Below are 72,089 nucleotides of genomic sequence, written 5' to 3' on the forward strand. Positions count from 1 at the left end.
CATGATAAATACAGTTTTCCCCCTTTTTTAAGTGATCACATTCCCTCTGTTCTCAGCTGCATAAAGGAGCTCGGGGGGGAGCAGGAAGGGGTGGGGGGTAAGCTCAAGTCTGATCATTAGAGGAGAGCAGGCTGAGTTCCCAGCACAGCCAGATAACGGACCCTGTTGTGCTCTCATGCCTAGTGTGGTCCATTTAATAGAAAAGCAGAAAAACTGTCAGGAACACCAGGGATTTCACAAAAAGGAAGCAATACAAAGAGAACAGGATACGTTTTTCATACAAGTACATGGTACAGCAGGCACAGATCAGGAATATGAATTGTTTGGGCAACATATTCTTTAAATGAATTTTGCAGCCAAAGCTCATTTTTATTATTTTATTTTTTTAATGGGCTATTCATTTTTTTCTTCTTTTTTTTTTTTTGCTGATGATTAAAGCAAATTTTTATTTTGCTTGTACACACCTGCAGTGTTATCAGCACTGCCTGGCCTCTGTGAACTACAGAACACCCCCAACTATGTTATAGAACTACAGAACACCCCCAATTATGTTATAGAGATAACGAGATGGGGGGGTGATCTGTAGTCAAAATGCAGTGTCTGTTCTAGTGCGACGTGAAAATAAATGGGGGGGGGGGGGAACTATTACAGTCATCACAACTTAAGGCTGCAATATTTTACATTTTTTGTTCTTGGTGTTAGGTACACTTATGCCCCGTACACACGGTCGGACTTTCCGATGGAAAATGTGCGATCAGATCTTGTTGTCGGAAAATCCGATAGTGTGTGGGCTCCATCGGACTTTTTCCATCAGAATTTCCAACACACAAAGTTTGAGAGCAGGATCTAAAATTTTCAGACAACAAAATCCTATCATGTGTAGACAATTCTGACGCACAAAGTGCCACGCATGCTCAGAATAAATTAGGAGACGAAAGCTATTGGCTACTGGCCTCTTTATAGTCCTGTCGTACGTGTTCTACGTCACCTCGTTCTGAACTATCGGATTTTCCGACAACTTTGTGCGACCGTGTCTATGCAAGACAAGTTTGGGCCAAAATCTGACGGATTTTGTTGTCGGAATGTCCGACCGTGTGTAGAGGGCATTACACTTACTCTAATGACTACTGTGAACACCGACTCTACTGTAGCTACCAGTAATGCAAAGTACTGCCCAGAGCAGCTCACAGCAAAATCAAAAGATAAACTTTGCATACAATAAATATTTTTTTTTCATATGTACAGTATTTTAAATTCCATCCTGCTTGAAACATTTTGATACACATTTACATTTCATTGTAATTAGATGAGTTTGACGGGGAAAAAAAATAAATAGTATTTTAATGCCATCTAGTGTTCATTTACATTAGCACTGTTATTTTTAATACTTCTTTTACAGTTTATTTTGCTGGCTACTTCTGACTGTTTTGAACTTGTTTAGATGGTCTGTCGCCTGCCACAAATGAGGCTTTCAGCCAGAATTGGTGGGTGACATTGTAGACAAAGCACACATGATCAAATATGGCTTCATACATTCACATACAGAATAACAAACTACACATTTTGTTTTTTTAAGGGAGCTACAGTATTTGTAGCTGCTGACTTTTAAAGTGTTTGCTAACTCAAATATTATATTCACTGCCAGCCCCTCTATTAGAGGGTGGCATACCACACTATGCAAGTCCTTTGTAAAAAACAAGCGTTCTAAATACCTTCATAGAGCTTTCTTTTAGGCCAGTCACATGACTTGTGGCCGTTTTACAGCTCCGAGACATTTCTTCTGTGGGAGGGGACATGATCTGCCTCTGACCTCAGCTGGGGAGCTCACGTGACCTCCCGCAGAAGTCCTGTCTCGTAGCTGTAAAGCAGCCGCAAGTCATGTGACCGGCCTGAAGACAGCTCTAAAGAGGTCTTTAGAACGCTTGTTTTTGCGAAGGACTAGTGTGGTATGCCAGTCTCTAATAAAGGGGCTGGCAGTGACCAATGTAGTGTTTTTATGTTTAATAATAGTAGCGGCGAGGTGGCAGGGTGGAGACAGACACACAACTGACAGGCAGGAAGGAGGGGGTAAGGGGGAGAGAGGAGATCAGAGCAGGGCAGCGTATAAGGGAGCAATGCACTTTGATCACAGTGGTCAGGGCTGAGCAGCCCTGGTTATCATGGTCAGTATAGAGAGGGCATAGAGGAAGTGGCACCATTATTATGCCATTAAAGAAGAAGAAAATGTGCGTTGTATTTTCAAAATTCCATAATTTGTCACGTCACAAATGTTAATTCTCCATTACAAACGCTAGTTTACAAGGCTGACGGCTTCTGGCTCGTCCTTGCTTCCGGAAAATCCGACAACATACATTTGTCCGCAGAAAATCCGACAACAATTATCCGATGGAGCATGCATATGGTCAGATTTACCGCCAACAGCCTGACATCAAACATTTACCATCGTAAACTCCAATCATGTGTACGTGGCTTTAGACTGGGATGCCATTAAAGATCATGTGCGTGTAAAGGCAGGTGTCTCAATACCTTTGGTGATATAGTGTATATTTATATCATCTACAGTCTACTGATATATCCATCAAACAGAGATCCTCCATTTAATAGATTGAGAGCTTTTTATCAAAATTTTACTCCATTAGCTACATCAATCACCAGATTTTTTGTAATTCCCTTCTGATTACTTGAGAAAAAATATCTGTGTGTGTGCCAGGATACTGTTCATAATAAAGAACAATTGAAGAATAGTTTTTAATTGTAATGTTTTTGACTGAGCAATCAAAAATTTTGTCAATAGCAAAGCATGACACAATGCCGCACGTGTTACATCACTCTATTTTAATTGATTAAGCAATTGTTTTTGCGATTTACACCTACTATACTGTATATGGATAACAAATGTCTACGTGTATGGCCACCACTGTGTCCTCTGCCCTTCTCAGGTACCTGATTATTTGCTGTGACAGCATGCTGGCTCCTTTCTGGGGTCTCATGCCGCGTACACACGATTGGAATTTCAGCCAGCAAAAGACCGATGAGAACTTTTCATCGGAAAATGCGACCGTGTGTATGCTCCATCAGAATTTAGCTGGCCGAATTACAGCCAGCAAAAATTTGAACGCATGTTCTCAATTTTTCCGACGGAAAAACCTTCTATCGGAAATTCTGATTGTGTGTATGCAATTCCGACGCACAAAAACTTGCGCATGCTCAGATTCAACTTACGAGATGGAAACTATATGCTACTGGCTATTGAACTTCCGTTTTCTAGTCCCGTCATGTTGTACATCACCACATTCTTGACGGTCAGAATTTGGTGTGACCGTGTGCATGCAAGACAGCTTGAGCGAAATCCCGTCGGAATTCCATCAGGAAAACCATCAGAGCTTTTACCTACTAAAATTCAGATTGTGTGTACGCGGCATCAGTTCTCAGCCGCCATGTAACAAGTGGTCAATAGACGGTTGCAAAGCTCATTGGGAGTCGTAGTCTCGTAAGATTCATTACCGACTATCTGGCGTACATAACGCAGCACTTCTTCATCAAATTATTTGGTAATATCTTCCTTACTTTCACTAATAACATTGTATTTTATTATTTAAAGGATTTTATAGGTGCACTTACTTCCTATATCCACAGTTGTAATAAATAGCCCTATTTAAAAAAAAAAAAAAAACGCAAAAAGCGTATATTGATTGGTTTGTGCAAAGGTTATAGCGTCTACAAAATAGGGGATAGATTTATGGTATTTTTATTATCATTTTTTTTTTTTTTACTAGTAATGGCAGCAATCTGAGGTTTTTATTGAGACTGTGACATTATGGCGGACACATCGGACACTTTTTAATACATTTTTGGGTCAATTGACAATTATACAGAGATCAGTGCTATAAAAATGCTCTCATTACTGTATAATGCCCCATACACACGGTCGGACATTCCGACCACAAAATCCGTTGGATTTTTTCCAACGGATTTTGGCCGAAACTAGTCTTGCACACACACGATTGCACGAGGTGACATTCGTAACGTACAACGGGACTACGTAGAGGCCAGTAGCCAATAGCTTTCATCTCCAATTTTTTTCTGAGCATGTGTGGCACTTTGTTGCTTCGGAATTCTCTATACACCATCAAAAAAAGTCAGATTGGATTTTGTTGTCGGGAAATTTTTAATCCAGCTCTCAAACTTTTTCCGTCGGAAATTCCGACAGAAAAAGTCCGACAGAGCCCACAAACGATCGGATTTTCCGACAACATAATCCGATCTGACTTTTTCTGTTGGAATTTCCGACCATGTGTATGGGGCATAAATGTCACTGGCAGGGAATGGGTTTAACACTAGGGGGTGATCGAGGGGTTAACTGTTTTCCCTAGGAGTGTGTTTTAACTGTGGGGGAGGGGACTGACTATAGGAGATGAGAGATCGTGGTTCCCAGCACGTAGGATCTCACAATCTCTCTCTCCTCTCCTCACAGGACTGGGATGTGTGTGTTTACACACACACACGTCCCTGTTCTGCCTCTCGTGCCCGAGATCGCTCGTGGCCGGCGGTCATCACGACCACCGGTCATGAGCATCGGCACTCACCGCTGTGCAGCGGGCGTGCACGTGCGCGCCTGCTATCCCGCTTAAAGGGACTGATGTAAAGCTACGACGATTCGTGGGATCGTGCCGACCAGCCGCAGTATAATGACAGCGGCTGGTCAGCAAGTGGTTAAAAGGACCATCACCGGCATCTGTGAAAATGAAGGATAAGCCAATATGAAGTCTGATCCTCCACTTTGGCTGTGATGAAGATGTGCGATCAAGGAAAAATAGAGAGAAGATTTCTATACTGGGGCCCATTCTCAGTGGATCGGCTGAAGGAATGCAGTTTTCTCTAATGCACAATAAATCAATAAATCAATTTATTAATAATAATTGGCAAATATATCAATAGAAACCCTTTCCTAAGGCTGGATTCACACCTAGGCATTTTTAGCGCTTTTTGCATTTTGCAGATTTGCACTACAGTCCATTTACCATGGTTTCCTATGGAACACGTTCTGTAGTGCAAATCTGCAAAATGCAAAAAGCACTAAAAATGCCTAGGTGTGAATCAGGCCTAAAACCACACTAAACCCAAATGTACCCAAGATAACCACAGCAGTCCGTTCTCAGTAAAGTTTGAAAAATACTAAAAAAATACTAAAAATAAGAATCTGCCTGGCTGCCACCGACTAATGTACCCCTTCCTCCAGCATATGTTCCCCCATGCAAGCCCAATGTCTGATGTCCTCATTCTTCTTCCTTGTCTTCTGTTATTCATTCATTAATTTTACTGTAAATCACTAAAAGCTTATATGGTTCCCTCAGCAAGGTTTGCATTGTCTAGTTTGCTGCAACAAGGAAAATTCTGAGTACAACCAAAGACAAGCACATCCTAATGGATTCACTCCCAGGGCCAGATCACATGCAAGCCTGCCTTCTACATAGTAATCTACACATTCTACAATATCCCTGTACTGAGTTGTGACATTATACAAGAATAAATCATTTCTACAGATTGTTAAACAGGATAAGAAGAGAATGGACTACTTAAAGTGGTTCTAAAGGCAAGTTTCCTACCTTAATGCATTTTTTGCATTAAAAGCAAAAAATCATTCACTGTTAGTGCCTTACCACCCCCTTAAACACTTACCTGATTAAAACTCTCAATCCAGTGCTATCCGCCGCAGCAGCCCCAATCTGCTCTCTCTTCCTGCATCCATGGGCTTGGCTGAGAGTAGTGGGAGCCATTGGCTCCAGCTGCTGAGAGTCAAATGTAATGAGGAGGGAGTGGGGTGGCGGAACCGAGCCGTTCTGTGTATGTCAATTGAAACACGCAGCCCGGCTAGGGATCGGGCCCACACAAGAGGCCCCATAGCAAACGGCTTGCTATGGGGGAAGAAGAGGAGCCTAGAGTGCCGACAGGAGAACCCCCCTCAGTCCATCATGAATGCTGCCGCCAGACTTATCCACCTTGCAAACTGTACAGTGTCTGCTACCCCTCTCTGCCAATCCCTCCATTGGCTGCCACTCGCCCAACGAATTAAATTCAAAATACTAACAATAAAAGTTTCACGGACAGTACTCAATTTTCTCTATCACAATTGCACTAATACGGCTACAATCACATTAAGTAACAATAAGTTACAAAGCCATCCACAACTCTGCCCCCAGCTACATTACTAGCCTAGTCTCAAAATACCAACCAAATCGCCCACTTGGTTCCTCCCAAGACCTCTCTAGCTCCCTCATCACCTCCTCCAAATCCGCCTCCAGGACTTCTCCCGAGCCTCGCCCATCCTCTGAAATCCTTTGTAATTCTAGTTTAAAATCCATTAAAATCCATGGCTAGATCCGTGATTTAAACAATAAAAAATGGCATTAGAAATTACTGGGAAATATAGATAGGCAATCACGTATGTATTATACCCCCCTAAAAAAACACCACTTATATTATACTATAGGGCGCATCTGGCACGTGTTGCCACTCTCACACATGCTATGTCGCATTCCTATAAACATTTTTTTAAAACCTTATCACCCCTTCCTCATCCCATTCATTTCATCTCACATTATCAATTAATCCCATTTATTTAATTTAATTTAATTCTATTTCATCTTATTTCACTACATCACATCCCACCCTTTCCCAGTCTCTGCTATATGTACAAATGTAATCAGTCATCATTTGTACCGCCTTCAGTACAGATAAACTCCACAAAAAGATGCGTTCCAGGTGCTTTTCTGCATGCACATTTTTGATGCGTTCCAGTGCATTTTTTGTGCGCTTTTGATGCAGTCTAGTGCTCCCCCCCTCTTTTTTCTTAGGGCCAGTTAACACCCCATGCAGTCCAGTGCGTTTTTTTTTCTGCATCAAAAACTGTGTTTCTATGGTGTGAACTGGCCCTAAAACCTTGTCCAAAATCTATACCCCGATGCACCTATTTCCTTGTGTTTTCTCAGTATAGTTGGAACATGGTTTCTGTTCCCCCTTGATAGCAGGCCTGAGAGTGGAATACCTCCCGTCTTCACCATTACCCTATATGGTCTGTGGACTCTTTCACTATTAACAAGACTAGGGACTTTTTGGGATATAATCCCTACTATGCATATATCATTTATGCCTATACAGCACTTTAAACACATGCTTCTAGTTCTCTGCGCCTGTTACTTGTATATACAGTAATCAGTGGCTATTTTAAATTTTTAGTGTCCGATCTGTCCGCCGCAATGTCGCAGTCCTGCAAAAAATCACAGATCACCACCATTACTAGTAAAAAAAAAAATAATAATAAAAATGCCATGAATACAGTATATCCCCTATTTTGTAGATGCTATAACTTTTGCACAAACAAATCAATATACACTTATAGTGTTTATTTTTACCAAAAATATGTAGAAGAATACATATTGGCCTAAACTGATGAAGATGTTTATTATAGCAAAAAATATTGTGTGTTTTTCAAAATTGTCAGTCTTTTTTGTTTATAGCACAAAAAAGTGATCAAATACCACCAAAAGAAAGCTCTATTTGTGGGGAAAAAAACGTCAATTTTGTTTGGGTGCAACGTCACACGACCGATTTTGTTAAACCTCAATTGTTAAAGCGGCGCAGTGCCGTATCGCACAAAATGGCCTGGTCTTTAAGGGGGCCAATCTTCCAGTTGAAGTGTCTCCTATGGAGAATTTTAAGCACTGTAGCTTGACGCAGTTCCACAAGCAGATGCAATTTTAAAGCGTGACATGTTGGGTATCTATTTACTTGGCGTAAAACATCATCTTTTTTCACATTATACAAAAAAATTGGGCTAACATTAGTGTTTTTTTTTATTTATAAAAGTGTTTTGTTTTGTTTTTTTCAAAACAATTGCATTTGAAACTGCTGCACAAATACAATGTGACATAAAACATTGCAACACCCACCATTCTATTCTCTAGGGTCTCTGCTATAGATCTCTCTCTCTCTCTCTCTCTCTCTCTCTCTCTCTCTATAGATATAGATATATATATAATATGTTTGGGGGTTCTGAGTAATTATACAGCAAAAAAAAAAGATGTTTTTTACATGTAGGAGAGAAATGCCGGTGTCCTGTCAGCAAGCCGTGGAACGAATCCACGGAAGTGAATCTTGGTACACCCGCACTCATCTACAGTAAGCCTACAGTCAGAAGGCGGCAAGCGGACATCTTTTTACACCCACTGAAGTCTAGCATTTACCACTAAACTGAGCTTATATAGTCAAATACAGTATTTGGAAGTCCGTAACACTTTTTGATGTTGAATTTTAACCCCTTGCTGACCAGCCGCTGGATTTTGCACTGCAGCAGAATGGCTCGGCTGGGCAAAATGACGTTATGTAATATCGCTTCCCCCTGTGACCACTAGGGGCGCGTGTGCGCCCCCCATGCCGATGCGAGTGCCCAGCTGCCACGATCACCGCCGGGCACCCACTATCACTGCTGACACACAGAGAACCGGGATCTGTGTGTGTAAATACACAGATCACGGTTCTCTGAGGGGAGAACAGACAAATCGTCTGTTCATACAGAGCATGGACAGCGATCTGTCATCTCCCCTACACAGTCCCCTAACCCCTGCAGTTAGAACACACACTAGGGAACACATTAAACCCTTGATCGCCCCCTAGTGTTAACCCCTTTACTGCCAATGACATTTTTACAATAATCAATGCATTTTTATAGCACTGATCGCTGTATTAATGCCAGTGGTCCCAAAAATGGGTCAAAATTGTCTGATGTGTCCTCCATAGTGTCGCAGTCCCGATAAAAAATGACTAGGAAAAAAAATAATAATAATAAAAATGCCATAAAATTATTCCCTATTTTGTAGATGCTATAACTTTTGCGTAAACCAATCAATATACGCTTATTGCGATTTTTTTTTCTTACCAAAAATACATAGAAGTATACATATCGGCCTAAACTGAGGGAAAAAAAATGTTTTATATATTTTATGGGGCTATTTATTATAGCAAAAAGTAAAAAATAATGTTTTTTTTTCAAAATTGACGCTCTTTTTTTTGTCTATAGTGTAAAAAATAAAAAATCACAGAGGCGATAAAATACCACCAAAAGAAAGCTCTATTTGTGGGAAAAAAAAGGACGTCAATTTTGTTTGGGTGCAACGTCGCACGACCGCGCAAGTGTCAGTTAAAGCGACGCAGTGCCGTATCGCAAAAAGTGCTCTGGTCAGGAAGGGGGTAAAATCTTCCTGGACTGGAGCGGTTAAAAGCATCGGCAAGCCTGCTGATCTCACAGGTTTGCTAATTTGACAGAACACCGCTGCTTTTATGATTCAACCTCAAGCCAGTTTGACGGATTTCTAAATACTGTATTTCACTATATAAGGTCAGTTTACTGGTAACAATAAGTGCAAGACTTCAGACTGTAGGTTTACTGCGGACGAGTGTGGGGTGTACCAAGATGGCCGCAACGCAACATCACTAAGGTTGCATTTTCTGATGGGTAGTGGTGTCATGTCACATCCAGCTACCCATCACATTTGGCTACCCGCTGGACTGCACAAGTACGACGCCCCCATATGCGTTCCAACACTGTGGCGATCTGCATTTTGTGGCCACACCGAGTCCAGGTTCAAGCCCCACATAGAGTTAGATTATAATCACGCTGAGTGAGGCGAGCCTGCGAGGGCGCCTGTGGCAAAGTCGTATTACAACAGTGCTGGAAAGCATATGGCAGCATCGCGCATGCGAACTCCAGGGGGCAGCAAAATGTGATAGGTAGCCGAACGTGACGCGACAGCGGCTTTCTGACAGAACACCGGAATTCGCATTGTTTTGGAAGCGGTTAAAAACATGGAGCCCCCATCCCACTTTATATTACCCATTAAATAAAACCCGCTCTACAGCTAACTCCCCACCTCTTCTTTCCCTTACAAACAACCATTAACAATGTGAAAATGAAACTGTATTTGCTCCTGCCAATAAAGCTTATTTGAATTGATGTGACTGGCAGTGTGACATTGATTGGTTCAGGATGTGATGTCAGCGCTCCTCCCTTCTCAGAGATCCACCCAAGTTATCAAGACACGGCTGCTATGACAACACTGTAGCAGGGACCTCCCGCCTCCATCTTCCTGACCAATCAGCGAGTTCACACTCCAGCAGCCATCGGCGCTGAGCACGGCTGTCACATCGCCCGATAACAGCGTCCGGTCAGCGCGTTCGCCCTCCTCTATTGGCTCACGGGTCTTGTCCGTCAACCCCATCCGGCCAATCGCACCCTGCGCCGCTGAAACTTCCGCATTGCCGGCCAATCAGCGGAGTAATGGTATGAGGGAGAAGGCGGGGCGGTGTCTGGCCAATGGCAGGAGGCCATTGCGGTAGGCGGCGCCGGGCACGGAAGAGGACGGTAGTGTTTGGGGTCCGGAGAGAGGCGGGAGGAGAGGTATGTGTGTATCTATAGATGGGGGGGGGGGTGGTGTTACTCCGTTGTCTGTTATTAGGTGCACGTGGGCTGTGCGGGCCTGGGGAAGGTCACACCCGGGGACCCCACATGTGGACTGTCCCTTTAAGAAGGGAAATGTTTTCATAGCTCTCCATTCACCTGCTGGGCACTACAAGCTGGTCTAGGAGTAGAGCCTGTAATGACGAGGTCACTTGTACTGAGAACGACATAAATATGAACTCGGGATGATAGAAATGGTCCCCTTCCCCCAGCACTGAAAGGGTTAATGCTCATTCGGTCTCAGTGTAGGGGGATTAGGAGTAATACTCGCCCTATTCCGAGCCCCGCCTCTATAAACGACCCTCCACGATTAAAAACTGCATTTGCATGCATATGATTGGATGATGAAAGTCTCATTCACTAAGCTCTGGGGATAATTCCCTTGCAAAGTGAACAGTCTGTTTGCCTTTAGTAAATCAATTCCTCTGTCTCTTCATCTCCCCTGTAGACTTACTCAACTCCACTTTTGTTGGGGGGGGGGGTCGCAAATAAAGGAAAAATAATATAGTGTATACTAGGGCTGAAACAACTAATCGATTACTAATTTCATAATCGATTAATCGGCCAGTAACATAATGGGGTTTAAAAAAAAAAATAATTGAGCCCTTTATAGTACAAAAAGAGCAAATCGCTACTGTAAATATTACTTTCAATGTTCTACAGTAAAAAATGAACCCCTTACAATAGTGATTATCTGCTTTTTTCTACTATAAAGGGCTAATTTTAGATTTTTTTTTTTTTTTTTTTTTTTAACCCCATTATGTTACTAAAGGTCTTAGGCTGGATTCACACCTATACAGTTTTAGTGCTTTTTGCATTTTGCAGATTTGCACTACAGTCCATTTACCATGGTTTCCTATGGAACACATTCTGTAGTGCAAATCTGCAAAATGCAAAAAGCACTAAAAATGCATCGGTGTGAATCCAGCCTTAGACCTGGTTCACATCTATGTGTTTGTTGGTGCTTTTTGCAGAAACGCACTACAGTTCATTTACATGGTTTCCTATGGGACACGTTCACATCTGAAAGGGTCAGGGACTTTTAACGCAAAATGGTTCTTTATTGGTTCAATATACTTCAATGGAGAAGCTGCAGAAAAGCATGTAATGCGTTTTTGCAGCAATTTGTGTTTTTTAATCTGCCCAAAAAAAATGCAAATTGCAGTAAAATCACGTGCGCAAAAATTAAAAAACACAGCAAAAAGCACGGCAGAAACAGATCAAAAGCAAACTGCATAGGTGTGTACCGAGCCTTATGCCGGCCACACAGATCCGTTTTCAGATGAGAATATTCAGACGAAAAATCTTTGTATATTCGCTGAATGAAAGAATTTTGTTTGAAATTTTCACTTGTTTGTTACATTCTGTTTTTTAAATAGAATGTAATTTCTGAATGAAAGCCACATACACTGTCTGAACATTCCTTTGACTAAGAAGTTTTCTATCATTTCCAAATTTTCCCGTCATTGTGGTTGAAAATGAACGTCAATTTGACCTACTTTTTTTTTTTTTTTTTTAAGGTTATTAACTGATTAATCAAAACAATAATCGGCCAACTTATCGATTATGAAAATAATCGTTAGTTGCAGCCCTAGTGTATACAATTGTTACCCAAGTTATATTGTAAATGAATGTTTAATACAAATGCCCTTTCCTTTTCAATCGGCAGCCGCTGTAATTAAAAAAAAAATGCAATGTGGCAACCTGGAGGTGTTCTGTACACAGAGCCCCCCTCCCCCCAGAAACATCATTTCCTGCCTGTGTGATTGGCTCACTGATTTTCCCAGAATTCTACACTAGGATACAAGTCAGATATCAGCAATTCCCTGCAACAAAAATGCAATTTTTGGTGAGCTGCTCTCAATAGGAAATCACGTCTAAAGGGATGCAGGCCCAGCAGGTTTCCTCATTAGAGCCCTGCAGGTGCAGCAGCTGATTGATAATTATGAAATCACTCCCATTGGACTCACTATGCACATGGACACTGAGAAACACAGGGATTTCTACAGAATAACAAAAGTTAGGAATCTGCAACAAAGTTTGTTGTTAGAAGTAAAATCTGATATATATATATATATATATATATATATATATATATATATATATATATATATATATATATATATATATATATATATATATATATATATATATAAAAATGTCAAGCCCCGCCAGGTGGTTTTTGCCATAAAATAATATGCACAGCATATTAGTACATTATGTCAGACTTGCCTGTCACATGGTGTCCTCCCAGCGCAGTGCTGAGGCCGATCCAGCGGGCCTCTGGATCCCATGCCTTCAGCCACTTGATATGCCATGCCACAATGACGCCACGGGAGTCACATCACTGCAGCACGGATCGGGGGGCGATCCACGCCGTAAATGTTTGCTAAGCTGCGCATGCGCTTTTTTTTCCCAAACAAATTTCCTTTGAAAAACTGCTGCGTGATTACTGTGCAACATAAAAAATTGCAACGATCGCAGTTTTATTCCCTGGGGACACTGGTTAAAAAAAAATATATGTAATGTTTGGGGGTTATAGTAATTTTCTAGTAAAAAAATAAAAAATACTGATGTAAACTTGTAAACAAAAAGTTCCATAAAAGGCCTGGTCTTCAAGTGGTTAAAGTAGTGCAGAAACCTTTTTAAAGTTGCTGTGACATTAAGTCATAGATTTGAACAGCTTCCATTGAAATACATCAGCTACAACTTGTCATGCGACCTTTGTGTCCAAAGTCGATGGCAAGTTGCACAAGTGTGAATGGTGCCTAAGCATCTGTCTGATCTGAATCTGCTGTGGTGCTGTACATGTGCTCAGTTATAACTCCAATTTGATGACATAACAGTTTGGTAGACGGCACAAGAAGCTGTGATGGTTATTTTCTGGCGTGCCTGGAATGTAACTGTTTTGGGAAACTGTTATAGTGATGGGCTTAGGTCCACTTTACAGCAAAACTAACCGCGAGCTGGCAGCTGTTTATTGTAAAATAGCTGTGCAGTGTCCGACTGTAAAAAGAATGCACTTACCTGCCTTCTGACTGTCTTCCGTGGCATGCAGAGCTCAGCCTACATTGTTGGCCCTGATCTTTGCATGTTGGGATAACCTGAGTCCTGCGCATATGCAAGGAGTGACATCACCCTGGGCTAGCCAATGTAGAAAATCATCATACATCAGAAGATGCCGCTGAGGGACAGGACCGTTAAAGAGAAGGTACGTTTTTTTTTGTTTCTTTGTTTTTTTTCATTCCACTCCTGGACCAAACCTATTTCTGACACTTGTTAAAATCTGTACTTCTTACATAGAAACCCCTATATATATATATATATATATATATATATATATATATATATATATATATATATATATATATATATAATGTATCATAGACCCTAGAGAATAACATGGAGATTGTTGCAATACTTTGTCATACCATATTTGCTCAGCAGTCTTGCAATTTTTTTGGAAAAAATACACTTTTTTGAATAAAAAAAATAAGAAAACAGTAAAGTTAGTCAAATATTTTTTTTCTACAATGTAAAATATAATGTTATGCCTAGTAGAGTGATACCTAACATGTCATGCTTCAAAACTGCGCCCACTCGTGGAATGGCGACAAGCGTTGGTACTTAAAAATAGGCAGAGTTTAAAACATTTCTACAGGTTATCAGTTTTGTGTTACAGTGAAGGTATCGGGCTAGAATTATTGCTCTCACTCTGATTGTGGCAATACCTCACATGTGTGGTGTGAACACCATTTACATATATGGGCGCGACTTGCATATGCGTTTGCTTCTGCGCACAAGCTCGGAGGGACGGATCGCTTTCAATTTTGTTTATTTTATTTTTACACTGTCCCTTAAAAAAATAAAAAATAAAAAATTATCACTTTTATTCCTATTGCAAGGAATGTAAATGTCCCTTGTAATAGAAATAAATAGGACAGGGCCTCCTTAATGTGAGATCTGGGGTCAAAGAGACCTCAGATCTCACATTTACACTTAAAAGAAATAAAAAAAAGTTTTTATTTTTTTACTGGAAAAAATAAAAAATTTATGTCCCTTTAAGGCTGGGGGCAGAAGTGATGTTTGACATCGCCCAGTCCTACAAGGGTATAGAGTCGAGTGGGGGCCATCCTGCCCTCACTTAAATTCCCACCCATTCATTCCAGGGATCAGATAGTTCTGCTACTAATGGCTCCGGTAAGTAGCAGAGATGACCGGGAAGTGGTGGGAGGGGGCACCTATTCCACCCCCACCCCCATCCATGAACATGATCTTGTGGCCAATCTGCCGCTGACGCCACTTTTATGTTAAAGCAGACTGCCCGCTGTTTAAAAATATACCATGGTTATGGCAACTATCCGCTGCCATAACCCCGGTATTTTATGTCATAGTAATGATAATAAATATATATTTATTAATTTTTGGGTGATCTGGAAGTGGTTAAGAATAGAATCTTCCTATTATTCACCTACTCTCCAGCACTGCGATGCCCCGAAGGTCAACACTAGACACTGACCTCTTCAGCCCAGCTCCTTCCAGGTATTGATCCCTGGCTGATTACATTGGCATGGCCAACATTCTTACACTGAGGCAGACAGACAAGTAAGTAACTTTAAGGCTACTGCTTTACCGGCACTTTTCAGCTACTAGCGGGCGCTTTTCACCCCTGCTAGCGGCTGAAGAAAGGGTTAAAACCGCCCTTGTTGCGGCGCTTCAGAAGCGCTGCCCATGCACTCCCAATCCACCCCAAAGATGTGCTGCTTTTTTGTAACGTCCAGCAAGCAAAACTGCCCCAGTATGAAAGCACTTGGCTTTTACACTGGGGTGGCATGGGAGGCGGTTTACAGGCGCTATCTTTAGTGCTAAAAACGCCTGGAAAAAAAAGCCAGTGTGAAAATATCCTAATACAGAAGAGACATGTTTAATCTTTTATTAAGTGTTCACAGAAAATACAGGATTTTAATGCACATACAGGTTGTAACTATATACTATGTCTAGATTCGGACAACCATATTATGGTAAGTTACAAGCAATGTAAAAAAATGAAACGAATGTGCTCAATTGTAAACAGTGTTTACAAGAAACAGATGCTCAGAGTAGGGTTCAGGCCTGTAGGGTAATACAAGCCATTGCAAAATAGTGAAAAAAAACAGCAGTTATAGGGGAACCCCAGTAGTAATATATGTTTTAGCCAGAGCCAGGATATCTGTGTTGGCAGGTCACACATTGGTGCTAATTTACAATGAACTGGTAAAAAAACAATGGTGTCAATTATACAAAAGGAAAAAAATATAGAGGAGGGAAAGGGGAGAAGGGGGGTAGATACTATGGGGAGCTCCCGAGCCAAATTGAAACCTCAGACGTTATCAGAGATAAAGGAGTTAAAGGTCGAGATGTATCTGAAATGAGACCAAACTGTCCACATAAGTTTACACCGTCATACTTATCCTCCTCCCATGCGACCATACGTTCTATGAGCTCGGTCTTGTCTAATTCACAAGCCGATTAAGCCATTGATGGAGCCTCAGTTTGGCGCCAGTGCCTGGCTATCGCAGAACGAGACCCGCTGTGAGAAAATGCCTGATTACCGGTAAGTTTCTTTTAATTTGTTTATAAGAGTCGGGCAGCAGGGATGGCATAGCACTGTAATCTGAGGTTCATTTGGGGTGTTATCTCCCACTGGTTTGATTTTATCGTTTGATTTTGATATTTATGGGATTTCCCGAACAATAATGACACACAATGTTGGTAACTTCATTTGAGAAAACATTTCCATGCTGTGCCTTCGAAAACAAGCATAGATTTGACCCCTCTTACTAGATCAAACAAATGTTCTGAGAATGAAAATTTCGAATGAAATTCTGCTAGTGTATGGTCAGCTATGGGATCAATGATCACAACAGGATGTGATTACTGTAGCCTCAAATCCCCCCAATAGGGCCTTATCCTTATCTGACCCCAGCAGAATGTACAGATTGTACACAATACTATATAATATATACAGCTTCACATTGTACAATCTCTCTACAATATATTTTAGACCCCCCCCCCCCCCCCCCCATCATTTGGAGCTCGGATTATTGTTTATTTCCTGTCTATTAAATGAGACTTGAGTGTCCTTGTCTGATAAATCAAGCTGTACACGGTTACCTGTTTTGGTGAATACGTTTTATACTTTTAGGCTACTTATACACTGGGGCCTGCGGAGTGTTAGCGGTAAAATGACACTCATTTTAGCAGGGCTTTTCAGGTTCTTTTAACCCCTGCTAGCAGCCGAAAAAGGGTTAAAACCGCCTGTGTTGCAGAGTTTCCAATGGGCAGGGGCGGTTTAGGAGCATTGTATGCGGCGCTCCCAAACAGCCCCAAAGATGCTGCTTGCAGGACTTTTTGTAGCGTCCCGCAAGCACACGGCCCCAGTGTGAAAGCACTCGGACTTTTACACTAGGGTGGTATGAGAGATTTTTTTAGGTGCTTTACAGGTGCTATTTTTAGCGCTAAAATGCCTTCAGTGTGAAAGTAGCCTTATTGATTGTCTATACAGTGCCTTGAAAAAGTATTCATACCCCTTGAAATTTTTCCAAATTTCGTCATGTTGCAACCAAAAACAAGACCAACACCGTGTCACATAATTGTGAAGTGGAAGAAAAATGATAAACGGTTTTCAATTTTTTTTTTTTTTCACTTCACAATTATGTTCCACTTCGTGTTGGTCTATCACATAAAATCCCAGTAAAATCCGTTTACGTTTTTGGTTGTAACATGACAAAATGTGGAAAATTTCAAGGGGTATGAATACTTTTTCAAGGCACTGTATCTGGTATAATGCACACCGTATTCATGTGCATTCAGTTTAGCTTAGTTTAGGAAGTTCATATAGATATAGATACTATACTATACTTTGAGGCAGGAGAAATTGATTTTGAGGGCCTAACATTTTGGTTTTGCTTCCTATATGAAATATGCATGTGAATGAGGACATAATGTCTAATTATTGGAGGATCGAGGTGTAATTATTATTAATTTTCCATCTTTTTATTTTTTAAGGTAAAAGAAATTATTCAGGAGAAATCACAATAAAATGGCCTCTGTGAGTAATTTTAATTAAGTCTGATGTTGCTAATTTAATAATGACGCTCACATTTGTTGATATTGGGGAAAATTCGGTATAAATGTTATTTCCTTTAGGCCTCATGCACACGGACGTTTTTACAGCCACTTTTTTGAGCTTTTTTTGCAGCTTAAAAATGGCTGTCCATGTTAGTCTATGGCTTCATGCCCACCTAGGTGTTTTTGAGCTGCAAATGGCATAGGCGTTTTTAAGCTGTAAAAAAAACCCAGGACCAGTGCGTTCCGTGGCGTGGAGCTAGAGCTGTAAAAACGCGAATCGCGGGAAAACGCGCACAAACGCGCAACATATTTTCTTTGTTTTCTGAGTGCTATAGCCAAGAGATGTGTTTCTTAAAAAACGCTACTTAACGCTAACGCTAAAAAACGCGCAAAAACGCCAATGCAAAACGCGGTAAAAATCAAGTTTTTAACAACGATTTTTCCAGGCATCGGAGCTAGCTTTGCAGCCAGTTTTTTAAAACGTCCGTGTGCATGAGCACTTATAGCTATGATGTACATTGTTTCCCATTGCTGTGTGTCGGCAGCACATTTGAAGGCTTTGCTTATATGAGCTTCAGCTTGTACTAGAGTACATTGTATGCACAGATATACTCCAAAGGAAAATAAGGCACTTGGATAATGGTGTGAATCCTACGCAAAATGTCAGCATGAAAAACTGAAAACTGTGTCTGCTCCACCAGCAAGGTTTTGCAAAGCGTTTGCAGAGCTTTTGACAAGCTTTGGTAAAACCTATAAAGTCAAAGTGCAATGTATACATGTAATACCTTCCTAGTTCCCCCTCCATCTGATCAACATGCAGATTTGATATGCGTCTGGTGGAAGGGGCTGGCAAGTTTCTGTAAGCGTCACAGCACACTGTCATAGAACACATCCTCAGCATCCCTTTAGACACGCATTGCTCCTCCCTATCGGCCACTGGTTGCTGAAGATTTTAGCTGTGCAATCTGCTGATTGATGGTTTGAGGCTGCATGTCTAAAAAGGTTTCCATTAATGTGTTCTTTTATATAATGCTCAGGAAAAAAAATGATAAATGGCTACTGAGACATGCCAACCACAAATCAGAGGAGATTTATGAATAGTTGAAGTTGTTCATACAGGAGATTAAAGTGGGTGTAGAACAGACAGCTGTACATACGGACCGAAAGGCGTCCGGTTCCTGCTGAACCAGAAAATTTTGGCCAATTTTCAGCCCATGGATACAAGGCCTCAATAAAGCTGATCCTAGCTTGCAAAAAGATTCCCAAATGCTTTTTAAAAGCTTAGCAAATGCACGCTGTACACACTGCACTCTTACAAGCTGAAGCCTGTGTGAACAGGGCCTAAATGAATGGGCTGCCCTAAAGCAACTTTCTGAAAATTAAAGAAAATCAACTTGTTTTGCTCATTTACTCTACGGACAGAGGATTAAGGAGAAAATACTTGCCTTACTCCTCGCTCCATTCAGCACTGCAACTGGTCCCCCCAAAGCTGCTCTTTAAAGCGGTAGTAAACCCGCACATTTTTTTTTTTTTTTAAACCTGCAAAGCAAAAGGCATAATGAGCTAGTATGCACCGCATACTAGCTCATTATGAAATACTTACCTTAGAACGAGGCCCCGACATCTGGCCCGATCCACGCCGAGGGAGCTAACATGCTCCCTCTGCGTTTCTTCCGGGTATCGCGGCTCCGGCGCTGTGAGTGGCCGGAGCCGCGATATCGTCACTCCCGCACATGCGCGCGGGAGATTTCAGTCCGGCCGGTCGGCTGCTGCCGGATTTTGACGGCGAGAAACCCCTTGTGCGCATACCGAGGGGAATATCTCCTAAACCGTACAGATTTAGGAGATATTTTTTTTTTTCCTACAGGTAAGCCTTATTATAGGCTTTCCTGTAGGTAAAAGTTAAAAATGTGGGTATACAACCACTTTAAGCTGTGACCGGCTCCAATTGCTGTCCTTTTCCTTTGTGATGGTGACAGGGTCACTTACTGTGCATGAGTTACCAGATTGGTGTTTATAGCAAATAATCACTTTAAGGAGCAGGAAATGGTTGTCACCATTCCTCCTATATAGATTTCCTATGCATGGGATTTTCTAGGCAAAACAAATATATAGATATATGTTTTAATAAAAGTTTCACATTTTTATTTTACACATAATAGTAACAAACCCCTCCCTTTGTAATTTGGGAGTGTTGAAACATAGTTGATTACAATGTTACATAGAAAAACGAGGGTCAGCATCACGTGATTGTGCTTCACATATGAGCCCTTTCACACCGAGAGCGTGTTAGCGGTAAAGTGACGCAAGTTTTAGCAGCGCTTTACTGTAGTTTTAGAGGTGCCTTTCAGCTGCTAGCAGGATGCTTTTAACCCCCGCTAGCGGCCGAAATAGGGTTAAAAGTGCCACTGCCAAATCGCTTTGATTTAAAAAGCGGGGGCATTTTAGAAACTGTGTATTCACCAATCCCACAACGCCCTAAAGATGCTGCTTGCAGGACTTTTTTTCCCGTCCTGGAAGCGCACCGCTCCAGTGTGAAAGCACTCAGGCTTTCGCACTGGGGTGGCAGGAGAGGTGTTTTTCCATCGCTTTACGTGTGCTATTTTTAGCCCTTCAGAACCTGAAAAATGCATCCGTGTGAAAGTAGCCTATGTGGTACAGTTGTTTGCTGTCATAGAGGTGAACCCCCACAGTAAACTTCCAACCGGAAACCTCCAGTGCATTTCAAACCGGAAGCAAGTGGGGATCACTGGAGTAGCGGCGTCTGCTACCTTGATTTCCAGCTTCCAGGGGAATCCCACAGGTATGGTATACACCGTATCTCACAAAAGTGAGTACACCCCTCACATTTTTGTAAATATTTTATGATATCTTTTCACGTGACAACACTGAAGAAATGACACTTTACTACAATGTAAAGTAGTAAGTGTAACAGCTTGTATAACAGTATAAATTTACTGTCCCCTCAAAATAACTCGACACACAGCCATTAATGTCTAAACCGCTGGCAACAAAGGTGCGTACACCCCTAAATGAAAATGTCCAAATTGTGCCCAAAGTGTCAATACTTGGTGTGGCCACCATTATTTGCCAGCACTGCCTTAACCCTCTTGGGTATGGAGTTCACCAGAGATTCACAGGTTGCCACTGGAGTCCTCTTCCCCTCCTCCATGATGACTGATGACATCACAGAGCTGGTGGATGTTAAAGACCTTGCGCTCCTCCAACTTCCGGATGCCCCACAGATGCTCAATAGAGTTTAGGTCTGCAGACATGATTGGCCAGTCCATCACCTTTACCCTCAGCTTCTTTAGCAGCTTCTTTAGCAAGGCAGTGGTAGTTTTGGAGGTGCGTTTGGGGTTGTTATCATGTTGGAATACTGCCCTGCGGCCCAGTCTCTGAAGGGAGGGGATCATGCTCGGCTTCAGTATGTCACAGTACATGTTGGCATTCATGGTTCCCTCAATGAACTGTAGCTCCCCAGTGCCGGCAGCATTTATGCAGCCCCAGACCATGACACTCCCACCACCATGCTTGACTGTAAGCAAGACACAGTTGTCTTTGTACTCCTCACCTGGTTGCCGCCACACGTGCTTGACACCTTCTGAGCCAAATACGTTTATCTTGGTCTCATCACACCACAGGACATAGTTCCAGTAATCCATGTCCTTAGTCTGTTTGTCTTCAGCAAATGGTTTGCAGGCTTTTTTGTGCATCATCTTTAGAAGAGGATGACAGCCATGCAAACCAATTTGATGCAGCGTGCGGCGTATGGTCTGAGCACTGACAGGCCACTCCTTCAACCTCCGCAGCAATGCTGGCAGCACTCATATGTCTATTTCCCAAAGACAACCTCTGGATATGATGCATTCTCACCTTGTAACACTAACGAGCCATATGACACCAGGGAGGGAAAATGGCTAATTGGGCCCAATTTGGACATTTTCACTTAGGGGTGTACTCACTTTTGTTGCGGTTTATACATTAATGGCTGTGTGTTGAGTTATCTTGAGGGGACAGCAAATTTATACTGTTATAAAAGCTGTACACTCACTACTTTACATTGTAGCAAAGTGTAATTTCTTCAGTGTTGTCACATGAAAAGATATAAAAATATTGACAAAAATGTGAGGGGTGTACTCAGTTTTGTGATACTGTACATAGTTACATTGGACCAATGTAACTATGCAATCACACTATTCGTTCCCACTGCTGCCTCCATGTCCCTCCATGCTTGGGCTGCTATGGAAAAAGTTCCACCAGTGGTAATGGGCACCATATGCAGCCTTCTTGGACAAGATTTGTACAATTTGACAGGTTCACTTTAAGCTGATCAATTCCAAATGTACATCTATTAAAAACAGATTGCCAGTTTGACTCACACTTTCTAACACTAGGTTTATTTGATGTATTGAATATACACTACCTATTATTATTATTATTATTATTATTATTATTATATATTTATGAAATTTTAAAACAATGCCTTGTTGTTTTGCAGGCACTCTGCAGCAGAGCCAGGCTCGTCACCTACCTCCCCGGGTTCTGTTCCCTTATGAGAAGGGTGAGAGGAACCCGTGCTTTTTCTACTGCAGGATCCTCAGGCTCTGATGAACCTTATGTAGCTTCTACACCACCTGACATACGTAAGGGGTTGCATTAAAGTGATATTAAGGGCTAAGTTCGTTTTTTTTTTTTTTTGGGGGAAAAAATAATAAAAGTCATACCTGCTCTGAGCAGTCCCGATCCTCCTCTTCTCAGGTCCCCCACTGGCGCTCCTGGCCCCTCCCTCCTGCCAAGTGCCCCCACAGCAAGCAACTTGCAAAGGGGGCTCCCAAGTCGCAGCTCTGCATGTCTGTTCACACACAGCTGAGGCATGGCTCTACCCCTCCTCTCTCTCCTTATTGGCTTACTGGCCGTGATTGACAGTAGCGGCTTCAGTGGCTCCTGCAGCTGTCTCAGCCAATGAGGAGGGAAAGTCCACAGAGTGCTGAGGCTCTCATGCACTTCGTTGGGCCGTGATGGGGCTCAGGTACATATTAGGCCCCCATAATCTATTACAAAACGCGTATGGAGGAGCGACGTTCAGACGTCACCTCGTGTGCTACTGTTTGTATTCCCAGAAGGTTGGGTTTGTCTGATCGTGCGCCGGCTGGCACTTCTGGCTTTTACTGATGCAACTATTTGTAAGTGTGATATTTTGCTTCTTTTAATAAATTTTAAAAGGTTTTATACTATTGGAGAATTTATATTTTATATGTGCCACGTGTATCTACACATCAGTCTGAATGGTAATGAGGCGGTCTGAAGAATTTTGAATGTGCTCATTGCATATTGGAATTAAAGAGGAAGTAAACCCTGATGGGTTTACTTCCTCTTTGATTCACTGCAAAGGTAAAGCATAATGGACTACTATGCATCGCATAGTAGTCCATTATGTGTCACTTACCTGACACAGGAGCCAGCGAAGTCACCGCTGTCCCCTGTAGTACGGCGCATTCATCTTCTCAGTGGGTCTCGCTGCTCCGCCGCTGTCATTCGGCAAAGCCGCGATGACGTCACTCCCGCACATGCGCACGGAAGCCGCCACTCGCGGCATATCGCCGTTGACAGCGGCGTGCTCAGTGCGCCTACATGCCGCTGTCTACAGCGCATGCGCCGTAGACAGCGGTGCCCATCTTTCGGCAAATATCTCCTAAACCGTGTAGGATTAGGAGATGTTTCTTGGACCTACAGGTAAACCTTAACATAGGCTTACCCATAGGTCAAAGTTGGTTGTAAGGGTTTACAACCACTTTAAGCTGTGTTTTTACACTACATGTTTTCCCTGATCCTCTGTAACGGGAGATCACGGTCATCTGGTAAGAAGTGATTTCCTCTATATTTGGTGGTGGATTCAGCACGATCATCTAATAGCATTTGGAGTCGTCATTGCATATATGGATGGACTTCATTGATTACTTTTTGAGCACTGATGGATTTTTTTTATTGATGGACTTTATTGGTTCAGTTCATTTTTTGAACACTGGTGGACTTTGTTTTTTCACAATTTTATATAATCAATTATCAAGGTTTATATATTAGTTTTGAGCACTGGTAGAACACATATTGATTAATTATCATTTGATTTAATAGGTTTAGTGCAGTTTTTATTTTTATTTTAAGATATTGGGGGGCTGCTGCACAGACTAGGTATTTTTTTTTTCTTTTCACCTTCATGCATAGAAGGTGTTTGCTTTGGGGTGTTTGCTTTTCAAAATGGGGTCATTTTGTGGGTGTTTTCATTGTCCTGGTGCTCCAGGCCCTTGAAACCTGTCATAGGTTGTCAAGCAACTAAATGTGTAATTTATGCTTTCTATGTGGCCAGGCTGTGTAAAAGTCTCACACATGTGGTATCGCCATACTCGGGAGAAGTAGCAGAATGTATTTTGGGTAATTTTTGCTATGTACATGCTATGTGTTAGAAAAAGCTTATAAATTCACAACTTTTCGTGTTAAAAAAAAAAAAAAGAAATCTTAATATTTCCAAGAATGGTGGGGAAAAAAATACAACTTCTTCAAAAAACTCGCCATGCCTCTTACTAAATACCTTTGACTGTCTACTTTCCAAAAAGGGGTCATTTGGGGGGTATTTGTACTTTCCTGGCATTTCAGGGCCTCAAGAAATAGGCCGTCAGTACATCAGGTGTGATCAATTTTTAATGATTTGCACCACAGCTTGTAAACTCTAATGCCCCGTACACACGATACGAAAATCGTACGGAAAATACCGCTTTCGATGCGATCGTACGATAATCGGATCGTTAGTACAGAGCTTTCGAGAGCCGATTCGAACAGTACATCCGATATTATTCTATCGGACGTGCACGGAAATTTTTTTCGTACGATGCTAGATCGTACGATTTTCGTGTAATCAGTACAGCTATCGTTCGAAAATGCAATACAAATGCATTACAACACATGACATCACGTACGAATTTTTTTTATGTCGTGCGGGAATTTTCGTGACTTTAGTAAACTCATCAGATTCGATCTGAGATTAGCATGCAATAAAAAACGGACGTTCATTCGTCCGATAATCTCATCGTGTGTATGGGGCATTACTTTCACACAGACCAAATAATATATACTTTTGGGTTATTTTTACCAAAGATATGTAGCAGTATAAATTTTGTAGCCCAAACTTATGAACAAAATTACTTGTATGCAACATCTGTTATACTAGAAAATAAAGAAAAGTTTTTTTTTTTTTTTTTTTTTTTGCTTGTATCTCAAAAAATAAAACAGTTGTGATTAAATACCACCAAAAGAAAGCTCTATTTGTGTGAGAAAAATTATAAAAATTTTGTTTGGGTACAGTGTTGTATGACTGAGTAAATTTCATGTGTGAGAGCGCTGAAAATGTTGGTCTGGGCAGGGAGGGGGGTATAAGTGCCCAGTACTGAAGTGGTTAACCACTGAAAATTTTGATGGTAAAACAAAATGTTTTTCATATTTTGTTCTAAACTTTTGCAAACACTGATGGGCACTAATAGGTGGCACTAGTGGTAGAGCTTCACAATCGTTAAAAAATTGTGATATCAATTAAACCTCCCTGATGATCTCTATTGCAGAGTTTGCCGATTTCTTTCATAGAACAAGTGGAGAGCCTTATCTGCTCACTCAGCTGAGCAGCTGAGCAAAAGAAAACATTGGGGCAGTTGGCCAAGTTTTTAAAATGAAACATTGTAACCAACTCTTCAGCCTTAGATCAAAGGGAGAAACTTCTGTGTGGGGGAAAAAAAATACAGGCAGTCTGCCAAGTTTTTAACCACTTTCAGACCGGACCATTTTGCTGGTAAATGACCAGAGGTCTTTTTACACTTTGGCACTGCGCTGCTTTAACTGGTAATTGCACGGTCATGCAATGTTGTACCCAAACGAAGTTTGCGTCCTTTTCTTCCCACAAATAGAGCTTTCTTTTAAAGGTATTTGACTGACTCTGCGATTTTTATTTTTTGCGATATAAAACGTAAAAAGACCGCAAATTTAAAAAAAAAATGATATTTTCTACTTTTTGTTATTAGAAAAATCCAATAAACTCAATTTTAGTCATACATTTAGGCCAAAATTTATTCAGCCACGTGTCTTTGGTAAAAAAAAAAGTCAATAACTGTATATTTATTGGTTTGCGCAAAAGTTGTCACATCTACAAACTAAGGTACGTTTTCTGGAATTTACGCAGCTTTTAGTTTACGACTACCTATCTCATTTCTTGAGGTGCTAAAATGGCAGGGCAGTACAAAACCCCCCCAAATGACCCCATTTTGGAAAGTAGACCCCCTAAGGAAATTGATAAGTGGCATGTTGAGCCCATTGAATATTTTATTTTTTTGCCTCAAGCGATTGAATAATGACAAAAAAAAAAAATTTTTTTTTTTCTTTTTTACACAAAGTTGTCACTAAATGATATATTGCTCACGCATGCCATGGGCATATGTGAAATGACACCCCAAAATAAATTCTGCTTCTTCTCCTGAGTACGGGGATACCACATGTGTGGGATTTTTTTGGGAGCCTAGCCGCGTACGGGGCCCCGAAAGCCAAGAACCGCCTTCAGGTTTTCTAAGGGCGTAAATATTTGACTTCACTCCTCACTACCTATTACAGTTTTGAAGGCCATAAAATGCCAAGATGGCACAAAACCCCCACAAATGACCCCATTTTAGAAAGTAGACACCCCAAGCTATTTGCTGAGAGGCATGTTGAGTCCATGGAATATTTTATATTTTGCCACAAGTTGCGGGAAAATTACAAACTTCTTTTTTTTTTTTCACAAAGTTGTTCACTAAATGATATATTGCTCACGCATGCCATGGGCATATGTGAAATGACACCCCAAAATAAATTCTGCTGCTTCTCCTGAGTACGGGGATACCACATATGTGGGACTTTTTGGGAGCCTAGCTGCGTACGGGGCCCCGAAAACCAAGCACCGCCTTCAGGCTTTCTAAGGGCGTTACAGTTTTGAAGGCCATAAAATGCCAAGATGGCACAAACCCCCCCCAAATGACCCCATTTTGGAAAGTAGACACCCTTAAATTTAGGGGTACACTAGTGAGACTAGGTAATAAATGGCGGGTGCCCTGAAACTATAAAAAAATAACTAACCAACCAGCGTCACCTGTAACAGTTATATGGTGATCACTGGTGAAAGGGTTAACTAGGGGGCAATCAGGGGGCTTTATGCGGTAGTATATGGGGGTCCCTGGCGCTATAAAAAGCTGCGGCGAACCTAAATACCTGCCTAACTAGCGTCACCTGTGACACTAATACAGCGATCAGAAAAACGATCGCTTATTAGGCTGGGTTCACACTGGAGCGATGCGGGAATGCCACGAATCCGCGGCGGGTTCCCGCATCACATGCCTCCCGGCGGCAGTTCACACTGCCCTATGCGAACTGCTGGGAGTGTCAGTGAAATGTTAATGACACCCCCAGATCAGTTCGCATATCGCAGTGCGATCTGCAAACTCGGATCGCATGGTGTGAACACCCATGCGATCCGATTCTGCTACGGACCAAAAAAAGGGTCCCGTGCGAATTTGCGGCGGGTGCGGCGAATGGCTGAACTCGAATCGCAGAGATCGGATGTGATTTGCACTGCAGTGCGGTGCGAATCACATCTGTTCTCATAAACCGCTGCAATGTGAACCCAGCCTTAGTGACACTGGCGACGGGGGGTGATCACGGGGTTAAACCTTTATTGGGGGGGGTTAGGGGGGTACATTAGAACTAAAGGGGGCTAACCCTAACTGCCCTAACAGTTATTACAGTCACAAATGACACCAATGAAAAAAAAAAAAAAAAATGCATTGGTGTCACTGTGACTGGGGGGGGCAGGGGTGATCGGGGGGTAAAGGGGGGGGTGTGAGTGTGCCTGGCATGTTCTACTGTGTAGTGTCGTGTTGGTGCAACTCACCGATCCTCTCTCCTCGGTGCCGGAACGAAAAATACCGACACGGAGGTGAGATTACATCACTTCCTCTCCTGTGTTTACATTACAGGAGAGGAAGTGATGTCACGAAGGATTTCCATTCGTCGGGAGCGATCGCGAGGGGGTGGCCATGAATGAATGGCCGCCCCCTCATCCCGGATCGCTCCCGAACGAATACCGACCGCCGCAGGCACCGGGGGGGCCCGATCGGGCCCCCCACCCGCGGGAAGGCAGGGACGTACAGGTACGGCCATGTGCCTGCCCGTGCCATTCTGTCGACGTACATCGCCGTGCGGCGGTCGGCAAGTGGTTAAACAAGGTGTAAATGCAGGAAGTTTAACCACTTAAAGTCTAAATCTTTTCCTGCACTTCTTAAGTTAAAATTAATGTTTTTTGATAGAAAATTACTTGGAACCCCCTATATATATATAGATAGTCTTTAAAGCATATACATAAATATTCATTAAATGTATAGCAGAGACCCTAGGGAATAAAATGTCAATTGCTGCAATATTTTATGTCACACTGTATTTGCCCAGCTGTCTTTCAAACGCAGTTTTTTGGGAAAAAATACACTTCAATGAATAAAAAAATGAAACCGTAAAGCTAGCCCAATTTTTTTTATTTTAATGTGAAAGATGTTACGCCGCAAGAATCGTGATCTATCTTCTAAGCGAAAACATTGTGATTCTCGTTTTAGCCAGAATCGTGCAGCTCTAATTAGTGGGCACTGATGGGTGCCACTGATTAGCAGTACTGGTGGGCACCAATTTGGACCAATGTTCCTCTAACAGAAGCCGGTTAACAGCTTGCTTCTTTTCTTCATGCTGACAGCCTGTGCTGTAGCCACAAAATGGTTAAGCCTCATCTTTATGTGGGTAATTAGAAAGGTGCATTTATTATGTTTTTACCTTTCATCTAACTAGCTGCTGGATTGCTTTCACAAGCAGCAGGCGGGGGGGGGGGGGGAGGGGGGGACGTCCTGCCACCTACCGTGGCTTTCTCAAGCTCTTCTGTCTCGCCAGAACATCGAGCAACCAGCGGGCGCTTCCGCCCGCTGATCAGAGAGCCGAACAAAGCCTGGGTCGCCTCCCAGCTATGGTAATCCGGAAGTAATGACCTAACATCACTTCTGGTTTAACTAGATGTCAATGGTGCCATTTTTAAAAAATCAAAAGCATTAGAAAAGTCCAATCTTTGTGTGATCTAATGCTTTTAACCACTACACGCCTAGACCAGGGGTGCCCAACCAGTGGCCCGCAGAGCACTCTGTGGCCCGCAACCTCCTGCTCTGGGATGGCTGGTTGGCAAGCCCAGATCGCAGATCACTGATCCGTCATCCTAGAGCATCAGTGTTGTAAATGAAGCCGGCGGTAGAGAAAGTAAGTGGCTGCTGAGCAGAGCTGCATAAGCCGATGCTTCCTGTATAGCGCCGCTATCACTATATGGGCATAATACCAAATATGGGCATATCTGTTCTGCAGTGGGTAGTGGGCTGCTTTCAAACTGATCTGCAGGTGCACCACCTACCTCCTAATCCAATCGGCTAAAAAAAAAGGGGGATCCATCCCCTTCCGTCTGGGTGGATCAGATCGAAGGGCCCATAGAGTAGAGTGGGCTGTGTCCATGTCTGCTCTCCAGCATCCCTGGCCTAGACTATAGACAAATGACGGCCAGCCCATGTTATTGACGTCCTGTTGGGATGTGGCAATCGGGGGCCATGCAGTGGCGGATTTGTCACCGACCATGTCCATGGGACACAGCCAATGACCGCTCAGAGTATGGGCTTGCTGCTGGTACCATGTGACCACCAAGACAAATCACAGTAGGTCCCATGACAGTTGTACACAATGGATGGCTTCTTTTCATGCCCTCCATTGTGTACAATTATGTTGCTAGCTATAATTGGTCAATTTGATCACATGGTACAGACAGGGCCAATCACAGGCTATCTGTATGTTATGATTAGTTTTGACCAATCACAGCTAATTACATCAAAACAGACTGATTCAGTTCCATTCAGTAAAATGCTTACTTATAGCAATGTAATTCACTGCTATAAGCAATTGTAATCTGAAAAAAAAAACCTGACCACTTCCCCAGAGCAGTACAATGTTACTATTACATTGGTCTGATCACAGTGTGACCAAAAAATTATAAAAAAAAAAAAAGATAACCTATATGTTTGGGGGTTCTAAGTAATTTTGTAGAAAAAAAATAAATTGTTCTATGTAAACAAAGTGCCAGAAAAGGGCTAGACCTGAATTGGTTAAAATTGAATTAAATGGCATGTTCAGTTTGTGCTCACATACAAGTTCCTCTTTACATGAATAGCTATTGTTTAACCGATTCCTGACTGCCCCACATACATTTACTGCAGCAGAGCCGTCCTTCAGCATGAAATTGCTTACCTGCATTGGTGACCCTCTCCTGCTATGATTGGACACAGCAGGAGCCAATCAGCAGGACCGGTGGACACGCCCATCGTTCCTGAGGCAGAGAGAACAGCAGTCTGCCAAAGTAAACAAGGCAGATCGCCGTTCTGTAAGAAGATGGAGATCTTGTGTTTCTGCTTCTCCCAGTGAAAGCATCCCCCACACAGTTAGCAAGCACTCCCAGGAAACATGTTTAACCTCTTCCCAGCCAGTGTCATTAGTAACGTGACAGTGCATTTTTTTTTTTTTTTTTTTAATAGCACTGATCGCTGTATTGGTGTCACTGGTCCCCAAAAAGTGTCACTTGGTGTCAGATTTGTCCACTGAATTGTTGCAGTCGCAATAAAAATAATTGCTAATCACCACCATTACTAGTAAAAAAAATAAAAAGTCCAAAAATCTATCCCATAGTTTGAAGAACCTATAACTTTTGTGCAAACTAATCAATATGCGCTTATCAGGATTTTTCTTTTACAAAAATATGTAGCGGAATACATATTGGCTTAAATTGATGAAGAAATTAGATTTTTTTTTTTTTTTTTAATGTATTGGATGTGTTTTTATAGCAGAAAGTAAAAAAATATTGGGGTTTTTCAAAATTTTTATTTTGTTTTATGGTGCAAAAAATAAGTCGCAGAGGTGATCAAATACCACCAAAATCTCTATTTGTGAGGAAAAGAGAACATTAATTTTATTTGGGTACAGCGTTGCAATTGTCAGTTACAGTAATGCAGTGCCGTATCGCAAAAAATGGGCTGGTCATGAAAGGGGTAACAGTAGAACCATGTAGCTTGCACTACAGCAGGGTGATGAGATGTTGCAGGGGGTGTGGCTACCAACATTGTCACTGCTGATTCTTGTCAATCAGTAGCTGGCCGCACCTAGACCGCCCAGTGCTTTTTGGATGGACATCACTGCCTCTATTGTCGCTCACTGTGAGCTGCATGTAGGGGGAGACTGGTAGAAGTTTTAGTGCAAGGTCTATGCATCAGAGTTAGGGCTGGTTTACACTTGCTTCAAAACAAGGCTTCGGACAGGCTTTGTTAAATCTCTCTGAATGCCAGTCAAAGCTCCTGTCGCTAAATAAAATGGTTAGCTCGCAGTCCTGTTTACACCTTGCTTTTGGCTTTGCCTCAAAATTATACCCCATGTCGCTTTAGTGGTGCTTCAAAGCGTCTTCAAACCTCCATAGAAGCAAGTCTATGGCAAAGCTCGCTTGAAGCTCCACGAAGCCTCATGGAAGCCCCAAGCAGAAGCAAGGTGTAAACAGGACTGTAAGCTAACCATTTTATTTTGTGACGGAAGCTTTGACTGGCGCTTGGAGAGCTTTAACAAAGTGTGTCCAAAGCTTTGTTTTGAAGCAAGTGTAAATTAGCCTTTACACTTGCTTTGGCTTCAATGCACATTAAAGCTCCTACCGCTTCAACATGCTTTTTATTATGTGTTTTTGATGCTTCAGTGGGGCTTCGATGAAGCTTCTGTGATGCTCTTTTGAAGCTTGGCAGATACCCTGTGTGTGTTGATATCTCGCTCCTGCAATTTCTCCAAAACAAAGCGAAGCTGAATTAAAGCCTCTCAAAGGCCGCAAGTGCTTCTTCAAACGAGCTTTGTGACTTCTATGGAGGCTTTGAAGCACCACTAAAGTGACATGGGGTATATTTTTGAAGACCGGCCAAAGCAAACACAAGGTGTAAACAGGACTGTAAGCTGGAATAAATTGAAAGACTCGTGCACCTTGGCGTGTAAATTGCCATCATCCCTATGTATATGAAAAAATGAAGTACCTGCTGAAATGGGATTTTTAAGGCAATTTGAAAGTACAAATAGATATATATAGAGAGATATATCTGTCTAGATAGATGGATAGATAGATATATTTATATTACACACAAAAGTTTTATTATTGCAAAAATAATCAACATAAAAAAAGTTCTCAACAACTTCCTGTCAGCAACATGACAAAGAAAAACACATGTAGATGTATCAGAATATTTCATTGCGATCATCTAAAAGTGGCAACACCCCACTACATATGATTAAACCATCCATACTAATTCCAGATAATCTATCATCATCTATTTATGTTGATTATTTTTGCAATAATAAAACTTTTTTTGTGTGTGTATATATATATATATATATATATATATATATATATATATATATATATATATATATATATATATATATATATATATATATATATATATATATATATATATATATGTGTGTGTGTGTGTGTGTATGTATGTATGTGTGTGTGTGTATATATATATATATATATGTATGTATGTATGTATGTATGTATGTATGTGTATATATATATATATATATATATATATATATATATATATATATATATATATATATATATATATATATATATATATAATTTGTACTTTCAAATTGCCTTAAAAATCCCATTTCAGATGTACTTAAAGTGGTTTGGTACCTAAAAATGAAAGTTCATGTTATTAAAATCAACAGTTAGCATACTTACCTAAACGAACCCTGAAAAAAAAAAATATTATTTAATTACCTTTTATTTCTGATGTTTCAGCTGACTTCCGGGTTCTCCTCCCGTGGGAGTAGGGGTGGCTATCGTCCTCGCAATGGTCCCTGGGAAATTTCCCAAGAATCCATGGGGGACATTGAAATTGCGAAATCTCGCGAGATTTCGTTCGGACGCCGGTCACGTGACGAGGGCGTGTACGAATTTCCCATTTTTAAAGTGGGCAGGCAGCTGTATCTGCCATTACACACGAGGTAGCAAGCAAACAAGTGATTGCTTCTGTGGGTTTGTTTTCATTCATTCTTTGTTCTCTGTGCTGTGTGGTTTTCGTTGCCTTGACAACGGGGCGGGAACTTCCTGGAGTTTTTCTTTCCTTGTCACTGCTCTCACTGAGCATGTGCAAGATGGAGCGGAGCATGCTGGGAGCCAGACGTCATCATATACCAGGAAGTAAATGCCTGTGGGCTTCAGACGCCCACAGTTAAAATGGAAAATGCCAGAGTAGGTTTTTATAAGTCATCCTGAAGAAAAGATTCGTCGCGCCGGGGGTCAAATAAACGCCAGACGTGGATGCCAATCGAAGCTAGCACTCACCCACCAGTGAGACAGGTAAGAAAAAAATAAAAAAAGAGCGGAATCCCACTTTAAGTTTTTCATCAACAGGACTGTAAGCTAACTATTTTATTTTTATTGACAAGAGCTTTGACTGGCATTGAGAGCATTAACAAAGCCATGTTTTGAAGTGTAAACTAGGCCTTCTAAATACTTGGCTGCGTTCATTTTGTATGTACCTTGACTTCAGTTGCAACCCCCTCTACTCAGACTGGCAGGGCAGCATTCAGTGTCAGATATGCTAATCAAGCTGACACGTGGAGGGTTAGTGTGGGGGAAGGGATGGGGTGGGGGTTATATCTGGGTGGTGTCCTCTTTCTGTCTGTGCTGAGTAAATCCCAGTACTGAATGGCTGGAAATACAAATGGTTAGGCAGGTAAAGCAGCTCTCTTGTGTGGGTTTCATCTTTGCCTGTATGGAGTTGATCCTGTGTTTGCATATGACTTTTCTTGTGTTCTCTCCCCAGTTCCCAGGACAGTATGGCCAGATGAGGTCATGGGACCTTTTGGCCCCCAGGATCAGCGCTTTCAACTCCCTGGTAATGTTGGATTTGATGATCATGTGAATGGAATGAACTCACAGAGGAAAGTCCACGCTCCAAAACACTTACCTGACCTCCTATCTGAGCCAGCTGCTAGTGAGAGACACGAGTTTGTCATGGCGCAGTTTGTCAATGAGTTCCAGGTAAGGCACAATACCCAGCAAACCGTATATAGGTGTATAGTGATTTATATGATGGGAAGTATATATGCCTCTTATTGTATCTTGTGAAATCATGCAAGCTAGATGGAAAATGTTTCCTTTTTCCTGCTGTCCTTTTGAGAGCTTTGTTGTGGTTCTGATTATTTTATTGCAGTGCTTTTACATATTTATACCAGGACTTGAATAATTTTCTTTGAAGCTAAGAGATATATATATATATATATATTTCTATTATTTATTTATTTTTAAATAAAATATTTGATTTGGGGGGTCAGGCGGTTGTCTCATTCTGTTGCTGTGCTGGTGGGTGGGGTGGCTTTCTGTGTGGTTTTGGGGGATGCGTGTCTGTTTTGGGGCTCCCGGGTTGTGGGGATTTGACACGTGTGTTTGTGTGTGAGGCATGCTGTGTGGGCTGCACTATTCTCACCTTCCTGTTTGTTTCCAGTGCCGCACACGGAGAGGGGTGGGCCACAGGGTGTGCGGATTGGCTGGTGCCAGGGAGTCTTTCTGCACAGCCTACGCGGAGTGTTCTCAGGGGTGCTGGTGTGTGGGGAGGAAAGGAAAAACTTTGCTGGCGGTAAGCAGCAGAGCTGAAGTTTATTTTTTAGATATTGGAACTAGAGGTGCTGGTCTCACAATTCGGTTCAATTACGATTCGATTTCGCAGTGCATCACGATTACTTATGAGCTTCCGCTTGGGCCGCCTAGACGGCCCTTCCTCCCTGCAATCTTCTGGGACACATCACAGGTCCCAGAAGATTGCCCAGCTATGCAGGACAGCGCAGTGAGACATGCGCACCCAGCTGTGAAGCTGCAAGCTGTCACAGCTGGATGCCCAAAGTAGTATTGCCAGCGCCGTGGACAGGTGGGGGGATAGAATGGAGGGTTTGGGTGGCCACGTCACTGGATTGTGGGACAGGTGAGTGTCTTTATTAACCACTTAAGGACCGCCGCATGCCAATGTACGTCATTGCAATGGCATGTACAGGCACAAGCACGTACATGTACGTGCTTGGCTTCCAGCGGGTGGGGGGTCCGATCGGACCCCCTCCCGCTGGATGCGGCGGTCCGGTTCGCTTCAGGAGCGATCCGGGATGAGGGGATGGCCGTTGGTTTCTGGCCATCCCCTCTCGATCGCTCCTGGCGAATGAGAAGCTTCCTCCCACTGTGTATTCTATACATAGGCAGGGAGGAAGTGATGTCATTCTCCTCGGGGCGGTCTTATTGACCGGACTACTAGGAGAGGACACAGTAAGTCTGCACCAAACACTACACTGACACTAACTAACACCCCCCCCCCCCCCCCCCAGTCACAGTGTCACTGATTGCAGGGATCATTTATTTACTGGTCACTGTTGTAAAAGTAAAAACTGTCAGGGCAGTTAGTGTTAGGTCCAGGGTAGCCCGCTACCACCCCCCAATAAAGATTTAACCCCCTAATTGCCCTTAGAGTTAACCCTTTCGCCCCCTTTTGCCAGTGTCACTAAGCGATCATTTTTCTGATCGCTGCATTAGTGTCGCTAGGTAGCTAGTTATTTTTTTTAGGTTCACCGCCAGGTTTTTATAGCGCTAGGTACCCCCATATACTACCCAATACTGGTTTTAACCCCCTGATTGCCCCTAGTTAACCCTTTTGCCAGCGATCACTGTATAAGTGTCACTGGTGACGCTGGTTAGCCAGTTAGTTATTTAAGTTCCCCGTCAGGTTTTTATATAGCGCCAGGGACCCCCGTATACTACCTAATAAAAATTTGAACCCCTTGATTGCCCCTAGTTAACCCCTTCACGAGTGATCACCGTATAAGTGTTACGGGTGACTCTGGTTAGTTTGCTTTTTATAGCATCAGAGCACCCACCATTTATTACCCAATAAAGGTTTAACCCCCTGATCACCCGGCGGGTGATATCAATTAGGTTTTAGGGTCAGGGTCTGCATTGCCCCAGGCAGGTTAGGTTAGTGCCAGTACCACTAACACCCACGCGCAAAGCATAAACCTCCCGTAGTGGTATAGAATCTGAACAGATCAATATCTGATCTGATCAGATCTATACTAGCGTCCCCAGCAGTTTAGGGTTCCAAAAAAACGCATTGTTAGCGGGATCAGCCCAGATACCTGCTAGCACCTGCGTTTTGCCCCTCCGCCCAGCCCACCCAAGCGCAGAGAAAATGTACTCTAGTTTGTAGACGCTATAACTTTTGCGCAAACCAAAAAATATACACTTATTGACATTTTTTTTTACTAAAGACATGTGGCTGAATACATTTTGCCCTAAATGTATGACTAAAATTGAGTTTATTTGATTTTTCTTATAACAAAAAGTAGAAAATATATATTTTTTTTATCAAAATTTTCGGTCTTTTTCCATTTATATCGCAAAAAATAAAAATCGCAGAGGCAATCAAATACCACCAAAAGAAAGCTCTATTTGTGGGAAGAAAAGGACACAAAAATCGTTTGGGTACAACATTGCATGACCGCGCAATTACCAGTTAAAGCAGTGCAGTGCGAAATTGTAAAAAGACCTCTGGTCCTTAGGCTGTTAATTGGTCCGGGGCTGAAGTGGTTAAAAGTCAGAAGATACTTTTTTTTTTTTTTTTTTTGTAGCTGCTGACTTTTAATAAACAATTGACAAACTTCGTTTTGAATTAAAAATAACCTCACTCCCTTAAAGTGCACTACAGGGTACAGACATTCACACACACTGCTGCTGGGGGGTCAGGAGGGATTAGAATCCACAGCTGACAAACAGCCCTGTGAAGTTCCCTGTACCATCTCTGTGCTGACAGTTCCCTGTCTGTCCTGTTTGCACCTTCCCGCACACTAGGAGTTAACACAGTGGAATTTGCAAAGGGGAAGCCAGGGAACTGTCAGCACAGAGCATGTATGAAGTGTAAGCGTACAAACACATTTGTGCTCCATTTACTCTTAAAATTACTGTGTTTTAATAAATCCCATGTTACAATCAAGGGCCCCGCTGTATGTGCTTTTTAAAAAATATAAAAATATGCAGCTTCATACCTCATTTCTGTGTGTGTGTGTGTATATACAATACATGCCGCTCATGTGACTGCCCAGCCCGTCTCTCTACTCTCACATCTCATGTCTCTCCTGAGGTCAGCGGAGCAGTTCTCAGCCCCGTCCGCTGACTGTAGCAGAAGAGAGGTGGGCGGGGCTGAGAATTCCCCGCTGACGTCAGGAGAGACATGAGAGGTGGGCTGGGCAGTCACATGAGCGGCATGTATTGTACACACACTGAGAAATTAGGTACGAAGCTGCATATTAAAAAAAAAACGCATATAATGGGGCACTTAATTGATTGTAACACGGGATTTATTAAAACACAGTAATTTTATCAACTATACACTCGGAGCGCTCTCCCGGGAGATACTAAAGGAGAGCCAGGAACGTACACGGCAGGGGCCAGCACAGAGACGGGTGGAGACAGAGGTGCAGGCACTAGCAAAGAGTAGATGGGTGACAGTCAGGAAGGGTAGAGGGGGAAGTGCCAGGGAAGGCCGATCCTGGGCTGGAGCATCCCAATGAGTTCTCTCCATTGAGTGACATTGGTGAAACCAGACTGGCATCATCACTGCCGGAGCTGTGAGACTCTCCTAGCTGCCGGTGGAAGAACTCCTCAGTCGGACAGATTTGGGGTAGGGAGTTCCAAAGGATGGGAGAAGCTCTGGGGAAATCCTGGAGGCGAGCATGGGAGGAGGTGACAATGGAGCTAGAGAGCAGGAGGTCTTGGGATGACCAAAGAGAGCGGCCTGGTTGGTATTTTGGGACTAGGTTGGTGATGTAACTAGCGGCAGAGTTATGTATGGCTTTGTAAATTATTGTTGGTACTTTGAATTTTATTCGTTGGGTGAGTGGAAGCCAGTGGACGGATTGGCAGAGAGGGGTGGGGGACACTGAATGGCTGGTAAAGTGGATGAGTCTGGCAGCGGCATTCATTATGGACTGAAGGGGTGATAGTCTATGTAAAGGTAATCCAATGAGGAGGGAGTTGCAGTAGTCGAGGCGAGAGATGACCAGGGAGTGAATTAGAAGCTTGGTGGTGTCATTAGTCAAAAAGGGGCGTATTCTTGAAATGTTGCGGAGGCTAAGGCGGCATGATTTGGACAGGGCTTTTATGTGGGCCTTAAAGGACAGTTCGGAGTCTAATGCCGCGTACACACGATCGGACTTCTCGTCGGGAAAAGCTCTGATGGTTTTCCCGACGGAATTCGGCTCAAGCTGTCTTGCCTACACACGGTCACATCAAATTCCGATCGTTTATAACGCAGTGACGTACAACGTGACTAGAAAAAGGAAGTTCAATAGTCTCGTAGTTGAATCTGAGCATGCATGATTTTTGGCGTGTCGGAATTGCATACACACGATCGGAATTACCGATGGCATGTTTTCAATTTTCCCGACAGAAAAACTTTCTATCAATTTTTGGCTGGCGGAAATTCAAACAGCTAAATTCCGTTTGGAGCATACACGCGGTCGCGTTTTCCGATGAAAAGCTCTCATCTGTCTTTTTCTGGCCGTAATTCCGATCGTGTGTACGCGGCATGAGGTTATCCCTAGCACCCTGGCATGTGGGGACGGACTGATAGATGTGCCATTGATCTTGACAGAGAAGTCAGGTCGAAGGGGCACGTGGGGGAGGAAATATTAAGAGCTCGGTTTTAGATGGATTAAGTTTGAGGAAGTGGTTTGACATCCATGGTGATGCGTCTTTTAGTAGATCAGTGATGCGTGAGGAGATTGATGGGGTGAGCTGAGGGGCAGAGAGAGATTTGGGTGTCATCAGCATATAAATGGCTTACCCAGGGAGGACGTGTAGATCGAGAATAGTAGAGGTCCAAGGACAGAACCTTGGGGGACCCCAACAATAAGAGGAGTTGGAGAGGAGGAAGTGGAGTTGTGACACTGAAGGTGCGATGAGATAAGTAAGATTCAAACCAACGGAGAGTGCAGCCATGGAGACCAAGCAAATTGAGTTTTTTGAGGAGGAGGGGGTGGTCAACTGTATCAAAGGCAGCAGAAAGTTCCAAGAGTAAGAGTACGGAATAATGATCGTTGGTTTTGGCTGTTAGTAAGTCGTTTGTGAGTTTAAGGAGGGCAGTTTCTGTGGAGTGCTGCGGGCGAAATCCAGACTGAAGGGGATCAAGACGGTTATTTTCAATGAGGTGGTTGCTCAGTCGGTTGTAGACTAAACATTCAAGGAGTTTGGAGGCAAAAGGGAGTAAAGAGATGGGTCTTAGGTTGTTAAGATTGGTGGGGTCTGAGGCCTTTTTTTGGTATGGGAGTGACTAGTGCATTTCTTAGAGGGTTGGGGAAGATGCCAGTAGAGAGTGAGAGGTTGAAGATATGAGTTAAGGAGTGTAGGATTGAGTCAGAGGGTGACCCGTAGTATTTGAGAAGGAACAGGGTCCAGGGGGCAGGAGGTTAGGTGGGCATTAGAAAAAAGTTTAGTGACTTCCTCTATAGTAGCTGGGAGGGAAGTATTGATTGTACAGGAGGACAAGGGAGTGTAAGGTGAGCGAGATGTCTGTAGAGCGGAGATCTTGAGACGAATCATCTCAATCTTATTTTTGAAGTGATGAGCCATCTCCTTTTAACTATCCAGACATAGACTGGGCAGAGGGAACAGCACATTTGTCTAATGCCACGCACACACTATCGGACTATCTGGCTGACTTGGTCAATTCGCCCGTGTGTGGGTTTCGGCTGACTTTTTCTTCCCAAAAGTCCGGCGGACTTAGAAATAAGTCTTGACTCAAAATTGTCCGACGGGCAATCCGCCCGTCTGTGTGCTAGGACTTTTCAAATGAACAGACTTGCCCATGCACATTCATTTTGAACGTGACTTGAGGTACGACGGGACTAGCGAAGGAAGGCAATGTCGCCACCTCCATCGGCGAGATTGACACCTTGCTAGCCCCATCGCCTGGTATGGATTTTAAGGAGAACCCCTGTGCCGAAAAAACGGCGTGGGACTCCCCCCAAAGTCCATACTCTTATCCGAGCACGCAGGCCGGCCAGGAAAGGGGGTGGGGACAAGCGAGACCCACCCCCCGAGCCATACTAGACCACATGCCCTCAACATGGGGGGGGGGGGAGGGTGGGAGCTTTGGGGAAGGGGGGCACCCTGCGGCCTCTCCACCCCAAAGCACCTTGTCCCCATGTTGATGAGGACATAGATGGCTTCAGTCTCAGCCAGGATTGGAGCCATCTATGATCAGCTTAAAGGAGAAGTACAGCCAAAGTTTTTTTGGTCATACTATAGATTACAGGAGTGCGTGTTCATTCTGTACTCTGGTGACCTGTTTTCAGCGAAGAGTGGGCTGAAGCCTCCTGTCGGCTGATGTCACAGAGCCAGTCCAAACTCTGCAAAAATCCAGACCGTATGGTCGGGATCCACCCAGAAGTCTAGACCTCCACCTAGCTCAGCCTCTCAGAAATCCGCTGAGAGTCTAAGCCAGCCCCTCCAGAGCCCAATGCTAAAGTGGGCACTAGACAGGAGAGCAGAGAGCTGGAGACTGACATTCTTGGCTCTCTGCTCAGAGCGGTGGGAGAAAATGGAGCGATTGCTGTCTTTGGTTACCAAGTTCTTTGTGCAGAGTCATCAGGGGACAGATCTCTCCTTTACCCCAAAAAAAGCATAAAATAAAACATGTTTACATGGTCTGAGTACCCGAAGTGACGACATGTCACTCCTGTCCTGCAAGTGCATAGAGATGAGCGGTGACCATCTTGCCATTGCTTATCTCTATGGCAAGACAGTGCCAGAGCCGCATGATTCTCGGGTTTAGCGATAAGTAATGTAAGCCGGTAAAGGGGGGGGGGGTTGTTACACCTTTCCCGCTGCTTCTAAAAGTGATCCGCCGCCGGGATCTTTCTTCTTCTTCTTTTCTTAATTTTTTTTTTATATCTGAGAAATCTAGCTGCAGCCATAACCTGGTATTTAATGTCCAAGTAATGACGTATTTTCCCAGTTAGACGGTCGGCACAGTGGAACAGATGAAGACGATCATTTACTGTCTTTACATACTTGAGATTGAGAATTAGGTTTCCTTTAAAGCAGATTTAAAAGACACAAGTTAATGCAAGCAGTGCAAGTACCTGAATTTGACTGGAAATCAGCCCTTGTACAGCAGAGCTCAGATTGGGAGACAGAAGCAGCCCTAAGAAGCAATCGGCTATGCTCATGTGCTAACAAGGGACATGCTGGTGAGATGAGAGAGCAGAGTAATAGATGAGCTTAGTCTGCTGCTTTTCTTTTCACTGTCCAATCACATGCTGGAGGAGTGATAAGACCTGAGTGTTAGGCTAAATTCACCTTCAGAAACATTCTCCTGCAGCTGCTCGGGAATCCACTACCTCTGTGTGACTGTAGTGGAAGGAGAAGTTGTCGGCACCAGCTGTCCCTTTTTTGGAAAGAGTACGACCGTGTCATTCATTCACGGAGTTTGTATGGATGAAAGAACTAAAAGTACCGACATCCTGTTGGTCCATAGCCTGTGACTGGACAGTGAAAAGTAATATGCAGCACAGTGATGAATTCATCTGTCACTCTGCTTTTTCCTCCTATCAGCATGCTTCTTGTCGGCACATGAACTGATTGGCTTCTTGAGCTGCTTCATCCACTCGCACTCAAACTTGCTGTTCAGGAGCTGCAGGAGGATAATGCCAGGTCACATTCAGGTGCTTGCACTTCATTTAACAACCTTTTTTTTTTAATTATGTATTAAAGTGATTGTAAACCCTTCCATATACTCTGTGAAGTGACTGGCCTCAGGTGATATAGAGATGAAACAAATCCTTCCACATCAGCTGTGTAGTCTTCTCTGCATCTGTTCAAAGTGCTGGATTTCTACACCTTGTCTGAGCTGTCTGAAAAAAGAGGGCAGAGAGCTGAAGTTACATTCTGTAGAGTTCAGTGAGTTGAGTTGAGATGAAACCAATCCTCCACCATAAGTTGTACTTGTTTATCTGCAGTCTTCTCTGCATCTGTTCAGAGTGCTGAATTATAAAGGTTCTCTGAGAACTGGGGTGGAGAGCTGAAGTTGCACTCTGAGGAGTTCCGTGAGGAAAGCTGAGAGCTGATTTGACGAAAGGGACACGCCTCCCTCCACACAGGAATAGAGCTGAGGCTGTCAATCAGCTGGAGATCCCTTCTGTCACCATTTTTCTCTTGGTGTCAGGAATACTTGTCAGAAGTGATACATGCTGATAGCAGCAGATAGAAATGACACTTAGTGCTCTTAATTGAGACGCAGTATACACACTATATAGAAGGATATGCTGTGTTCATATTTCATGTCTGAGGTAGAGGTCGACCGATATATCCGCTGATAATTTGGCCATTTTGGAGAAATCGTCATCGGCCAATTATTGGCCGTACCTCTGCCAGCAGAGTGTGGAGAAGGGAGGAGGAATGCGGACAGATTGGACACTTTTGACACATTTTTGGGACCACTGACATACAGCGATCGGAGCTAAAAATAGCCACCGATTACTGTATTAATGTCATTGGCAGCGAATGGATTAACACTAGGGGTAAACAATAGGGAGTGATTTTAACTGGGGGGGGGGGGGATGGGACTGCCTGGAGGAGACCGATCGCTGTTTATACTTGGTGTGAACAACAGATCTGTATCCTCTCCCCTGACAGAACAAAGATCTGTCCATTTACATAGACAGATGTGTTCTGCCTCTCTCAGGAGCTATCGCGGGTGCCCGGAAGACATCACGGCCGTGCCTTTGGGCACATGCATTGGCTCTGTTGTCGCACCTCCGGCGGCACGCAAGCCCTAGCGGTCTTAAAGTGGCCGACGTATAGCTACGGTGATTTTCCCAGGAGAGCCAACTTGCCTCAGTATAACTGCGGCGGCTGGTCCTCTAGTGATTGATCTCCTCCTAGCCGTACCTCTCAGCGTGTACAGATAGCAGGCAATCTGTTTGGTCAGCACTGTCACATGGAGGGCACTGACCAATCAGAATCCACCTAGTCTGTCCTGTCAGCGCTGAAGGAGAGAAAACCAGGAGGATCTCAAATCCCCCAGACTGGTAAAATGGTGTCCCGGTGCCTGACGGCGGGGGATCGCAGGACTCCAGTACAGCGTGACTGTGGGTTGTGGGGGAGGAGGGGGGGGGGTTTCTGTAAAGGTGAACTTACCCTTTTTAAATTATTTTTTTTTTTCTTGTTAATCTACTACTCAGCACCCCATAATGACATTGCAAAAGCAGAATTAAAAAGAGAAAATGTAATTGCCGCATGTACTGAAGTATTCAGACCCCCTTACTCAGTACTTTGTTGAAGCACCTTTGGCAGCAATTATAGCTTCAGTTGTCTTTGGGTAGGACGCGATGAGCCTTGCACACCTGGATTGGGGGATTTTCTGCCATTCTTTGCAAATTCTCTCAAGCTGAGGTTGGGTGGGGACTGTCGGTGGACCGCCATTTTCAGGTCTCTCCAGAGATATTGAATAGGATTCAAGTCAGGGCTCTGGATGGGCCACTCCAGGACATATACAGGGTTGCCCCAATACTCCTGTGTTGTCTTTGCTGTTCCAACATGACGATTCTAAGCACACAGCAATGCTTCATTGTTGGGATGGTATTGGGCAGGTGATGAGTAGTGCCTGGATTCCTCTTGACATAATGTTTACAATTGAGGCCACACAGTTCAATCTTGGTGTCTTCAGACCAGAGAATCTTGTTCCTCACAGTCTGAGTCCTTCAGGTGATTTTTTTTAATTTTTTTTGCTAACTCCTAGCTGACTTTCGTGTGTTTTTCACAGAGGAGAGGCTTCTGTCTAGCCACTCTGCCATAAAGCCTAGATCAGTGGAGGAGCTGCAATGATGGTTGTCCTTCTGGAACTTTGTCCCATCCCCATGCAGGATCTCTGGAGCTCAGTCAGAGTGACCATTGGGTTCTTGGTCATCTCACCTACTAAGGCCCTTCTCCCTAATGCCCTTCTCTCTCTAAGTTCTCAGTTTGGTCATGTGACAAGCTCTTAGAGTCCTGGTTGTGCCAAACTTCTTCCATTTAAGAACTATGGAGGTCCCTGTGCTCTTGAATTCAGTGCAGCTGAAATTTTTATGTAGCCTTCTCCAGATCTACGCCATGCAATGCTCCTGTCTTTGAGCTCTGCAGGCAGTTCCTTTCACCTTATGACTTTGTGGTCAGCTGTGTGGTCTTTTATAGAGAGGTGTGGACCTTTCCAAATCACGTCCCATCATTTTTCGTAATTTACCACAGGAGATGAAAACATCTTGTTGACGATTGAGGGAAATGGAAGCCTGAGGTAAGTTTCAGATGTTGGTGCAAAAAGCCTGAATACATAGGCCAGTGTGATTTCAGTTTTACTTTTTTTTTTATAATGTACATTTGCAAACATTTCTAAAATTCTGTTTTCACTTTGCCGTTACGGGGTACTGAGTAGATTAATAAAAAATGAATTGAACCCCTTTACCCAGGTTCACACCATATGATGTCGGGGTCTTGAAGTGGCGATATCTGAATGATGCCTGCAGCTGCAGGCATCTTTCAGATATAATTTTAGCCAGCGATTCCCGGCACCATAAAAACAATCATAGCGGCTGTTTGGCCGCTTGATTGTTTTTACAGGCGGTGGGCGTGTACGTCCTCCCGCCACCCTCCAGGGCTTCTCTCCTGTGCAATCAGCGGGCCAGAGAATAAACCCGCCGGCAGCAGAAGTTTATCATAGAGCTGACCGAGGACCAGATGGTCCCCAGTCATCTGACTCTTGGAGGGCGGGCTTGACATTATGAGGCGCGTCTGGCCCCGGCAGTTTTTTAAACGGCCGTGTACTCAGCTGGAAAGCCTGAGATCGATTTTATATTGTTTTTTAAATCTCAGGCTTTCCAGCCTAGAGGAGAGATGTGGGGTCTATAAGACACTCTCCATAAAGATGCCTGTCATACCCTATTCCTTTTACAAGGGATGTTCGCACACGAATTTGATCGCATACATAGCATACATGGGTCATGCCTGCATATGTAAGCGTCATTCAAACCACACGTTGGGTATCGCTGCAAACGTTAGAATTAGAGCAATATTTCTAGCACTAGACCTCCTCTGTAACTCTAAACTGGGTAACTTGTAAAAAATGTTAAAACGTAGCCTTAAGTAACGAAGTTTGGTGCCATTAAAACGAGTGTGTGCAATTTTAAAGCATTACACGTTGAGTACCGTATATACTCGAGTATAGGCCGACCCGAGTATAAGCCGAGGCCCCCAATTTACCCCCAAAAAACTGGGAAACCTATTGACTCGTGTATAAGCCGAGGGTGAGATATGCCTGTCCATCCCTGTGTGTGTGTCCATCCATCCATCCATCCCTGTGTGTGTCCATCCGTGTGTGTGTGTGTGTGTGTGTGTGTGTGTGTGTGTGTGTGTGTGTGTGTGTGAGAGGCCTTGTGTGTCCAGCCTACCTGTGTCCCCAGCCTCCGTCCGGTCCCGAGCCTCCGTCCGGTCCCGTCCCGTCCCGAGCCGAGCCTCCGTCCGGTCCCGTCCCGTCCCGAGACTCCGTCCGGTCCCGTCCCGTCCCGAGCCGAGCCGAGCCTCCGTCCGGTCCCGTCCCAGGATCACCGCTCTTCGTCGGCGCCCATTTTCCTGTTCAAATGCCGCGCCTCCCTGTCTGTGATAGGCGGAACACAATTTCCCAGCAGTCTGTGTTCCGCCTATCACGGCCATCCTTTCATCCTCGTCCGTAGTACGAGGATGAGCGGATGTCCGTGATAGGCGGAACACAGGCTGCTGGGAAATTCAGTGTTCCGCCTATCACAGGCGAAGGCGGAGCCGGAGGCGCGGCTTTTGAATTAGAATAGAATGGCCGCTGTCTGTCTGCTCGACACGCTGATCGAGCAGGCAGACAGCGATGACTCGAGTATAAGCCGAGGGGGGCACTTTCAGCCTCAAAAAAGAGGCTGAAAATCTCGGCTTATACTCGAGTATATACGGTATGTATTTACTTGGCGTAGCATCATCTTTCACATTATACAAAAAAAATCGGACTAACTAGTGTGTGGTTTTTGTTTTTTGTGAATGAAAGTGTTTATTTTACCCAAAACAAATCGCGTTTGAAAAATTGCTGCGCAAATAGTGTGACATAAAAAGTTGCAACAACCGCCATTTTATTCTCTAGGGTCTCTGCTCAAAAACAACCAAAAAAACATTTATTTGTTTAGGTGTCCTAAGTAATTTTTATAGCAAAAAAATATGATTTTTACATGTATAGGAGAGAAGTGTCAGAATTTGCTTGGGAGGCAACTGTAGTATCAGGCTGCAATATAACAAAATTGGAAAAGTGAAGGGGGTCTAAACTTTTTATGAATGCACTTTAGGTATTTGTATAACGCTGGCAATTTACACAGCACTTTACATATTGTACACTTATTACAGTCCCTGCCCCCCAGGAGCTAACTCGCATTCATACTCGTACTAGGACAAATTTACTTACCAGCGTGTCTTTGGAGCAATTAAAAGCAGTTGAAAAATTCTGTAGACATTCAACTGACAATCTTTTAGATATTGCAGGACTTGCCTTGTAATCTGTTCTCTCTGTTTTTCCTTCAGGGAAGTGAAGTTTCTCTGCAGCAACAAGAAGTATGCAGCGCAGGATCGTACTTTGAGAATGCTAAAGTAGAGTGTGCCATGCAGAGATGTCCAGAACTGCTAAGAAAAGGTACTGGCAGGCAGAGAGGCTGCTGCTTCCACCCCGTTACTGAATGTATTCTGATTGTACAGCTATCCAGATGTTCAGACAAAACGTAAAAATTATAGACTCTCCTCCAACCCTATTCTGCTCTCGCATACAGCAGGGCTTGACAATAACATGCTATAAATAAGTTAAATGTACATGAAACCCTATGTGAATCTTTTTGTTCAGATAAATGGTTTGGCGACAGGAACTCTGTAATTCCTTGCATTTACGCACCCCCAACCCCTCCCCCCATTTCGATCGGTAAGCCCGGGAACCATCCAGTGTCAGGTCCGTCCCTGCGCAGTGTGCAGAGCCAGACCTGTCATCTTCCTACTCCACTGAGCAAGCGGATCACCACTGATCCGCCCCGTGTGAAAGGACCCTAACTTGGCAATACCATTATTAAAGCTTATTTCCACTTTTGCAGATAAACTGGGATAATCCCTACTTTATATTTGTTAAATACCCCCATTTTCTTTCTTTTTTTTTATTTTTATTATAGCTTAACTTTTTCAGATGCTCTGTTTAGGACCCTCCAGCAAGGAACAATCCCAGGCAGTTCTCTTTGTTTGAGGGGGCTGGGCAGCTATGTTTGCTATAATTAACCCTGACTGTACTGTGTTGGCAGAAATTCATTATCAATTGTAACTAGATTTGTGCACTGCCTGCTCTGAAAAAGGGTTAAAGGAGTAGAGGCTGGGCTTCTTGCATTTTTTGTTAATCGGGACAGACCTAGGACAGACTCACTCGAACATTGTTCAAAAAAAACTTTGCAGTCAGCCATGATACCTTCATCTTAGAAACCTCAAGCAGTGGTTCTCAACTCCTGTCGTCAGGACCCATTAACAGGCCAGGTTTGCAAGATAACTGAAATACATCACAGGTGATATCATTTGCTGCTCAGTGATTGCAGTATTCTGGTCTGCATCTCCCCAAGGTAATGCATAAAACCTGGCCTGTTAGTGGGCCCTGAGGACAGGAGTTGAGAACCACTGATTTAAAAGGTAAGCAATGATAAAGATTAGTTATACTATGTGAATGAGAACACATAACAAGCATATAGTGAGGTTTTCTCTAATTTGACTGCAAAAGTGGAAATACCCTTTAAGGCAATAAGTGTCAAAAATCACCCAAAGTCTATTTTCTGCCCTGTTGACTGCCTGACGTTTGATAGTTTGGGAACTCAGGTATTTGACAAGTAAATGTCAGACTCGGATGACCTCTAACCAATTTCCATTTTAAGTAGAATTAAATAAGGAAGAAATAGGAACCCTGTTAAGCCTGAACAGCAGAAATGAGGAAACGTTTCAGAGGGGAATTTATCATTGATGTGCAGGCAAGATGTCCTGAATGGTGCAAAAAATTGCTCCAAGATTATGAAATTGGTGTAAATTGCTATAATAGGAAGTACAAAACACTGCAAGTGTGACCATTCCTGCAGCATTTAGGCTAGGTTTCCACTAGTGTGACTTTTCATGCGATTTGGGACTATACAGTCACATGACAAGTCGTACCCCATGATTTCCAATGAGTACCGTTCATATCTGTGCGACTTCATGACACAGCGACGTCAAAGTAGTCCCTGCACTACTTTGGTCCCACTTTGATGCGACTTGAGACCTCAAGAATACACAGGCATTGCTTCAAGTCGCGGCAAAATTGCCCGGCTTTGGGGACGCATTAGTGGAAACATGGCCTTATTTCACAACATGTAGCGTAGTTAGAGGAAGGAGGAGAACCGGAGTGAAAATATAGCTGGACCTTCAACCAACAATCAGAAGTAATAGAACCGGTTCAAGATTTTATTAGTAAAACATTTAAACTCTCCCAAATAGAAGGGAAATGTGTGCAACTGAATAAGTGAATTGCCTCAAGTTAGATCTGGAAAATTTATAAAGGAAAAAGGAAGCCTCTGTTGAAGGCATATTTTAAATCCTTTCACGCCTAAGGGTAAAACAAATCTAAAAGCCTGAGCCCAGCTTTGCAATTTTGGAATGTGTTGGCAAAACCGTACATATCATCATTGTTTCATTTGGTGGTAAATTGTAATGGATATCTCCCTGATTTTGTTTTTGTTTGTTTTTTTGTTTTTTTTTATTTTATGAAAGGAAAACTGGTATAAATAGTAAAAAATAAACAAGAGATTTTTTGTTTTTTTAAATGTAACTGTATATTTGTTCCTACCACCAAAGAACAACCCAAAATAAATTCTGCTCCTGATGATCGCAGAGATACCACATATGTGTATGTTGCTGTAGTGCACTTTTTTTTTCTTTTTTTTTTTTTTTTAATATAACCTTACCTAAAACACACTGATACTGACACTGATGCCAATTTAAAAAAATTAAAATGCTGTCCAAAAAATAGTGATCTTGACCTTTGACCCTAATCTAGGTTTTTATTTTTATCGCATTCATTCAGAGGCAGAAAAAGGGGTAGGGGGAGATTCACAGTAGCTGATCACTCTGATAGCCAATCAGAGGCTATCACGGTGACCGGGAATCGGGCAGTCCGGGTCCCGATCAGTGGAACTGGGCTCGGAGCTCTTGGTGAGACTCTGGTCTCTGTGCTGAGAGCGTGCCATTCGGCTCGCACCCAGCAAAAATGGAGATATGCAAATATGCGGCGCAGTGGGAAAAAAAGCCCAGTTGCGCGTGGCCGCATATTTGCATATGGTCGCTGTCAAGGGGTTAAGGAGAGTAGTGCACTATTAGATGCTTCTTTAGGTAATTTAACAGATACCAGTTTATACACCTCAGTTGCAATCACATTAATTATGGTGTGCTCCCGCAGTCACAAGGGTCTCTGCCAGGGTGACATTGGTGACGTTTGTGCACAGTAATGTGCGTTTGAATTTGGCACACAGTTGTGTTCAATTTGGTGCAGAAACTGCAAAAAATGTGCAGATTGGCGCAGAGAGCAGCAACTCACTTTGTGGCAGAGCCGTCACCCCTGCATATGAAATCTTATAGCGTACATCTCTGCTGTAGTGCACCCCCACAATGTACGCTGCAGTGAAAAAAATAGGAGCAGTTTCCTTTCCATTACGATTCATTTAAAATGAATAGGCTGCAGTAGCACAGCATATTGCAGAATAAAACGAGCTACAGCACGTGTTCCTGCAGGTCAGCCTGGTGTAAATGGATGTTCACTGACTGTCACCAGTAACTTTTTTTTTTTTTTTAATAAATAAAAAAATTATAATAAAAGTGAATTCTGAATGCTAGGCCAGTGCTGAGTAGTTCAGATGAAACAACCAGTTTTTTGTTTTTTTATGTATTGCAGATGTTGTATCTATGTTTCCAGAGATTCCCGATAACAACGTTCTAGTACTAACTGTGACACAGAAAACCATGAATGATATGACTGCGTGGAGTGAAGAGGTGGATAACGAGAGAGAAATGCTGTTGGAGAAGGTGGGTGTCCCTTTCTGGCTCAGCATTTAATTTTGGTGATAATCGGCAGAAGTCTGTCAATGCTTGAACATGCCAGTGGCACCATCCATTGGCACCCCGCCTCCCCCCCCCCCCCCCCCCTGCTTTTTGCACAGCACACAGACAGAGCTGAGGCTGTCAATCAGCTGGAGTTCCCTCTCCTGTCACCTTTTTTTTTTCTTTGGAAAACTTGTCAGAAGTGACCACTTTAAGGATATATACTTGATTATTATTTTTATTTAGTGCATTCTCAGTGGGAAGTTTCACTGATGGTCAGGAAACAACAACACCACCACCACCTTTACAGTATTGGTCAGAATGCCACTCTGTACAGGAAGCTTCAAAGATCGGTGTAATGTCATTGGCTTTGAAGTGGCATTAAACTCAAAATTATGCAAACGCCATTGGATGGGAGGTAAAGCAGCCGCAGCAACCTCTGAAGGTAGCCGAGGGTTGCAGGGAAGCCCTGTTGAGAATGGCTGGTTTAATGTCACTTCAAGTAAAATAGAGTGGTATTCCTAATTTTCTCCACATGGTGTCGCTGTTTTCTTTATAAAGGCTACGTCTGATTATCTGTAATTTGTTCATATGATAATGGTGTTTGCTGTAATTGCTTGAGTAATGTTAAAGAGGAAGGTGCGAATTTACACCCAAACCTCCCTTTCTAGCTTTAAAGCATTTCTAGACATTTTTATTTCATATATACGTTTTTTTTATTTGATTTTTTTTATTTTTATTTGTTTTGTTTTGTTTTTTTTCTAGGTAAATATAATTCTAAAGGTGATAATGGCATTAAATTTTACCCACATGTCAGTAACAACCCATGCAATCCATACACACAAAGAAGCCAAAACAAGTTCAGAAATGAAATGGAATGACACAGAGAAATAGTATTGAACACGCTAACTGGAGTGTATTTAATACTTGGTACAAAATCCTCTGTTGGTAATGACACATTCAAGACGCCTCCTGTATGGAGAAACTAGTCACATGCATTGCTCTGGTGTGATTTTGGCCCATTCGTCCGCACAGGTCCGTGGGCCTCTTCTATGATCTCTGATCTTTTATTCTTTCCATAGATTTTCTATTGGATTCAAGTCAGGTGATTAAAGCTGCTAGAATGGAGCAGCCATTTTCTTTGAAACCAATTGAGTGATTCCTTGGCTTTGTGTTTGGGATCATTGTCTTGCTGAAATGTCCGCCCTCGTTTCATCTTCATCATCCTGGTAGATGGCAGCAGATTTTTATCAAGAATATCTTGGTAAATTTTTCCAATCATCCTCCCTTCAATGATGTGAAGTTTGCCAGTACTGTATGCTGAAAAACAGCCCCACACCACGATGTTCCCACCTCCAATCTTCACTGTTGGTATTGGGGTGATGTGCCATTTGACCTCCAAACATGTTGTGTATTATGGCATCCAAAGAGTTCAATTTTGGTCTCATCTGACCAGATGATATTCCCCCAGTATTTCACCGGCTTGTCTAAATGTTGTGCTGCAAAATGTAACCACTTCTCACCCACCATATAGCATGATGTGCGCAAAGTGGTTGGTTGTGTTATCCTAACCGGCTATCATATGGCGTGATCAGGACAACAACTTTTTATTTCTTTTTTCCAAAATTTTTGATCTTTTTTTATTTAGCAAAAAATAAAAACCGCAGAGGTGATCAAATACCACCAAAAGAAAACTCTATTTGTGGGAACAAAATGATAAAAATGTTGTGTGGATACAATGTTGTATGACCGCGCAATTGTCATTCAAAGTGCAACAGCGCTGAAAATTATCCTGGGCAGGAAGGGTGGAAGTGCCCGGTATTGAAGTAGTTAAACTAACCTACATGCTTTTTCTTCAGCAATAGTCTTGTGTGGTGAGCGTGTACACAGGCCATGGCGGTTGAGTGCATTACTTTATTATTTTATTTATTTTTTAATAATTGTTCCCGCTAATTCCAGTTTTTCTGAAGCCTAATTATTCATTTGCACTGATAATGGGCAGAATGGCTTTCTAATTACTGATGGATTTCAGCTGGTGTGTTGGCTTTCCATGCCTTTTTGCACCTCCCTTTCTTTTTCCCTGTGTCATTCCATTCCATGTGCCATTCCATTTTATTACACATAACTTAATTTCTGAAATTATTTATTTTGGTGTCTTTGTATGTATGGATTGCATGGGTTGTTACTGAAACGTGGTGAACATTTCATGTCATTAGCACCCTTAGAAATATATTTACCTAGAAAAATGGTGACGTGTTCAAAACTAAATTTTTCCACTGCTTCCACCACCCTTGCACTGACCAATAAAAGGGTGCTTGCTACTCTCCTTTTGGCGTTTTTGTTTTTAGTTGGTCCTCAGGGATTAAATATTTAAAGACCCTCCCTACCATCTTCCACCAAGCTTCAGCCTCTCCTGCCATTGAAAGACCCTTATGTAGAAGGTAAACCCTTCAAATTAGGGCACTTATGCTGCTGGAGTTGTATGACCATAGGCTGAAATGCATGCCTTAAGTGGCTTCTCTGATATCTGCAGATCTCTGGGATCCAGCAGTGCTGATCTTCCCGCTGCATGGAAAGAACCAAGGCTTGTAAACAATCTTGGTGGAGCAGTCGCTGTGAGCTCTGATCCTACTGACCTAGGCATGCTCCCAGAACTACATCACCCAAGTTCCCTACACGGTGTGTGGGAAGGCTCTTGAGAGTCACAGCAGCACAGTTTTGCTGGAAAAGAAATAAATAGGATTAATTTACTAAAATCGCAGTGCAAAATCTGGTGCAGCTGTTCATGGTAGCCAATCTGCTTCTAACTTCAGCTTGTTCAATTAAGCTTTTCCAAAAATAAACTTGGAAGCTGATTGGTTTCTATGCAGAGCTGCACCAGATTTTGCACTCTCCAGTTTTAGTAAATCAACCCCATTGTATGCATGTGGAGAGAGACTATGGCCTCTTTCACACTGGGGCGGTTTTCAGGCGCTACAGCGCTAAAAATAGCGCCTGTGTAGTGCCTGAAAAAGCAGTCCCCTTTCACTCCTGTGTGAAAGCCGGAGGGCTTTCACACTGGAGCGGTGTGCTGGCAGGATGGTGAAAAAAGTCCTGCTAGCCGCATCTTTGGAGCGGTGTATTAACCGCTCCTAAACCATTCCTACCCATTGAAATCAATGGGGCAGCGTGGCTATACCGCCGGCAAAGTGTCGCTGCAGCGGTGCTTTGCAGGCGGTTTTAACCCTTTTTCAGCCACTAGTGGGGGTTAAAGCTGCCCCGCTAGCGGCCGCATACCGCCGCTAAACTGACGGTAATGCGCAGCTAAAAATAGCGGCGCTTTACCGCCGACGCCGCTCCCGCCCCAGTGTGAAAGGGGCCTAAGTGGGCTGAAGCAGTGGTCATCAACCCTGTCCTCCCTTGGGAGATGCAGACTAGAATACTGCAATCACGGAGCAGCAAATGATATCACCTGTGATGTATTTCCGTTATCTTGCAAACCTGGCCTGTTAGTGGGTTCTGAGGACTGGGTTGATTACCACTGGGATAAAGGATAGGCAGGTATTTATACTCCAGCAGACATGGTTGACAACATTGTGCAGAAAAGGTACTACATTGCGAGCCCAAACAGAAAGTTAGGAGGACTCTGGATTTCTGGCAGATCAATAGGTACATTTCTGAACTTGCACCATTTTTAAAGGGGTAAAACAGTGAATTGTGCATGTATTTGGGAGATGCACTATTTAATATTTTTTATTTTTTTTGCTTATTGTGCCCTGACATTATATATATATATATATATATATATATATATATATATATATATATATATATATATATATATATATATATATATATATATATATAGTGTATTATAATATAATTTTTTTTTTAATTTATTTTTTTATAAAAGGATTGAACCACCTTATAATGGTCAGTACCAATGCCATCATTTTCTTTCTGTTGCACTTGTACTGCTGTTTTGCACCAGCTACAAGTTTTTTGTACTTGAACTTCTCGGATGAACCTGCTTTTGTTTCGAGGAGACTTGTCTCCAAAGCTCGTTCTGGTCTGTTACATTTGCTCTTGTAATGTGGTCTAATTATGCATTAATTGTTGGATTTCTCAGCTCATCACCTCCCTGTCAACTCCAATCTAGCAGCGGAGAGCGTCTGCCTATTAGATGTTAACCTCCAGAGAGGGCATTCCCAGAGCCGAGCTGAAAACCATTCAGTGTTGAATGCTTTGTGCATTCGGAAGAGGTTTAATGTGTAACGAGGGATTATGGAAAAGTATCTCAAACTCATTCCAGTCGTGATAAATCTGGAGTGTCGATGTTTGTTTTCTGTAAATGGTGGTTTATTGCAAAGGATACATGACTGATGATGCACATCTAACACCCAGCACTGTGTGATGGTGGTATTGCCTGCATTTAGGACCAAATCAAACTGTGACTGCTGATGGGAATAAAGTACAGGAACCTAAAAGTACCTGCACAGACTTGCAGCCATTTTCTGTCCCCCGCTTCCTAATTCTCAGATTGTTCTTATCAGGGTCAGTTTTGTCATAGCTTTGTATTGTTGAATCTCACGTGCCCATTCTGTTTCCCAGACATTCCTATCAGTTGTACCTGATTATAGTGACACCCTGCACTCCACAGTATGCCCACAGTCTTCCAGGTTGATTGGTGCTAGGCATCCTTCAACCTGGAAGGCTGAGGACATCTGGTAACTAACAAAATGGAGAGAGAAAGGCGCACCGACCTAGTGCATTACCACAATAATATTTATTAAAAGAGAAATATATACTCACAAATGTGATTAATATAAATGCATATCTTAGCAAGTGTCCTCCCACTGCATGAAAATCTAAAACTCCATCAGTCTTGCTGGATGGACAGGAAGTATTCAAACACCCGACGCGTTTCAAGAGTGAACCCGCTTCATCAGAGCCAACAAATGGTGGCTGATCCACTGGCATCACAGTTACTGATACATATATACACACCCAGCTTACAAAGACCCCCACCCAACGATTATTAGATTTGTGGAATTAGGAGGGGTTGAGTTCAAACTCTATTCATGTTATGGTAGCAGATAACAATAACTGTGTGTATATTTGTATCAGTAACTGTTATGCTAGTGGATCATCCACTGTTTGTTGGCTCTGATGAAGAGGGTTCGCTCTCGAAACTGGTCAGCCGTTTGAATACCTCCTTCTCATCTGGCAAGACTGATGGAGTTTAATAGATTTTCATGCAGTGGAGGACACTAAATTTAATTGTGGTAATGCGCTAGGTCGGTGCGCCTTTCTCTCTATTTCGCCAGGTTCAAGTTCGAGGATGCCCAATATTCTGAGAAGGCAGGATATTGGGCATCCTCAAACTTGAAATTGTTGGTAATACGTTTTATTTGGATTGCACCTTGGGGTTATCACCATGAGCGCCGGAGAAGATTTGCATGCTGAGAGGAACATCTTGTGGCAGAATGCGCTGATTGGAGTGCTCTGGTGGGGGGTTGTCCCCCTGTCAGAACACAACAGCTCAGCGATGGGGAGATCACTGGACTAACCTTGCACGGTTAGTAAAGCGGCTCCACGCTGGAGATGTCAGGGTTTCGTTTTTTCATGCAAAGCATGCGGGGTAGCACGAAAAAAAAACTGTAGTGTAGCAGGCTTAAGAGTCTGTACCTGTGCAGCTTCAGACCAAGTGTTCTCATGTTCTGAGCACCACCTCTGTACTTCTGATTGGGAAGATTGCACAGAATCGTGTAACTGGTGACTAGGACAACACAGAGATTCTGCAACAGTCCTGCAGAATCTGGTGTATTGTATTTGTTAAAGGTAAACCTGAAGTCTTCCCCCTCCAGCAGAATACAGTGATCAGTGGTGTTGGCTATAGCCGGTAACACTGATCGTTTGCGAAAAACCCAACAGGCTGGTTGTATACAAGTTGATTGACTTTTGTACAACCAGCCTGCCCCGTACATAGATTGAAATTTAGGCTGCCCCTGCTGAATCGGACAGTTTAATCAATGTATGACTGGCTTTAAGACACAGTTTGAAAATAAATTGGTGCATTTATCTTTTTAAAAATCCTGACTTAAGTACTTTGGATGGCAGTAGTGTGTGTGTGTGTGTGTGTGTATTTAGCCAGAAGGGGTTGATCTATAACGGATTTTATTTTACTTACATATTTCTTCTCTTTTTTTTTTTTTTTTTAGTTCATTAATGGTGCCAAGGAAATATGCTATGCCCTCAGGTCAGAAGGCTACTGGGCCGACTTCATAGAGCCATCTTCAGGACTGGCAGTAAGTGACTCATACATAATTTAAAATACAGGTTAAGTCTTGTTACACTCGGGAATGTACGGAAACTAAATATATCCTGCTATAATATGGAAGGAGCCGCATTTCTCGGCACATTGCTGACTTAGCGCTGTAGATTTGTCCAGCCTGGCCGTACAGAATATAGAGAGTGCTTATTAACCACTTCACCCCCGGAAGATTTGGCTGCTGAATGATCAGGCCATTTTTTTGCGATGCTGCACTGCGTTGCTTTAACTGACAATTGCGCGGTCGTGCGAAACAAAATGGGCGTCCTTTTTTCCCACAAATAGAGCTTTCTTTTGGTGGTATTTGATCATCTGTGTTTTTTTTTTTTTTTTTTTTTTTTTGCACTATAAACAAAAAACGGACGACAATTTTGAAAAAAGACACAATGTTTTGTACTTTTTGCTATAATAAATATCCCCCTTTTTTGCATTTTTATTTTTATTTTTTTTAGAAAAATGATTTTTTTTTTTCTCAGTTTAGGCTGATATGTATTCCTCTCTATATTTTTGGTAATAAAAATTGCAATAAGTGTATATTGATTGGTTTGCTCAAAAGTTATCGCGTCTACAAAATAGGGGAAAGATTTATAGCATTTTTATTTTTTACTAGTAATGGCGGCGATTTTATTGGGACTGCGACATTATGGTGGACACATCGGACAATTTTGACACATTTTTGGGACCATTGTCATTTATACAGCGATCAGTGCTATAAAATGCATTGATTACTGTAAAAATGTCACTGGCAGTGAAGGGGATAACACTAGGGGGCGATCAAGGGGTTACCTGTGTTCCCTGTGTGTGTGTTCTAACTAAAGGGGGAGGGGACTTGCTAGGGGAAGAGAGAGATCTGTGTTCATACTTTTCCCCTCCTCCCCTGGGTGATCTATGTACATTTCAAGGATTTTAACAAACTTTGCAGATTCCTACCTTTTTTTGTTATTCTAAAGAAATAGCAGTTTGTCTGTGTCCATGCATGTGCTAAGTGAATCTGTATGGGAGTGATTTTATAATTATCAGCTGCTGCACCTGCAGGGCTCTGAGGAAAGTGGCAGGGTCTGCATCCCGTTAGACATAATTTTCCTTTGGGAGTGTCTCATCAAAAATGTTTTTGTTGCAGGGGATTGGCCAAAATCTGATTTGTATCATAGTGCAGGCTTCTGGTAAATTAGTGAACTAATCGCTTATTATTTTTTTCTTGCTATCTCCGCTCCCCCCCATAAGTGGAGTTACCCTTTAACTCCTCTTCATAGCCAGATTCATAAAAAATGGCTTTAGAGTGATTCTGAGGCTGCTGTGTTTGAGTTGTATCTCTTTTGGGCATGCAAACATGACCCCGTGAACTGACTGTTGGTGGAGGATCTCCGTCTGCACTGCTATAGACACCAGTGAATGGGAATTCTTTCCCGTCATGTCGGGACTCCTAAGTGAAAGTGACATGCCGACAAAATAACGGTAACCAGATTACATTGCAGTCCACTTGTCAGATACAAAAACTTTTGAGAGTTGTTTCAAATAAAATTTTACCGTGCTTTAAATGGCAGATTTTATTATTCACCCATAATTATATTTTCACACGTTTTACCTGTAACATACAGGCCATGTCTTTTTCATTTAATTGGATTTCTCTGGCCCTTTGCACAGTTCCTCGCTGTGCTGCGTCCTTCTGGCCCCTACCACTTTTTCAGAATTTCACCGGATATTTGAGCTTTATGCATGCCGACAGAATAGTGGGGGCATGGCCTGTGAGTAGTTACTAGCCATGCACAGTGCAGCTCACTATAGCCACATGTGGGAAGCAGCAAACAGATATAGAAGTGACAATGGTTTAAAAAGTTAAGGAAACATTGACCCGAACTGTTTCTCTTTAGGACCCTTTCACATGATCGATCGGATTGATCTGGTCTGTTTTTCAGGTGGACCTGATTGGACCACCCATTGTCCTCTATGGGGAGGTGGATGTCGGTGCACATGTGTCCGCTGACACCCGCCTGGCATCTGATCTGACAAAATCTGCTGAATACATGCACATGGCGATACGTTCGCTATCCGTCCAGCGGGTCAGATCGCATGACAATCAGATGGAAACAGACATGACATTTTCCATCACACTGCCCCATAGAGGAGAGCGAGCTCTGTCCTTGTCCGCTCTGGATAGCGGAGTGGGTGGTACCTGTCATTCGCCTGCTCAGCAGAGATATCCCCCACTTAGAAGGTGGATGGATCCGCACCGTGTGAAAGGGACCTAAAAGTGTCTCCTAAAGGCTCAAGGTTTTTTACCTTCATACAAACTGTAATTTTTGAAACTTTTGGAAATTCCAATAAAATGCCAGTCGTTTCAGTAAATTTCAATCTGGTAGGTTGGCAACACTGGCATTCAATAGGGTTGAGGTCAGGACTCTGTAGGCCACTTCAGTGTGTGTGTGTGTGTGTGTGTGTGTGTGTGTGTGTGTGATGGAAAATATTTATTACATTTTTGTTTTTATTTATTTTTTTCAACAGTATTTTGGTCCATACACGAATAACACTCTATATGAAACGGATGAACGCTACCGGCACCTTGGATTCCGGGTGGAGGATCTCGGCTGTTGTAAAGTCATTCGCCATAATGTCTGGGGGACGCACGTCGTAGTAGGAAGTATTTTCACGAATGCTCCTCAGGACAGCGCCATCATGAAGAAGTTGGGAGAACACTAGCAGCCGTTGTGGAAGTTTAATCCAGTCATTACCTCATACTGATTGGTCGTCTTCATGGCTGGGGATGATGGAAGCCTTAATTTGGACAAAAAAAAAGCTGTGCAATTATATTTAAATAAATATAACTTTTATTTATGAGAACCATAATCTGTGTAAATGATGTACGGGTGACAGTTCTCTTTGTAAAACAATGAAATGTTTCACAGTGTCTGTTGTGAAAGTTTTTAGGGAATTCACATCAAATAAATGTGTTTTACAAAGTGCTCAGTAATTTCATATAATTTTGTTGTCCCATTTTAAAAACAGAATCCCGGAGAAGCCTTTGCATTCCCATATAGTAGAACCCGGCTTTGACCAAGTCCCCTATAACCCCAGGCAACTGGCATCTTCAGGTTATCAATGGCAGACACAATTCTCTCATTCTAAAGCCCCATACACACTATCAGATTTTCTGCTGATTTTTGTATTCAGATTTACCAAAACCATATAGTGAAGGGCCTGCCTGATTGCATACAAATTGAAACTCCTAAAGGTTTGACCTCCATATTATATGGTTTTGGTAAATCTGAAGGAAAAAAAAATCAGCAGAAAATCTGATAGTGTGTATGGGGCTTCAGAGTTTTCTAATGTAGATTTTAGGCTAGGTTTACACTCCTGTGCATGTCTTCCTGCAATTTCAGCAATAACGCACTGCTGTTGCACTGCTACCCCCATGTGCTGGAAACCACAAGCACAGTTTCCTGTCCTGGGAAGTGCGTGTAACTATGCTGTCTTCCTGTGCCTATGATTTTGGAAAAGGTGCAGAGACTTTTTTCCCTGTGTTTTTTCGTAGGTACAGCAGCCTATGAAAATGCAGCTCGAAGGAATACTGGCAAATGTTCCGAGAGGTAATTACAACGTGTGGATATCAGCCAAAGTCTCCTAAAAAAAAAAAAAAAAAAATTGTAGTGTTTTTATAGTGTTTCTGGGTTGAGTTGCATAGCTGGAGGTGTCTGGCTGTGCTAAGCGTGCCTGTATGTCTGACCTTCCCTAACATAAATGGTTCGGTTTTAAAACCCGGCCGAGATTCGAATCATATGGGCAGGCTGATTGTATCCAAGTTGATCCTTCAATCAACTTGGGTGAAACCAGCATGTCAGATTGTAAATATGCAAATATTGCCAGCGGCTATACCAACTAGCAGTAATCACTGTTCTGGCCGGGATGGTTCTCTGTGTCCCCAATAGCTCCACAGGACACACTGGCTGTGTTGATGGAGGAATCGAGTGATCGTAACAATAAATTGCATATATGGCCTGCCTTACAGTCCTCCTCTTCTTGAGACAATTCTATAGTTCCCTTTGTGTTTTCTTCCCCCCTCTGCACACTACGGCTAAGGAAAGAACTCGGCTCATCTCATTTACAACACAGGATAGATTCTGATTGGCGGGAAGTGTATGGCGAGGCTTTTCTGCTGACCTTTGTGCAGATGTCTTCATTGGATTTGAAGCCGCTACGGCCTTTTGCACACGATACTCATGTTTTGAGCATCCTCTTTTTCAGACTTTTTTTTGTGTGTATTTGCACGCATTTTCACACATATGCGTTTGTGCCATTTTTGTGTAAATTTGCATGCGAGAGAGTGTATTATTGTGTTTTTGTTCTACACAATATATAAATGGGCGTTAGCACGCATTTCGTGCGTATTTGCGCATATGAGGCATGCTACTAACCAATAAATCCGATTTATTTTACTGAAGAATGCACAGCTCTTGTTTACAGTGAATGGGCTGTATTTTAGCTCAATAAAAAAAAAAAAAAAAAAGCTTTACAGAGATTTTTCAAGACAATTTGTGAGGAGTGTATTTTTGTTTGATGGAAATTCTTGCTATCCTGGCCGCTGAAAGGATGTATACAGGCACACATGATAGCTATGTGAAAAAGGTGTTTCAATTCCCCTGCAAAGTGAACAGCTAATTTTTCCTTTAGTGTGAATTATACCACTGAAATCATTACTTGTTTTTATATGCTTTTTAATATGTTCTATAATTTCCTGATCAGTACTGTATTTCTGTAGTGTGCTCAGGACTCCATGTTGGGTGAGGTCTGTTGAAGGAAAGATGACAAATCCAGTGTCGTGGACGAAGGTTAATCCAGCCAGTTTTGTTGCTCTGTGAAATGTGACGGCTGCGTTCTGTCTTTAGTCGCTATGGCTACCCTACAACACTAAGGCCTTGACTGACTATCCTGTGAGCACTGCACTAAGCAATATTTTGCATCTAAACTGAGCAGATGACATAACCTTAGAGCAGGGGTAGGCAGCCTCGGCCCTACAACTGTATTGAAACTGCAATTTCCATGAGACATTGTAAAGGCCCGTACACACGGTCGGACTTTTTGACAACAAACATGCAAATTAGCTGTTTTGGAGCAACATCCGACTGTGTGTACGCTCCATCGGACAAACTTTTTCTGTTTTCATCGGACTCTTGTTGGCTGTGCGAACGGACAAACTTTCTGCAAACGAAAGTCCGATGGAGCAAAGTCCGACCGTGTGTACGCAAAAGCATCGGACTTTTGTACAAGATACAAACACGCATGCTCAGAACCAATGCAAAAGATCAGACTACAATACAGAAGTTCACCAAAGGTGGCGCTGGAGTCATTGAACGTCCTCTTTTGAAGCGGCGTCAGTACGTTGTGACGTCATTACGTTCGTGTTTGTTGTCAAAAAGTCCGACCGTGTGTATGCAATACAAACTTGTGGACCACGCCCTTTGTACAAAAGTCCACGGAAAAGTTTGTACAAAGTCCGACCGTGTGTACGGGCCTTAAGGCTGACAATCACAGGCACGACTCCTTGAGGCAGAGGCATGATGGGGTTTGTAGTTTCACTACAGCTGGAAGGCCAAGGTTGCCTACCCCTACCCTTTAGAGCATGGGTCTTCAAACTACGGCCCTCCAGTTGTTCAGGAACTAGAATTCCCATCATGCTTAGTCATGTCTGTGAATGTCAGAGTTTTACAATGCCTCATGGGATGTGTAGTTTCGCAACAGCTGGAGGGCCGTAGTTTGAGGATCCCTGCTTTAGAGTAATGAAAAATACCCCTTTCTCATAAAGGATCTGCTGCTTATGAGCTCAATGTCCCTTCAGCTTTCAGCCATATGTGGGGGAAATGTAAATAACCGCAGACCCCTATACAGGATCTGATTGTTGGACAGGTCTGAAAAAGGAACAGGAAAAAAAGTTTCTTTTATTTATTCTTCCTTTTTGCCTTCCCTGGACTGCCTCTTTGTTAATCTGGCTATACCCTAGTAGACTTTTGTTTCAAAACATTTTTCTAACAAGCCCCATTGTTATAGCTTTGGGCAGGTGACGGGTACTCTTCTTCTTTTTTTTTTTTTTTTTTTTTTTTTTTTTAATGGAGACATCAAGAGTGGTAGGTGATGAATACTCTTTATGGAGACATCAGGGGTAGGTGACGGGTACGCTTTATGGAGACATTAGGTATATGTGACGGGTACGCTTTATGGAGACATCGGGGGCAGGTGATGGGTACTCTTTATGGAGACATCAGGGATAAGTGACGGGTACTCTTTATGGAAACATCAGGGGCAGGGGACGGGTACTTTTTATAGGTGACATCAGGGACAAGCGATGGGTACTCTTCATGGAGACATCAGGGGCAGGGGTCTATTTAGACCCCTGATGTCTCCCTACCCTTCATATCAGCTGATCAAATGCAGATTGATACAGAGAGAGCTGAGATAAAAAGGACTGAGGGTGGGCCAACATCCCTGTGTACAAAATACAGAGTTACCCCTTATGGGATTTTAAAGGCCACTGTGGTGATTTAGCAACAACAAACAAAATGTGTATTGAATATAGAAATTTTTATCATGCTATATATGATTCAAAAATACATGAAATACAAATACTTGCTGAGGAAAATGTGGCTAATACAGTTATGACATAATGACTGGATGTCATAGGGGGGGTCCTAAGACACCGTAATATAGAATGCAGGCTTCACACCCAACACATTTCAGAAATGTTCCTTCTTCAGGGGGTATCAATAGATGCAGGCATTCATGCTATAAATGCACATGGATAAGGTTTAAACAAAAACAGGGTGTCAAGACAACCAAAATAGAATTCGTCTACTATGGAAACCAAGTCCAGGAACAGACTTGTATGTTGATGGTGAATAATCGCATATTAGCCACAAATTTCGAAATTTAAAAACCGTCAAATCCAACCATGAATAACTCATACACCAAAGAACCACTCACCATCCCTCTATCTAAGGACACCCAGCGAGGTCAGAAGGAGGAACAACTCAAACTCTGATCAGCTGCTTTCCTGGCTGTAATGGCCAAAGTGACAAAAACCGCGTCTCTTCTGGCTTCCTTTGTCAGAGAGGAGATTGGGGAATGGATGTTCCTCCATCAATAGTCCGTGCTCTGGCTCCAAGTGTCCTCTAAACACCGAACACAATGCAGATAGATAAGGAGAACCGGCAACTCACACATCGCACATGAATATCACTATTATAAGCACATATAGTGTGTAAATAAAAAATAAAAAAATATGTAAAAACCCTGAGCACCTCCCCAGAGTAGTAAAAGTAGTAGTTTTTTTTTTTTTTTTTTTTTAAACATACTGTCACCAGTTTCCACGATTACTGTGCTTGTGACAGTATGTATAAAATAAAATAAAACACTTTGTGCCTCTTACTAAATACCTCGGACTGTCCTCTTTCCAAAAAGGGGTCATTTAGGGGGTAACTGTACTGTCCTGGCGTTTTCGGGCCTCACAAAATGGGCCATCAGTACACCAGGATTGATTCGTTTTCAGATCTTTACCATAGTTTGTTTAGCCTACAGGCTAAATAATAAACACTGATTTGGATTATTTTCACCAAAGAAATGTAGCAGTGTACATTCTGGCCTAAATTTAAAGGATTATTTATTTGCAAAATTTTATAGCCAAAAGTAAGAAAAACTAGGGGATTTAAAAAAAAAAAAAAAAAATGTTCCCGCCAGCAATAATTTGAGAGCATGTTCTCAATGTTCCCGACAAAAAAACTTTCGATCGGAAATTCCGATCGTGTGTACGCAATTCCGACACGCAAAAACTCACGCATGCTCAGATTCAACTACGAGACAGAAGCTATTGGCTACTGAGTATTGAACTTCCTTTTTCTAGTCCCGTCTTACGTGTTGTACGTCACGGTGTTCTTGACGGTCGAAATTTGGTGTGACCGTGTGTAGGTAAGACAGCTTGAGCGGAATTCCGTCGGGAAAACCATCAGACCTTTTTCCGACCATAATTCCGATCGTGTGTGCGGCATAAGACTTTCAATTTGTATGCAATCAGGCAGGCCCTTGCACCTACATGGTTTTGGTAAATCCGAAGAAAAAAATCTGCAGAAAATTTAATAGTGTGTATGGGGTCTGAGAGCCATAGCAGGCACGTGCGATCGTGGGCACGAGAGCCAGAACAGGGATTTGTGTGTGTGTGTGTGTGTGTGTGTGTGTGTTTGTGTATGTGTAAACACACAAATCCCTGTTCTGTCTCTCCTCCCCTGTCAGATTGGGTGTTCCTACTAAGTAGTCAGTCCCATCCCCTCAGTTAGAAACCCCTCCCTAGGGAACACTTAACCCCTTGATCGCCCCCTAGTGTTAACCCCTTCCCTGCCAGTGACATATACACCGTAATCAGTGCATTTTTATAGCTCTGATAGTTGTATAAATGTCAATGGTCCTAAAAAAAGTGTCCGATCTGTCTGCCACAATGTCACAGCCCCGCTAAAAAAAAAAAAAACGATCCCCGCCATTAATAGTAAAAAAATGTATAAATAATAAAAATTCCATAAATCTATGGCCTATTTTGTAGACGCTATAACTTTTGCACAAACCAATCAAGAAACGCTTATTGCGATTTTTTTTATTTATTTTTTACCAAAAATATGTAGAAGAATACATATAGGCCTAAACTGATAAAGAAATTTGTTTATTTTTTGGGGGATATTTATTATAGCAAAAAGTAAAAAATATTGGGAGTTATTTACGAAAGGCAAATCCACTTTGTACTACAAGTGCACTTGAATGTGCAGTCACTGTAGATCTGAGGGGGACATGCAAGGAAAATAAAAAACAGCATTTAAGCTTGCACATGATTGGATGATAAAATCAGCAGAGCTTCCCCTCATTTCAGATCTACCCCTCAGATTTACAGCGACTGCACTTCAGTGCACTTTTAGTGCAAAGTGGATTTGCCTTTGGTAAATAATCCCCATTGTGTTTTTTTTTTTTTTTTTTTCCAAAATTGTCAGTGTCTTTTTGATTATAGCGAAAAAAGGACGTCAATTTTGTTTGTGTACAGCGTTGCATGACCGCACAATTGTCAGTTAAAGCGGCACAGTGCCGTATTGCAAAAAACGACTTGGTCATTAAGGGAGAAAATCTTCCGGTCCTTTAAAGTGGTGTGCCCCTTGAAAAAAAAATTAAAAATTCCCCCCTCCGCTCGGCAGCACCGTCATTGTAACTGTGGGCATCTGGCTGTGGCTTCACAGCCGGGCACCCACTGCGCATGCGCGAGCGACGCCACACACCGTGATTGGCCGCGCAGTCATCTGGGACCTGTCACGTGTTCCAGATGACTGACAGGAGGGAGGGGGCAGAACTGAGCCCATCCTGCACCGAGGGGAAGTGACGTCAGGAGCCCAGGCACTGAAGGAGGCAGACTACGTGGGACCCCCTAGCAACAGCCATTTATAGGTGAGTTAAACAAAAATTCCAAATTTTTTTATTTTTAGGAATTTTGATGCATTTTTATTTTTTTATGTGCACCACTTTAAGTGGTTAAATACCAAGCAAAGAAAGCTCTTATTTGAGTGAAAAAAGATAAAAATGTCATGTGTACAGTATTTCATAACCCTGCAATTGTCATTCAAAGTGCGACAGTGCTTGTCCTTCACACTGATGCGGTGCAGAATTAGCAATGAGTGCGGATTCCGCACCGCATGTCAATTACACCCCGTTTATGCAAATAGATGCTTTGTGTATGTTAAGTTCACGACACCCCTGAAATTGATTTTGCAGAATGCTGGTGCGGCCAAAAAAAAAAAAAGTGTCCTGCGCATTTTTGGTTCAAATTCAGCGGGGTTTGAGCCATACAGAATGACTCAAATCGGACTGCTGAAGATTCGCATGTGTTTTTGAACAGAAATTCCTTTATAGTTCTACGCACCGCATAGTGTTAAGCTGAAAATTGGTCTGGGCAGGAAGAGGGGTGAAAGTGCCCGGTATTGAAGAGGTTACTGAAGATTAAAAATATATATATATATATATATATATTGAAAATGACTTTGGAAGCACATTAAAGCTTATGAGATTTTAGTGAAATTTTTGCAAGCGATCCCGTGTCATATGTATATTGGTATAGCCCTTTCCAGGCATGCTACAGAAAATATTACTTTTCTTCCTCATTTATATTCTGCTTGTTGCATAAAGGAAGTTATCCTCCCGAGGAAGGTATTTATCGCTTGCATCTTTGCACGCATCCCCGAGTCAGACCTATTCATGGAGTTCAATGAGATAAGAACACTGCGATGGAGGAGGCGTCATTCAGGGCTCTGCCAGCTGTAAAGGAGCCATTCTCTTCCCTGCGCCTCTCTAGTCTGGAAATAAAAAGGAATTTTATAAAATAAGGTCAGAGGTCGTTCTCCGCAGAGAGTGCGTCCTTTCTTGTCTACCATCTTGATTCCCAGCTCCTTTTCTTTATTTTTTTTCCCCCTTCATAATTGAGGTGTCATTCAACGCACGGTGCTCCGGCCGTACCGCTGTAGACTGCGCGCTTGTAACTTTAGATGAAGTGACCCTCCACAGGTGAGGTCCAACAGAAGAGGCTGCTGTGACTGCGTCATCGGCGTAGGCGCGTCTGTCATCAGATTTAATACACCTCCAATGTTACAGAACAGCTTGGATTTGTCCAAGCTTCGTTTTCCTGATTGCTTCAGCATTGTGTTTGTACTATCTATTTCTTCGATTTTATTTTTTATTTTTATTTTTTTTTTGTTCTCTTCATTTTCAGGCAGATGAAAAAGACAAAAATGAATGCAAATTTATATTAAGGCTCCATGAATGCAGGACAGTCAATAAAAGTCTTTCTGGATGTCGGATTGCTGGCAGGAAAACGCTGCTTTAAAAACGCTCTTTTAATAGCGTTTTTTAAACGCGTTTTTCAGCGTCTGTGTTTTTTGGCATTCTTTTAACCACTAGCCGACCAGCGCGCGACGATATACGTTGGCACAATGGCAGGGCTGGGCGTACAGGTACGTCCCCTTTAAATCGTGGCATTGTGGGCATGTGCGCGTGCGCACGCCCGCTGGGTGCTTCGTGACTGTGCCCGAGGGTCCTGCGGGTCCCGCAGACTCAATGTTCGCCCAGGGAGCTGCGATCGTGTCACGGAGCGAAAGAACGTGGAGATGACCAGGGAGATGTAAACTAGGAAGAACGGGGAGATGTATACTAGGGAGAATGGGGAGATGTAAACAGAACATTCCCCCGTTCTGCCTAGTGACATGACAGCGATCACTGCTCCCTGTCATAAAGTCCTGTAGTTTTCCTCTTTTCATGTATTCAATATAAAATTGGGACGTTGTGTCTATTCTGATCTCGTTGCCCGTACCTCCTTTATTAAATCCCCAAAACTTACGTTTATTATCAGCTTCAGTGTGCATAAGGCTTAATTAATCCATCATTAAATGTATTTATCAGAGGTCTCCAAACTGTGGGCCGGACGTGGCCCTTTGCATGTCTTTATCTGGCCCTTGGGAATTTCCACAAATATGAAGTGCTATTCCACCCACTGTCACCAATGATGGGGCACTATTCAACCTACTGTGACCAATGATGAGGCACTATTCCACCCGCTGTCACCAATGATGGGGCACTATTCCACCCTCTATCACCAATGTTGGGGCACTATTCCTCTCACTGACACCAATGATGAGGCACTATTCTGCGCACTGTCACCAATGATGGTGCACTATTCCACCCACTGTCACCAATGAGGGGGCACTATTTCACCCACTGTCACCATTGATGGGGCACTATTCCTCTCACTGACACCAATGATGAGGCACTATTCCACGCACTGTCACCAATGATGAGGCACTATTCCACCCACTGTCACCAATGATGGGGCACAATTCCACCCACTGTCGCCAATGATGAGGCACTATTCCAACCACTGTCACCAATGATGGGGCACTATTCCTCCCACTGTCACCAATGATGGGGCACTATTCCTCCCACTGTCGCCAATGATGAGTCACTATTCCACCCCCTGTCACCAAAGATGGGGCACTATTCCACCCACTGTCACCAATGATGAGACACTATTCCTCCCAATGTCACAGACGTTGGGGCACTATTCCTCCCATTGACACCAATGATGGGGCATTATTCCTGCCACTGATACAGACGATGGGGCATTATTTCTCCTACAGACACCAATGATGGGGCATTATTCCTCCTACAGACACCAATGATGCGGCAATATTCTTATCACTAATATCTATTATGAGGCACAACTGCTTCTACTGACCATAGGTGCGTTGTCATTTTTTTTTTTTACCCCTGTGACCACAGTTGGGCCCCCCTAAAGCCTGAAGTACAGTAAACTGGCCCTTTGTTTAAAAGGTTTGGAGACCCGTGCCCTAGTTAAAAAAAAAAAAAGCATTTAACCCTTGCAGTGCAGGGGCAGCCCCACTGCTGGATCACTTTTAACTTTTCTGGAATCGGGCTTTAACACAATGCATGTTAACATATAACGCATGTGCACTTCACTTGGATATCAATGGCCCCTAAGGCCTCATGCACACATGACATTTAAAAAAAAAATGCCAGCACTGCTGCCAGGAAAAAGACGCTTTAAAAATGAGCTGTTAGCCCCGTTTTTCAATAGCGTTTATGGGCGTTTTTTCAGTAAAAACATTCCCTATAATGTAAAAACGCTTGTTACAGTGTTTAGCTGCGTTTTTTGACATTTTGCATTTTTGCATTTCAATAGCCTCTGCTCCTGAAAGTACAGACTATTGTTTTTTTTTTTTCTACGGCCCATAAACTAGCTGTAGATAAGCAGTAAACATGATATCATTTGGAAAGGTGGGGGATCTGGGAAGAACTATGTTTCCGATGAATCTTATTGGGAAGATGTCCATGCGGAGAGTGGAGGGCCACAGACTACCCAGGAACAGATTCCAGCTGATAAGTTATTTTAGCCTTTTTCTCTGAGCTCTTATTGGATTTAAAGCTTCCAACAAAACTGCAATTATCAAAGGCCGACGGCTGCAGGAAATTTAAGCCCCCGATAAAAGGCCGGAGAGGGAGAGCGGGCAGGAATCCCTTTCAGGATTGTCTCCTGTGACAGCCGGCGTAGAACAGCCTGTCCTGTGTTCAGGGGATATCCTTATATCTGAATCAGACTGACAAGCCGGTGTAATCAGATTTTCCACTCACATTATCGATCTTCTTTTCTTAATGCTAAAAGTACATTCACACGGGTGGCTTTTGGTCCTCTGCGGTTTCCTCTAAAGCCATGTACACACGGTCGGAGAATCTGTCGGAATGAGTCTTATCGGACCGTGTCGTCGGATAATCTGACTGTGTGTGGTATGCATCGGACTGATTCCGTCCGAATCTCCGTCGGACCCAATTTTCCAACATGTTGGAAATATTTCCCGACCAACTGGGCCGGTCGGACCTAATCCAATCATGTGTAGAGCATTTTGATCGGACCAAGTGCCACGCATGCTCAGATCAAATTCCTACATCAAAGCTATTGGCTACTAGCCTGAATCTAGTCCCATCGTAACGAAATTACGTCGTTCTGAAAGATCGGATTTTTCGCCAACTTTGTCCGACCGTGTGTATGCAACAGTTTCGGACAAGATCCGACGGACAAAATCCGACGGGCAGAATCCGACGGATTTGGTTGTGGAAATCTCCGACCGTGTGTACAGGGGCTTAGTCCCGCTTGGTCTCTTCTACTACGAGTACCGATACTTTTTTTTTTTTAGTACTCGCCAATACCAATTACCAATACCTACCGCAACTGTTTTGTTTTCACTTCAGCTGTCAGCAATGGTACAAAGCATTGAAAAGTCATTTACAAACAAAATAGTTTTTTTTTTTTAATTTTGCACTTTTTCAATGTGAAATGTGTAAATATATGTTAATATATATGTGTAAACATATTCACTAACAAAGCAAACAAAAAAAAGTTTTAATTGTTTATCGTTTATAAAATAGACGTGAACAAAAAAAGAAAATAAATGGAGGAGATTAGGGAGTTAAAGTGGATGTTCCCCATTGAAAACGTCATCTATGACGAAACGCATCTGGGAGGGCACGTAGTGACGCCACCACGCTACTTGGGAGGAGGACGGGCTTCGTACTTTGCCGGCCGGCTTTTGTTTTTAATGCAAATGATTCTATTTAATGTGTAAGTGCAATACGATTTTTTTATTAAATTTATGAGCGGTATTACACTATGGGCAGCTTTTCTTTTCTTTGAGTTTGGTGCTACACCATCCACATACGGTATAATCCTATGAAACATCAGAGTGGGTTTTCCTGTTTTGATGGTCCAGTCCTGTATGATCTAAAGTGTCTTCAGTGCAAGCTAAAGGCCACGGCTGGGTCATAGCCGAATGCTGTACACGCTTTGTCATCTGGTAAGCGGATTCATATTCTGGTGGTCGGGCACTTTTTGGTTTCTGTGTGGAGTCACCGAGCTGTTAATGGATGCTTAACCACTGCTAATGGATTCTACTAATAATTAATTGGTGTTTATTGGTGCAGCTCCATATATGTCCTTAAAGTGGATGTAAACCCCAAAAAATTGTATTTTTATTTGTCTGGCACAATATAGAGTATGGGATTTCAGATCAGCTGTGCCCAGTCTTGCCACAAAGAGTTCATTTTTTTCAGTGAAATAAAACAGACAAACTGAAATCTTTGTCCGTTCTTCCCCCTTGCTGTGAGTGACAGGTGATTTACATATCTCGTGCACTAGCCTAAGACATGCATAATTTTTTAATTCCCACCCCCACTCCTTTCTTCAGCAGCTCTGCAAGGATTGGCTGTTCCACACCTCAGCATGATTTGGCATGCTGAAGTCATGTGGGGACTTTTCTGGGTTTTGACTGGATGTTAGCGATCATAGTAGAAGTTCAGTGTAAGAAATACACAGGAGAAAATGCATGTTGATAAGGGGAGTGTAGAGCTGGGCAGGGAGTCTACTGACATCATGACTCCACCCACTGAGCCCTGGAAAACAGACCCACCCACAAAATCTGCAGTTTTTCGGGTCTCATAGCAGACAGAGGAGACATTTGACAGATAAGTATACATGCAGGAGTCATGTATATCCTTCTATATAACCAATATTGCAGTAGTTTAGAAAGGATGAGAGTGGGTTTACATCCACTTTAATTGAGGCTGATTAGAGTAAATTAAGGGTTAATAAGGGGTTAAACAGAGGAACATTTGGTCATCTCTTTGAAGTTCAGATGAAGAAACAGAAAGATACAAAAAGAAACAATGGGAATTATTTATGAAAGGAAACTCCACTTTGCACTGCAAGTGCACTTGGAAGAGCAGTCACTCTAAATCTAAGGGGTAGATCTGAAATGAGGGGAAGCTCTGCTGATTTTATCATCCAATCATGTGCAAGCTAAAATGCTGTTTTTTTTTTCCTTGCGTGTCCCCCTCGGATCTACAGCGGCTTTACTTCCAAGTGCACTTGCAGTGCAAAGTAGATTTTCCTTTAGTAAATAACCACCAATGTTTCTTTTAATTTTTAGTGTTTTAGCGGCTGAGTGAGCAATGTTGTTAATAAAAATTGCCGACTGCTTTTTTTTTTTTTTGACAGCTCCAATTGCCGGACTTCTTTAACACTGGGGAGACCCACTGACAGCTCAAAGAACCAAGCCTGAAAGTATCAGTTTCAGCTATTGCAAATACTCAGTATCAGCATCGATACTAGTATCGGTGCAACCCTAATTCACAAC

General features: G+C 42.8%; 1 protein-coding gene across 1 annotated transcript; it reads left to right on the forward strand.

Moving 5' to 3' along the window:
* The first annotated feature begins 10,329 nt into the window (after positions 1-10,329).
* On the forward strand, positions 10,330-59,288 carry MMADHC (metabolism of cobalamin associated D). The gene is made up of 8 exons (XM_077447727.1): positions 10,330-10,453; positions 17,561-17,603; positions 22,125-22,269; positions 33,625-33,842; positions 46,461-46,569; positions 49,873-50,003; positions 56,219-56,305; positions 58,831-59,288. Exons 2-8 carry the CDS (start codon positions 17,595-17,597, stop codon positions 59,023-59,025), a joined length of 894 nt encoding a protein of 297 aa, XP_077303853.1. The 5' UTR covers positions 10,330-10,453; positions 17,561-17,594; the 3' UTR covers positions 59,026-59,288.
* Positions 59,289-72,089: the final 12,801 nt, after the last annotated feature.

This window comes from Lithobates pipiens, unplaced genomic scaffold, assembly GCF_037356315.1.
Source record: "Lithobates pipiens isolate NorthernLeopardFrog02 unplaced genomic scaffold, aLitPip1_a1.2 Scaffold_22, whole genome shotgun sequence".
NCBI classification, from domain to species: Eukaryota; Metazoa; Chordata; class Amphibia; order Anura; family Ranidae; genus Lithobates; species Lithobates pipiens.

Coding starts and splice junctions, on each gene's coding strand:
- MMADHC (XM_077447727.1), top strand. Junction 22,270..33,624: donor TTCTACACCACCTGACATAC/GTAAGGGGTTGC, acceptor TTCTCTCCCCAG/TTCCCAGGACAGTATGGCCA. Junction 56,306..58,830: donor AGCCATCTTCAGGACTGGCA/GTAAGTGACTCA, acceptor TTTTTTCAACAG/TATTTTGGTCCATACACGAA.